General features: G+C 37.3%; 2 protein-coding genes across 15 annotated transcripts; both read left to right on the top strand.

The window, feature by feature from the left end:
• Positions 1-40,076: 40,076 nt before the first annotated feature.
• Positions 40,077-52,219, top strand: LOC136226291 (uncharacterized). 12 transcript variants are annotated; one of them, XR_010687680.1, is made up of 10 exons: positions 40,077-40,236; positions 40,658-41,468; positions 41,541-41,705; positions 44,173-44,462; positions 46,784-47,258; positions 48,716-48,930; positions 49,800-49,931; positions 51,548-51,595; positions 51,687-51,782; positions 51,875-52,219. XR_010687680.1 is itself a non-coding variant. In XM_066014681.1 (4 exons), the coding sequence occupies exons 2-4, from the start codon at positions 41,436-41,438 to the stop codon at positions 46,910-46,912; spliced, it is 327 nt and encodes a 108-aa protein (XP_065870753.1). In that variant the 5' UTR covers positions 40,077-40,236; positions 40,658-41,435; the 3' UTR covers positions 46,913-48,708. The 12 variants fall into 12 exon arrangements, 2 of the variants coding, with proteins under 2 accessions (XP_065870753.1, XP_065870751.1); XR_010687679.1 differs by having other exon boundaries at positions 44,173-46,099; positions 46,793-47,258; XR_010687678.1 differs by having other exon boundaries at positions 44,173-46,099.
• Positions 52,220-61,824: 9,605 nt separating this feature from the next.
• Positions 61,825-67,847, top strand: LOC136225950 (F-box/LRR-repeat protein 25-like). 3 transcript variants are annotated; one of them, XM_066014164.1, is made up of 4 exons: positions 61,825-62,033; positions 62,488-63,331; positions 63,404-63,568; positions 67,100-67,847. In XM_066014164.1, exons 2-4 carry the CDS (start codon positions 62,528-62,530, stop codon positions 67,217-67,219), a joined length of 1,089 nt encoding a protein of 362 aa, XP_065870236.1. In that variant the 5' UTR covers positions 61,825-62,033; positions 62,488-62,527; the 3' UTR covers positions 67,220-67,847. The 3 variants fall into 3 exon arrangements, with proteins under 3 accessions (XP_065870236.1, XP_065870235.1, XP_065870234.1); XM_066014163.1 differs by having other exon boundaries at positions 67,091-67,841; XM_066014162.1 differs by lacking the exon at positions 67,100-67,847 and adding an exon at positions 63,745-64,200.
• The last annotated feature ends 4,242 nt before the right edge of the window (positions 67,848-72,089 follow it).

Raw genomic sequence — 72,089 nt, 5'->3', positions numbered from 1 at the left:
TCTTTGGATTAAAACCAAATCCACGATCAATATCACCATCATAACCATGAACGTTTTTACCCTCAATGACTTGCGGAAGATTAATAAACTCGCCTGTAACTGGATTGCACATAATAACAGGCTTATTATCCATTGGTCAGATAAACAAAGAAATTCATTACACGAATTCACTATCTTATAACGGTGATCATTCGCCTTCAATTCAATATGATTTCTCCATTGCCATCTATGTTATCCCTTAAAACCAATGGAAAGTTGCGCTATGGAATCTTTTGTTGAAACACCTTTCCACAAGATTTTGATTTGACAAAATTAATTAAGTGAAAGTAAATATTCTACAACACACTAAGTTTAAATGCTTTGGCTTATTGTTACTAATGTGTTTGTTCAATGTTGAGTTTATAATTTATCATAAGACATAAAGATCATAAGGCTCAAGCCCTATATGGAAGTCAAGGCCCAAGTCAAACAAACCCAAGGTCACTCAGCCCGCATGTCTTCAAAACGTCGCCGTTGAAGTAATGAAACGCATGCTGAGTAGAGAAGGATCGAGAAGATCCACGTAGACAACTTCGGTATGAAGCTGCTGAGCTGTCTCGACAAAACGTACAAGACAGCCGCTGACCATAAGACAGCTTCCAGACAAAGTATTTCCTCTTTGAGTAAAAACCAGAAGACACAGCAAACTGTCTGGTTGACCTTACCCAAAATGGAGGAACATACTGTCACACTGACCGAAGAACAGAAGACGCTGGAATCTGATTGGCTGAAGAGAACTGCTGGCAGACTCAGTGAAAACGACTTGTAGCCGTTTGCCTCCAACTGTTATTTCGAACTTTGAGCAAAAAGCCGTTACGCTGACCAAACGTATACAAAAGTTCTCCATCAAAAGCAAAGCAAATTCTTACACTACAAAGTCTATTCATTTGTGTAAAAGTCTAGAGTGATTGTTTTTCAATCATCTAAGGTGTTCTAGCAATTGTTGTTTAGGACAAAATCTTTATCATTTCTAGAAGTAGAAAGGAGAAGCTGAGTACTCGGTTTTAGTACTTGGTGAATTAGAATAGAAGTGAGTAGAGGTATAGAGGAAGGTACTCTTGTTATACTCAGCTTCTGATTTTGTAAAAGGTTTGAGGCTCTACCTTTAAAGAGCTCAGTAGAGGATTTGAAATCTCGGAAGTGTTCCGGGGACAGGACGTAGGCTTAGAAGAAGCCGAACCTGGATAAATCTGCTGAGTGAAGTATTTCTAAACCTTAACTCCTTATTTATATTGCTTGCTTAAAACAAACTAAAACTGACCAAGTAAGAGAGGTCAAGCTGAGTTGTGCGCTCCCGACGAGTTGGTTCAGGAATAGACTTTAAGTGCTATTTCCTGACCTAAGCAACGAAGCTGTCTTAGTCACTAGTTGACTAAGCCAGTGTCTTGCTGAGTGATACGCGCCACTGTCATATAAACTTTTCTTAAAGAAAAGAAATCTGCCCAGATTATTTTAAAAAAGTAAAATAGTTCCTAACCCCCCCCCCCCCCTTGGAACTATATTTGCAACCTTACAAGGGACTAACAAGTGGTATCAGAGCTTAATAGCTCATTACTAAAGGTCTAACAACCTTGAGTTGATCCATACCATGGGTGAAAACAGCACTCGGTTTCTTCCTGGAAACCAGACAACTCAAATATTACTTGAGGGGCTGTCCATTACCAGGCCTCCCCTATTCTTCGGGTCAAACTATACCTTTTGGAAGAATAGGATGAAGAACTTCATTCAAGCTACAAACATGAGTGCCTGGCTATCTATAGTCCAAGGCCCATTTGTACCTGTGAAAGTTGTTGCTGGCCAGTCAGTTGTTAAAGCTGAGGTTGAATGGACAGAGGATGATCTTAAGAAGCTTCAAAACCATGCTTCGGCTATCAATATGCTTCACTGTGCGCTGGATGCTGCAGAATACAACAAAATATCAGGTTGTGAATCTGCACAGGAGATCTGGAGAAAGCTGGAGGTGACCTACGAAGGAACCAACAAGGTGAAGGAGTCCAAGGTCAACCAGCAAATGAGACTGTATGAGCTGTTCAAAATGAACAATGATGAAGGGATTCCTGAGATGAATGCAAGATTCACCAACATCATAAATGAGCTCAAGAGACTTGGAAAAATCTTCACTGAAGAAGAACAAGTCAAGAAGATACTCAGAAGTCTTTCTAAGGACTGGCAAGCCAAGAAGACAGCCGTTGAAGAAGCTCAGGATTTAACCACCTATAAATATGATGAACTCATTGGCTCATTGCTGACCCATGAGATATCCATGAAGAATTTCGAGGTGAAAGAAAAATCCGAAGACAAGAAACAAAAGTCACTTGTCATGAAAGCTGACTCAACCGATGATGGCTCAACTGATGATGAGTAGATGGCTATGTTCACAAGAAAGATGAAGAGGCTGTTCAAAAGGAATGACAAATATTCCAAAAAGCCTTATAAAAAATTTGACAAATATAAGGCTGACTCAAGTGACAGCAAATTCAAGAAGGACAACTCGAAGCCCATTACATGCTTTGAGTGCCATCAAACCGGACACATCAAGTCAAGCTGCCCAACTCTGAGGAAAGACAAAAAGAAGGCAATGGTGGCGACATGGAGTGACAGTGATGATTCCTCATCAACTGAAGACGAGGCCACAGAGTCAGCAAAGATATGCTTCATGGCTGACGAACTTGCTGAGCCATGCATTTCTGAGCATGCTGACCAATCTGATAAGTCAGACAATGAAGAGCAATCTAATGAGGTAATTTCACTCTCTCAACTCAGAAATGAAATGGGTAATGCCCTGAGTGATCTCTATACACTTGTCAAAAAGTGTAATAAAAAGATTAGAGCACTCAGCCGGCGCTGTGATGAAGTAGAAGAGGTTAAACTGAGTGACCTCAAATTCCTTCTACATGACAACTCAACTCTGCATGATAACATGAAAACCATACATGAGTATGTCTCTGAAGTTCAGTCAGTTTCAAAGAAACTGAGGAAGGACGTCACAACCCTCCAAAACCAACTTAAGGTTCCAAACAAAAACCATGTTCCTCTGAGAACTCAGTATCAAGGTACTCAGTACCAAGGTACTCAGCAGAGACGTAATCCCCAGCGAAGAGTTCAGTGTGACTTTTGTGGGAAGTTAGGACACACCACTAAGGTGTGCTGGCACGCTCAGCACCGGGGTGCTGACAAGTCAGTAAAGAGTCCTAAACAGAAAGTCAGTTGTGACTTCTGTGGAAAAAGTGGCCATATTGTCAATATATGCCGCCATAAAATAAAATATGATGCTTTACCTGTTGAACCTAACAAGTCAGGACCCAAAAAGAATTGGGTACCTAAAGGAAACTGATCACAATGCAGGTAAGCCTGAGATGTGCCAAGAAGTAAAAAATGTGGTATATTGACAGCGCATGCTCAAGGCATATGACGGGTGATGAAACTCAATTCATCACGTTTGAACGTAAACGAGGAGGAAGCGTAAGTTTTGGAGACAACAAAAAGGGTAAAATAGTAGGATCAGGCACCGTTGGAGGTAATCCCACTATTGAATCTGTCTCCCTAGTCAGCGGACTCAAATATAACTTACTCAGCGTAGCTCAGCTATGTGATAATGGGAGAAAAGTTGTATTTGACGATACTGGATGTAAAATATATGAGGGAAAAACAAATGAGTTAATCTTAACTGCCCCTCGGATAGACAATGTCTTTATGCTAAACCTAGAAAAGAAGTTTTCAAAAACTGTATGCTTAGTCACAAAGGAAGAAAATTCCTGGCTATGGCACAGGAGACTTGGTCATGTAAGCATGGACCTCCTGGCCAAATTAGCAAGAAAGCAATTGGTTGAGGGACTGCCTGAACTTAAATTTCAAAAAGATCAATTATGCCATGCCTGCCAAGCTGGAAAACAAACCAAGCAATCTTTTCAAAGTAAAAACATTGTCTCAACTAAGCGTCCGTTAGAAATGCTACACTTAGATCTCTTTGGTCCAGTCCAACCGCTGAGTCTGGGTGGAAGAAGGTTTTCCTTGGTCATTGTAGATGATTTCTCTCGGTACACATGGGTTATCCTGCTGACCAGTAAGGATGAGACCTTTGAGACATTTTCAAACTTGGTTAGAAAAATTGAAAATGAGAAAGACCTAAAATTATCTCATATCCGTAGTGATAACGGTGGAGAATTCAAGAACCAAAAGTTTGTTGAATTCTGTGAAGCCAGCGGCATTAACCACAATTTCTCTGCTCCTAGAACGCCTCAGCAAAATGGGGTCGTTGAAAGGAAGAACAGAACTCTGGTTGAGATTGCCAGGACAATGCTGGATGAGCATAGGCTTCCAAAGTATTTTTGGGGAGAAGCTGTCAACACAGCATGCTATATTCTGAATAGGGCTCTTGTTAGATTTATACTTAAGAAAACCCCATATGAACTTTGGAAAGGACGAAAGCCCAACATTGGATACTTCCGTGCCTTTGGCTGTAGGTGTTTTATTTTAAATACCAAAGATAGCTTAGCCAAATTTGATTCAAAAGCTGATGAGGCTATCTTTCTAGGCTACTCAACAAACAGCAAAGCATACAGAGTTTTTAATAAGAGAACTCAAGTATTAGAAGAATCTATACATGTGCAATTCGATGAAACTGACCCTGCAGGAAGATACCAGCCGCTAACAGAAGATGAACCAAACTCAGCACCTGCTGATCAAGAACCAGCTACTGAGTCCTTTATAAAAGGACTGACCAAGAGTAAGAGTGAACCTAAAATTACTTTCACTGACCCATCTACTTCTGCAGAGAATGTTGAAACACAGATAGAACAAGACATAAATCTACCAAAGGAGATAAGAGTCCCAAGAGGGCATTCAGAAAATGCAATTCTTGACTCAGCTGGAAATACGCTGATGATAAGAAATCAACTAAGGAAGTATCTCGGCAATGTAGCTTTTATCTCAGTACTGGAGCCGAAGAACTTTGCCGAAGCTGAGGATGACGAATTCTGGATGAATGCCATGCAAGAGGAACTCAATCAGTTCAGGAGGAATAATGTATGGGAGCTAGTGCCACATCCTAAGAGCCAAAAGACCATTGGAACGAGATGGGTCTTCAGGAACAAGCTGGATGAACAAGGAAACGTAGTCAGAAACAAGGCAAGACTTGTAGCTCAGGGCTACAGTCAGCAAGAAGGTATTGACTATGGTGAGACCTTTTCCCCAGTGGCAAGGCTAGAAGCTATTAGGATTTTATGTGCATATGCATCTTACATGAATTTTAAACTGTTTCCAGGGTTTGAGGATTCTAAGTTCCCAAACCACGTTTACAAACTCAAAAAGGCTCTGTATGGACTCAAGCAAGCACCCCGTGCTTGGTATGAGAGGCTGACCAACTTCTTACTGACTAGAGATTACGTCAGGGGTCAAGCTGATACAACCTTATTCATTAAGAGAAAGGGTAAAGATACCCTGCTGGCACAAATATATGTAGATGACATTATATTCGGTGCTACTAATGAATCTATGTGCAAGGAATTTAGCAAACAAATGCAGACTGAATTCGAAATGTCAATGATGGGAGAACTCAACTTCTTCCTCGGACTTCAAATTAAGCAAGGAAAGAATGGCATATTCATCAGTCAAGCTAAATATGCCAAGGAGATATTGAAGAAATATGAACTAGAACATTGTAAGCCAATATCCACTCCTATGGGCACTGACACTGTCCTTTGTGCTGGTAAGTCAGTAGACAGCAAGTTATACCGAGGTATGATTGGCTCTTTACTTTACTTAACAGCAAGTAGACCGGACATTCAGTTCTCAGTATGTTATTGTGCTAGATATCAAGCTAACCCTAAGGAATCCCATTACATAGCCGTAAAAAGGATCCTTAGATATTTGCAAAGCTCAGTAAATGCAGGTTTGTGGTATCCAAATACTCATGACTTTACACTCATCGGATACACTGACGCTGACTATGGACGAGACAAGCTAGAAAGAAAAAGCACCTCTGGAGGATGCCATTTCCTAGGAAGCTGTCTTGTATCTTGGTTCAGCAAGAAGCAGGCATCAGTAGCCCTATCCACAACTGAAGCTGAGTACATTGCTGCTGGAAGCTGCGTTGCTCAAGTCCTTTGGATTAAGCAACAGCTTGAAGATTATGGTGTTCAAACAAAGACAATTGAAGTCAAATGCGACAACAAAAGTGCAATTGACCTCTCAAAGAACCCAATCCAGCACAGCAGGATGAAACATGTCAGCATAAGACATCACTTCATCAGAGATCATGTACTCAAGAAAGAAATTAAGCTGACTTATGTGCCAACAGATGAGCAGCTTGCTGATATCTTTACAAAGCCTCTAGCATGAGAACAATTTAGCATACTGAGAGAAGCAATTGGTATGTTTAATCCTCTTCAGTAAATGTCTGTGCTAAATGAATATGGAATGCTGAGTGAATTACATGCTGAATGATTTATTGTTTGCTGTGTATGTCATTTAAACTGACTGAATATACAATACTGAGTAATCTTGCACACTGAGTAAATTAGTTTTGAACTTGAACTTAAAACCATCCTTAAAGAATGCACTGACTACTCAGAATATGAAACGTTTATATCAACAAACGCTAAGTAAAAGCACTTATTAGCATTTAATGTCACTACACGCGAAATGACACCTGTACTGCGCATGCGCCGAATAACGTCTTAATAGTGTCATAAGTGTTAGGGTTTCTGCCGATTGGACAACCCAGGGCAAAACCGGCTTAAATTCAAACGGAACCCTACAACATAAAATCTATAAATAGCAAATACTAACTCTCTACCCTCGTTACATACGCACTGAACTCTAAGAAAGCTTCAAAATTTTTCCAAAAAGCTTCAGAACTTCAAAAATGTCTTACAACGAAAGTTATTTCTCTCCAACTCTCAAATCCTCTGACCAGGCTGGTCCTTCAACTAGCCTAATGAGAAAGATGATCAAGGTACACTCTTGGGCCAAGAATCAAGAGGTACTAAGGAGTCGATACTTCCACTCCGATTTCATCTCTTCAGAGACTCCATTCTGTGAATGGATCAAAAACAACGAATGGAAAGGTCTCTTCTCGCTTTCCGGGCAAACCTATCCCACGATAGTGAGAGAGTTCTACTCCAACCTGCACGTTGATGCAGATGACTCTGACTACTTAGAGACCACAGTCAAGGGTCAAAAGATCGTGATAACCCCTGAATATCTAGCAACATTGCTAGAGATACCAAATACAGGGATCCAGTTCAGGACAACAAAGGAGCCGATACCAAAAGCCATCGCAGAAAAGATGAAGGGGTTCTGTAAACCCAAAGACTACAAAGGAGAAGTACCCAGCACCTGCATGGGCAAAAATCAGAAGATGGCCCACTTCTTGCTGACCAACTTTATCTTCCCTAAACTTAGCTCTCCCTCACCTGCCTCTAATTTTGAACAGTGTTTCATCTGGCATATGCTGACCAGCACTCCATTCAATCTACCTGTATTTCTGGTCGGAGCTTTTCAACGAAGTGGAAGGAAGCTCCGCTTAGGTTCTCTCATCAGAAGGATAATACAGGACAAGAACATAGAGACTGTTGGTGAAATAAGTTCAACAGGAACTGTTATCACTGCACGTCTGCTGAATGGACTCTCACATAGCCAACCCCTGAAAGGATATGAAGAAAATGAAACCCCTGAGGAGGAGGATCTTATGGCTGAGGTTGAGCAACCCATTGGAGAAATGGAAAATCTGACAGATCTGGATGCCATTATAGATGATGTTATGGCTGAAGCTGCTCACACTGCTGAGGGTACAGAACCAACCAATGAACCTCAAACTGAGAATCCTTCTACTGTGCCATCTGAGATTGATGAAGCTGAGAAGAAGAAGAAAAAGGGAGCATGCTCGAAGGACATTCGTACTGTCCCGAGAAAGGTAAGGCTGATGGAAAGAAACAAGAGGAAAGCTGATCAAGACCTAGCTGAGTCAGCTGAGAAGAAACTGAGAACAGAAGCAGAATCTGTTCTTAAGCCCCACGTTACCCAAGAGGGGTCTCCACAAAAACAAGCCTCTGTTCCTCCAAGTGAGAAACAAGCCAAGACCCCTGCAAGTCCAAAAGAAGCTCCACTCCCACCTCAAGCTCAAAGCAACTCAGCACCTGAGGTCAACATACCTCGTAGTCCTGTCACTACACAAGGCACTCAGTGCGAGGCCACTCCTGCCAAATATGCACACCTAGGTGCCACTGAGTCCGGACGGCGTGTCATCGACTCAGCTAACACTCTGCTTCAAGAACAAGCTCCTACTCCACCAACTCCTGCCCAGTCCTCTCATCCACCTGTCACTCACCATATTCTGCGTGAAATCCATGACTTGATCAATCACTTCTCCTCTGTCCAGACGCAGCAACCCACACATGCTCAAATGACCAAAATGACCGAACTCATGCTGACTATGGTCAGTCATATGAATTCCTTGGAGGGTCAAATACGTGTGCTGCAAGATCAGGCCAAGTCTGATGCTGGCAAAACGGGGGAGAAAAGTGGCAACTAAGGAGACGGAACTCTAAGTGAGAAACTAGAGAGCTAGAAGTTAGGAAGAAGAACTTATGATGTTTTGTAATGCCTTATTTTATTTTTTTTCTTGTTTGTTGTTTTATTTTAAACAATATGCCTAACTTCGGTTACTTCTGAAATACTTGCAATCGTATTATTTAACTGTTGATCCTTCAAATGCCAAGTATTATATGAATGCATGCTGCATATAAATGTTTGAACCTGTCAAATATAAACCATTGAACAAATGATTTACTCAGCGCTCTGTCACTATACATTTCTTCCGCTGAATACTGAGTAAAATAGAATATGACCCATAAGCTGACCCATACCTGAAAACTGATCTTAGACTTATTCAGTTAAACCTTAAAATGTTTAGAATAAAACTAAGTCAGTAGTTCAGTCCTTACGGGGGAGTTCACTTAATTAAAAAGGTCAACTATCATGGGGGAGCTCATACTGAGTTCCTTGCTGATTAGTTTTGCCAACATCAAAATGGGGGAGTTTGTTGAAACACCTTTCCACAAGATTTTGATTTGACAAAATTAATTAAGTGAAAGTAAATATTCTACAACACACTAAGTTTAAATGCTTTGGCTTATTGTTACTAATGTGTTTGTTCAATGTTGAGTTTATAATTTATCATAAGACATAAAGATCATAAGGCTCAAGCCCTATATGGAAGTCAAGGCCCAAGTCAAACAAACCCAAGATCACTCAGCCCGCATGTCTTCAAAACATCGCCGTTGAAGTAATGAAACGCATGCTAAGTAGAGAAGGATCGAGAAGATCCACGTAGACAACTTCGGTATGAAGCTGCTGAGCTGTCTCGACAAAACGTACAAGACAGCCGCTGACCATAAGACAGCTTCCAGACAAAGTATTTCCTCTTTGAGTAAAAACCAGAAGACACAGCAAACTGTCTGGTTGACCTTACCTAAAATGGAGGAACATACTGTCACACTGACCGAAGAACAGAAGACGCTGGAATCTGATTGGCTGAAGAGAACTGCTGGCAGACTCAGTGAAAACGACTTGTAGCCGTTTGCCTCCAATGGTTATTTCGAAATTCGAAATAACCAGAAGCTCTCACAACTCTCTATAAATAGAGCACTCAGAATCCACATTCAATCAGAGAACTTTGAGCAAAAAGCCGTTACGCTGACCAAACGTATACAAAAGTTCTCCATCAAAAGCAAAGCAAATTCTTACACTACAAAGTCTATTCATTTGTGTAAAAGTCTAGAGTGATTGTTTTTCAATCATCTAAGGTGTTCAAGCAATTGTTGTTTAGGACAAAATCTTTATCATTTCTAGAAGTAGAAAGGAGAAGTTGAGTACTCGGTTTTAGTACTTGGTGAATTAGAATAGAAGTGAGTAGAGGTATAGAGGAAGGTACTCTTGTTATACTCAGTTTCTGATTTTGTAAAAGGTTTGAGGCTCTACCTTTAAAGAGCTCAGTAGACGATTTCAAATCTCGGAAGTGTTCCGGGGATAGGACGTAGGCTTAGAAGAAGCCGAACCTGGATAAATCTGCTGAGTGAAGTATTTCTAAACCTTAACTCCTTATTTATATTGCTTTCTTAAAACAAACTAAAACTGACCAAGTAAGAGAGGTGTAAGACGAGGTGCCGCGGCCTAATCTCCGGGGCGGACCGAGGGGTGGACAACCTCATGGCGACGTAAGCGGTGATTGGCGCCGAAAGCAACCAATCGTGGAATCAAGCTGCTCGATAGGACCGGAGCTCGGAGATATGGAAGAGTCGCCACCCACGAATGGGAAAATGAACACCGATCCCTTGCGGGAGACCGGTGTGGGTTCGGGAAACTTAGGTACGAGCCGAGAAGGCTAGCTCCTTTCCGGAGAAAGGCTACTAGGCACCCCGACATCGCCCGGTTATGAACCACCGGCCTCCTACTCAGCATGTTAGGCGATAACGGACTAATCGTATACTTGTTTAAGTTTAAAATTCATTTGAAACCCTTTTCTTTCTCTTTTTAGAAACCGTTTTGAGCATATGATATTAAAAAGCCACATCAGTAAAGAATCACCCATTTACGTTTATACATACACAGAGAGGGAAAGGAAGAAGTGATTTATTTACGACTTATTTACATGTTATGTTGTGTGTTTATTCTACACTAACTTATTCCCCCAAAACGAGTTTATTTACATGGTTCGCACCTTAGTCGCCGTTGGAACGATTTGGGTGCGTTTTAAAACCCCGTTTGATGAAGTTTTACCCGAATCGCCGTTGGAACGACTCGAGTATTGAAAACGTTTGAGATAAAAACCTTTTAATGAGAAAACATGATTAAACATACAAGTCAATTTTATTTTTGTACAAATCCTTTAAGAAAACGATACCAAAAAATCTATTATTTATTAAGGAAACGATTTTAATTACAAGGTTCGCTTAATCCGTCGTTGGAACGGGCTAAGGTTTTAAAGCGTGGTGTTTTGAAGACGATTTGAAATATTAACAAGAATGACTCGTATTTATTTACACAAAAAATCATTAGTTTAAATAATTCAATTGAAAACTCCTTTTTTGTGATTTATTTTCCTCTTTCATTTAATGGACTCTCTATCTATTATAATTACAACAATAAACATATTAAAGCCCAAAAATTAATTTTTCCAAGTGAAGCCCATTTGAAACATGGGCCTATGAATAGTCCAAAAGAATAAAGAAAATAACTTAAACATATACATATACTTTTAAATCAAAAAGAAAATGTGAAAATAAAAGTTAATAAAAAAAAAGAAACTATATAATACATATATGAAAATACTATATATAGTACATTTATACTTTAAAAGTGTGAAAATAGTAAATGAATCTTATAACTAAGAAAATAACATTTATCGAAAAATAATAATCAATAAAATAACCCAAATATCCCAAAACTACATATATACATAGTTATTATAGTTTTAAATATCAAAAATAATATATACTAATATCTACTAATCATCTCCCAAAATGCCCAAGTAAATAACATTTAAAATAGAATTTAATGTATCTTAAATGAATAATGATAAAAAGGAAAGTAATATAATATATGCTTATATAAAAAATAGAATAAAAATAAAAGAAACAATCTCCTAAAATAATTATATATGTTAAAGTTCTAAAACAATTCGAAAATCATATATTACATAATTATATATATACATACTAAGGATTAAAAGTCTAAAAGTTAAGAAAAAGGGACCGAAATGGCATTTTTTACATTTTGGCAGATTTACCGACGGAAAATCCGTCGGTAAACAGCCTTTAGTGACAGAATTGGCTAATTACAGCAGCACTCCAATATTTTCCAGATTTATTCAAAAACTTTAAATTAAATCTAATTCAATCGTTTTGGATTTCCGAACTACCAAAAATGGATCATAGTCGAAAACGGAAGTTCCTAAAACGATGTTTTTATTTCAAAACGTTATTGAAAAACTTCTAATTACAACGCTTTCGACACCTGAACTACCTTTTTATCGGATCACGGTTCGTATTGGGATATCAAAACGAGGTTTTTATCTTCAAACAAAACCGAATTTTATTTAACACGAAACGAAAATTAAATAAATACGCTAATTAAATAAAGTGTGACAAAATAAATAAATAACTAGATGAATAAAAACTATAGCATAAAAAAAATAGAAAGAAAGAATAAATTAAATAAAATAAAGAGTCTAGTCCTCGGATAATACCTTTAAATTCGGTATCTGACAGTCGAAGCCGATTGATTCCACGAACCGCGAGCTTCCGATTTTAATGAAAATTTAGTAAAAATTGAACTTTTGGAAATTTTGAATTTTTGAGAAAAAAAATATTTTTCTCAAAAAAATCACACTCTCTCTCTAGAAATGTCTAGAGTGAGAAAATTTATCCAAAAACCCCCCTATTCTCCTCTTTTTTCTTGGGATCCGTGCCCTTATATAGAGAAAACGGGTCCCGGAACAATGGGCGACGCCCAAAAGGAATTGGGCGTCGCCCATTGAGGTTGGGCGGCCGCCCAACATTTGTTGGGCGGTCGCCCAACAATCGTTGGGCGGTCGCCCAACAATCGTTGGGCGATCGCCCGACCTTCGTCGGGCGCTCGCCCAACGCTCGTTGGGCGCTCGCCCGACGCGGTTGGGCGCCCGCCCGACGACTTTCGGGGCGTGCCTCGCGCCGTCGGGCGTGCGCATCCCGCGACCGCCGAGCGCGCGTTCTGCACCGTCGGGCGCTTACGCGTCGCGGTCGCCGAACGCGCGCCTCGCGCTACTGGACACGTGTGCTCAGCGGCCCACAAGAGCGCGTCCCGTGTCACCGAACCCGGGCATTGCTCGGACGTCGAGAGCGTGCGACTCGCGGCGCGTCCGACGGACGCCGAGCACACGTCCCGTGCCGTCGAGCGGGCGTTCGACCGTTGTCGTCTGCGTGCCGGATGCCGCTAAGCACCCGCGTCGTGGCGTTAATTCTCCTTTGCTTATTATTCTTTATATTTTTCGAAATCTTCCGGAATCAATCGCTTCAACTGTCTTATTTTCAGGTTTTCGTCACAGGTCCTCCGACTCGGTGTCTACAGTTGCCCCTACTTTTCTATTTTGACAATGATGTGTGTGTTTCGAAAACGTTTTTTTGCTAACGCAACACATGCAATGTAAAATATATAAAAGTAAAAGACACGTAAAGAGTAGGATGGAACATACCTGACCTTTGCGCTGCGTGCTCCGGCGTTGTTCTCTGACTGCTTCAGACCCTGCTTTGGGTTGCACCCTGGTTCACGACTGCGGGGATAATGGCTAAACAGGTACCCTGGTTTACGACTGTGGGGATAATGGCTAAACAGCTACCCTCTTTTAAGATTGTGGGGATAATGGCTAAATAGCTACCCTCTTTTAAGATTGCGGGGATAATGGCTAAATAGCTACCCTATTTTGAGATTGCGGGGATAATGGCTAAATAGCTACCCTGATTTACGACTGCGGGGATAATGGCTAAATAGCTACCCTACTTTTAAAATTGTGGGGATAATGGCTAAACAGCTACCCTGGTTTACGACTACTGGGATAATGGCTAAGCAGCTACCCTGGTTTACGACGGCGGGGATAATGGCTAAATAGCTACCCTATTTTAAGATCGCGGGGATAATGGCTAAACAGCTACCCTGGTTTATGATTGCGGGGATAATGGCTAAATAGCTACCCTGATTTACGACTGCGGTAAATATGGCTAAAAAGCAACTCCGGTCTGCGACCATGAGTCAAATGGCTCGAAAGTAACTCCGGTCTGCGACCATGAGTCAAGTTAAAAAGCAACTCCGGTCTGCGACCGTGAGTCAGATGGCTAAAAAGCAACTCCGGTCTGCGACCGTAAGTCAAATGGCTAAAAAGCAACTCCGGTCTGCGACCGCGAGTCAGATGGCTGAAAAGCAACTCCGGTCTGCGACCGTGATTCAGATGGCTAAAAAGCAACTCCGGTCTGCGACCGTGAGTCAGATGGCTAAAAAGCAACTCCGGTCTGCGACCGTAAGTCAAATGGCTAAAAAGCAACTCCGGTCTGCGACCGCGAGTCAGATGGCTAAAAAGCAACTCCGGTCTGCGACCGTGAGTCAGATGGCTAAAAAGCAACTCCGGTCTGCGACCGTGAGTCAGATGGCTAAAAAGCAACTCCGGTCTGCGACTGTGAGTCAAATGGCTAAAAAGCAACTCCGGTCTGCGACCGCGAGTCAGATGGCTAAAAAGCAACTCCGGTCTGCGACCGTGAGTCAGATGGCTAAAAAGCAACTCCGGTCTGCGACCGTGAGTCAGATGGCTAAAAAGCAACTCCGGTCTGCGACCGAGAGTTAGATGGCTCCAAAGCGGGGATTATTTCTGGATTTTCGTACAACACTATTGTCTGTATTTTCTTACTGGAGCTATCATCTCGGAGGTCCAATGAGAATGTGTTTTAGTCTGAAATGATATAGACTAATGATTGTTTTTCTATTGACTGTCGTCTGTATCTTGACTGGTGTCACTGTTCTGTAAAAATTGACTGTCGTCTAGAGTTCATATCTTGACAATGTTGGTCGCTGTCTGGGAGAAATGCAGGCTGAAACGGACTGCAAATCGGAGGTCTGTACACCTAGTAATTAATTATTTACTTTTTACCTTTATGTCAAATCGTACTTTTTTTACTATTTACGGGAATGCCATTCCCTTTTCCTATATAAGGTGGTGGGGTTTCATTTCAACCCCACACCTTCTCTCTCCTCTTTCTCTCACTAGACTTCAATTTGGATTATTCTCGGGATGGATTTAGATGAATGGGATGGCACTAGAGGTATGGACGAGGTTTACGTAAACCTGGATAGAGTGGATACCTTCCACGACCCCACCACGCATTTGAGCAGGACACGCTGCAACGAGGTAAGTAACTCCTCACTTTTATTTGATTCGAACTCTAGGCTTTAGCATTCCTATTTGAACATGATTTGCATGCTAACCCCTAGGCTGCCTTAGAGGACTTTAGCTAGAAAACATGAATTCCTTTATTTACAAGTAGCCATTTGATCCCTCAGACGCTTCGCTGACCACTAGGGAGACTTGTACGGATTACGTGGAGCTGTCTAGTTATCTCCGAGATCGCCTCAGCTTGCGCTGCACCGATCACCTGGTATGTATCATTGCTTTATTTTAGTGTAGTGGAATGTATGCATGTATGTATGATTTATGTTCTTGCTTATGCTGCTTCTTATTTTTATCTGCTTTTCTTTTCCCTTTTAGAGCGATCTGCATGCCCATGAGCGGAGACAGCGCGAGTTAGCGCGGGAGGCCGATGCTCGAGTTGGTCACGTTTATCAGGAGAGGAACGACCATTGGTCGGGTGTGATGCGACGGGAGACTGAGGGCCGCCTGGCCGTCGAGGAGAGGTCGCGTGGTGAGTCAGTCAGATGCCTTGCTGCAAAGGGGAGAGCACGAGCTGCTGAGGAGAGAGCACGCGCCTCTGAGGAGAGAGCACGAATTTCTGATGAGAGAGCGCGTGTAGCCGAGGAGGCATTATCCGCGGAGCGGGCATCGCATTTGAGAGGGTTTGAGGACTTTTGGGATTTCCCTCCGTATTAGGCTCTTATGTAGTGGTTTTGTAGTTTTTTTTTTATTGGAATTTCCCCATTGTATAGCTGATGTATAGGGAGTGGGGTGCATAGTAGGTAGGCTTTTTATTGTGGAAAGTAAGGTAGGAAATGCATAACTCATGATTCATTATTACCATGCATTCAGTAGATTACGATGATTCCAATCATTCTCGTCAAATATATTCATGCCTTTATTTATTTACAAACAACAGAAATACTTAGTCTCTTATACATTGTTTTTGTAATTACTCAAGTTATAACTATTGTTACCAGGACCCGCCTTTCGGTTTTCAGATCCCGGCGATTTTTCTCCTCTCCTTTTACTATCCCGGAATTTTTAAATGAGTGCCCTTTCGGGTTTTCACCCACTGGGATGTCCCTTATTGTTGCATAGGCCGCCCTTTGCGGGTTTTCAACCTATCGGGAATTTTTCTTTATTTTTCTTTCTTTTTTTCACGAAAAGTATTTCTTAAGCCTATCCAGGTTGGTAGGTTCGGAGAACTCCATGCCGTCCATTGTAGTTAACTTCACCGCTCCTTTGCTTAGCATCTTCTTCACGACGAATGGTCCTTCCCAGTTAGGCCTAAACTTGCCCCTCGGGTCAGTATGCGTCACGCGGATCTGTTTCAGCACCAAATCTCCTTTTTTGATAGGGCTGACCCTGACCTTTTTGTTGAAGGCTCGGGCCATCCTTCTTTGATATAACTGTACATGGTAAAGCGCTTCCATCCTTTTCTCGTCGACTAGAGCCAACTGCTCACATCGCCTCTTCACCCATTCCACCTCGGGAATTTCTGCTTCTACTGCGATTCTCAATGATCGCTTTTCGATCTCAATCGGTAAGACTGCCTCTGTTCCGTACACCAAAGAGAACGGCGTTGCCCCAGTTGAAGTTCTAATTGTCATGCGATAAGCCCATAACGCGAATGGGAGATGCTCATGCCAATTCCGATGTGATTCCACCGTTTTTACGAGGATCCTCTTAAGGTTTTTATTAGCTGCTTCCACTGCTCCATTAGCCTGTGGGCGGTACGGAGAGGACCTGTGATGTTCAATGCCATATTCTCGGAAAAGATTTCTTACTTCCCCCTGAAACTGGACTCCATTATCCGTAATCATGTGATGAGGCACTCCGAACCTGGTGATCAAGTGTTTCTCAATGAACTTTCTCATCTGCTTGGATCCCAGTTTGCTAAACGATTCAGCTTCTACCCACTTGGTGAAATAATCAATAGCGACCGCAATAAACTTATGCCCATTTGAAGCGTTAGGCCTTACTTCACCGACGATGTCAATGCCCCAAGCAGCGAACGGCCAAATAGGTGCTAGCACATGTAGTTCCATAGCCGGAAGATGACTGCAATCGCCGTGGATTTGGCAATCGTGACATCTCTTTGCATACTCGTTACAATCTCTCTCCATGGTGAGCCAATAGAAGCCTTGCCTAATAATTTTCTTAGTTAGTATTGCTCCTCCCATATGGGCTCCGCAAATTCCTGAGTGTACCGATTCCATTGCCTCGCGGGCTTCTCCCGCATCCAAGCACCTTAGCTGTAATCCGTCAACATGCCTTTTGTAAAGCAAGTCATTGTGGATGACGAACTGACGAGCTAGCCTTCTGATCACAGCTTGATCCCTAGGTTCTAACTCCGCCGGATATGTTCCGTTTTTCATGAAGTTCACGATATCGAAGTACCACGGCTTTTCATCTGCCCCTAACAGCATTACGTCTTCGTAGCATGGTTTGTGAGATCTTCTCAATACCAACGGTTTCGAGGCAAGGTTCCGGGGATTGTCCCAAACTGACACCAAAGTGGCCAAGGCGTCTGCCGCCTGGTTCTGTGCTCGAGGAATATGATAGAAACGACATTCCTTGAATCTCTGAGCCAACACCTCTAGCTGATCTAGATATGGACGTAGCCTTTCTTCTCTTACTTCCCAGTTTCCTTGTGCCTGTTCAATGATCAACTTTGAGTCACCCCAAATTTCGACATATGATGCTCTCAGTGCCGTTAATGACTCCAAACCATAAATGCACGCTTCATATTCGGCCATATTATTAGTGAGAGGGAAAGATAACTTCTTGGCCATTGGGATTATTTCTCCTTCCGGTGAGGTAAGTAATACTCCTACTCCGGCTCCATTTGAATGCTCCGTCGAAGAACATTTTCCACGGTATAACTTCGATTGCGTTCAAGTGCTCATCGGGGAAATCGTAGCTTATCTCTTCTTCTTCTGTATTCAGGGGTTGGTTAGCCAAGAATTCTGCCACAGCCCTTCCTTTGATAACCTTCTTCGTCACATATTCGATGTCAAACTCAGACAAAAGCAACAACCATCGGGCTAACTTCCCTGTCAAGGATGGAGTTCGGTACAGGTACTTCACGGGGTCCATCCGAGAAATAATGATCACTTTATACGATTGGAAATAGTGCCGTAGTTTCTTTATCAACCATACTACTGCCACGCATGTGTTTTCGATCATGTTATACTTGAGCTCATACTCCAGGAACTTCTTACTCAAATAATACACCGCGTGCTCCACACCGGTGTCTCCTTCTTGAGCCAACATCGCCCCAATCGATCGCTCCTCAATCGCTACATAGAGGAGAAGTGGCTTTCCCAGTTTAGGCGGTCTCAGCACTGGTGGATTAGACAAATAGTTCCGGACGCTCTCCAAGGCTTGCTGACACTTATCATTCCAAATAGCGGGTTGGTCTTTCCTTAACAACTTAAAGATTGGCTCGCAGATTGCGGTGAGTCTTGCTATGAACCGACTGATATACTGAACCTGTCCCAAAAACCCTCTCACTTCCTTCTCATTTCTCGGCGCCGACATCTCTTGTATAGCCTTCACTTTATCAGGATCCACCTCGATTCCCTTATTTCCGATTACATAGCCTAAGATTTTCCCCGATGAAACGCCAAAGAAGCACTTCTTTGGGTTTAACCTTAGCTTGAATTCCGCAATTCGAGCCAAAAAAATTTCGAGCGCAGCGAAGTGCCCTTCTCTTGTCTCTGATTTGACCATCATATCATCCACATAGACTTCTACCTCTTTGTGTATCATATCATGGAACAGTGCTGTGGCCATTCTCTGATAAGTTGCCCCGGCATTTTTCAAACCAAACGGCATCACCCTGTAACAGTATGTCCCCCACTCAGTTGTGAACGATGTTTTTGCTTTGTGTTTTTCGGCCATCTGAACCTGCATGTAGCCCATGAAACCATCCACATTCGTGTGTAATACACTTGACGCTGCACTGTCGATCAACACATCGATATGAGGCAGTGCGAACTCATCCTTGGGGCATGCCTTGTTAAGATCTCTATAATCAAAGCACATTCTCACTTTGCCGTCTTTCTTTGCGATTGGTACCACATTTGCGACCCAAGGGGGATAGTCGATTACTTCGATGAACCCTGCTTCTAACTGCTTCTTCACCTCTTCTCTGATCTTATCTGCCCATTCTGGTCTCATACGTCGGAGCTTCTGTTTCACGGGCCTCGCCTCGGGATACGTTGGAATGCGGTGTGTTATGATTGATTGATCAATTCCAGGCATGTCTTCGTACGTCCAAGCAAACACAATTTCGTATTTTTTTAATTATTCTCTCGAATTCTTTTCTCTCTTCAATAGTTAAGTCTTGAGCAATTTGTATAAGTTTAGGATTTTCATCCGTACTAAGATTGAAAGTTGACATTTCTATTGTATTGATTTCAAATGTAGGCATGTTATATGAATGAGAATGCATGGAATGATCATGATCAACATCAAACAAGTAAGCAAAATCAGAATTCATTTCATTGATAGCGTGGGTGATTACATCATCGGATTCAAACAAAGCAGTAATACAATTGTCATCATCAGGGTTCTCGGGTTTCTCATATGCCTTGGAGGTACCAGGCTCATCTCCCGCTCCTGCAGTTGCCTCAATAGTGATGACTTGCTCCTTGGCATTTAAATCTAGCATCATGATCTCCTCGACAAAGCAGCTTGCCTTTCCCTTGCCCCAGTCGGCCACATCATTGAAGATCTCGAATCCCGGCAGAATCTTCCCTTCTGCACTAGTCCATGACTCGGAGGTTCCTGAGTATGCCTTTCCATGCCCCTCGCTCACAAAATATTTCCTCAAGCCTACTTTTCCTTCAGCACTTGCATTGGACGGACCTCTTTGCTCATATCCCAAACCCCTCCGGGTTTTCTGACTCTTAAAGTCCGGAAATTCTGGCACCCCCTGATGGTGTGCTCCTAAGCCCATTCCCGGGATGAAACCTCCTTTCATCATCTTCACCACATCGGCGGTCATGCTCGACTCGTAAATCCCGGAGACTTGGAATCCGGAGAAAAGCTGAGGTTCAATTCCCAATGCTGCCACCGAGCTCAACTTCTCAGCTCTAATTGCCACTATCTCCTCCCCAAAGGGGAATTTAATCATTTGGTGGAGCGTGGAGGGCACACCTCCCAACTTATGGAACCAGGGGCATCCCAACAGCACAGCAAAGGTTACCGGGATATCCAGCACTGTGAACTCAGTTTCTTCTTCATGCGGCCCCACTTTCAATTTCGCCTTGAAGACTCCTTCAATGTGCCTACGGCTGTCATCATATGCTCTAATCACAGTTTCAGAGGCCGTCAAGTCTCCTCTTTCTACCCCCAACTTCGACAAGAGTTTCAATGGACAAACATTAATGGCCGATCCATCATCGACCATCACACAGCTAGTCTTCTTCCCGTTGATTTCCGCTCGGATATACAAAGGCTTATTGTGAGCCTTTCCCTCTTCTGGGAGATCCTCGTCGGTAAATGTGATCTCAGTCTTTTTCCGGGCCATAATTGCTCCTACTAGCGCTGCCGGCTCAGTATCGGTGGAAATAACCAGATTCTGCAATTCTTTCATCAAGTTCTCACGATGGTACTTAGAATGGCATAGAACTTCCCAAACCGTGGATTTAGCTTGCGTCTTCTTCAACTGCTCCAGAACTTGGTCATTGGGCCCAAGAGCTGATCCTTCTCCAATCTCAGTTTCTACCATCGGTGTCTTTCCCTCGGCCACACGACCTGATCTCGTCATTGCCGCAATCTCCGGCTCATCATCTGATTCATCCCAAATGTTGATAGGGATCTTTCGATTGGCATCTTCCTCATCGGAGGAACTCTCCCAAATGTCCACGATCATTAAATCCATGACGTGAGGAACGTTTGGATTCAAGAAGAAGGGATCCGATGATCCATATAAAGCCCAACCTATCAAATCATTGTAGTCACGGAGAGACACTCTACTCATCCTTCTTGCGGCCAACGGAATAGCACCTCGTTGTATGCACATAAGCTGCACCTTATCACTCATTGTCTCATTACACTGCTCATAACGGTGCCTCCACCTTCTAGCATAATCCACAAATGGTTCTTCGGGGAACTGCTTAATCCTGTCCAGATCGTCTAGGGATCCCGTCCATGGAATGTACATTTCATATCTCGCCAAAAAGGCACTTCTGAGTGGTATCCAATGACCCATCTCCTCCTCTGATAGACCCTGATGCCACAGTAAGGCTTCACCCATCAAGGTTTCCAGAAAATGTTCATGCAACTCGCACTGTGGAAATCCGGCATCATACATATGATTGCGGAATATTCTCGCATGCTCCATAGGATCCTGGTATCCACCATACCTAGGCATTGCTAACACCGCATCAGGTGTTTGGTAAGACGGGGAATCAGGGGTTTGCTCTGCTAGCATCCATATTGTATACTCCTTGATAAATCTCTTCATCATTGCTGCCCAATCAGTCTTAACATACATCGACAACGAAATGTACCACATTAGCGGTTCACCCATCAGCGAATTACAAAACAAGCTGGTGATCTCTCCCTCTTTAAAACCCAAAGGCATCATGGCCGATAGGTAGAAGTGAAGGTGCTCCATAGGATCCTTATTGCAGTTCTATCCTCAGCTCTTTGGTATTTCTCCAAGAATAAATCTGATAACAGATCCCAATCATGCTTACAAGAATCGGGTAAAGAGTGGAACCATTCCAGAGGCTCGCCTACTAACGAATGATGAAACCACTGAGCAATCTCATCCACTCCGAAGGATTCCACAAACATGTCGCGCATATATTCGCGCAAGTGCACCTCGGGGTCTCTTCCTTCACTAAACAGTCCCAACTCTGGCACAATAGTCCGAGACGACCCTTCTCCGGTCTCTTCTGCACTATCCTCATCATACGGTGCTCCGCCATCCGAACCTTCTTCCATCGGTTCATCCTCTTGTTCTTCACTAAGGAAGGACACATAAAGCCCACTTCCCACCTTGTTCTTTTCGACGGAGTCCAACAACTCCTCTACATTCTCCTCAAAGGATTCCATCACTACAGTTTCTGACAAACCAGCTCCGACCATGCTTACCCTATGGTTAGGCAATGGATTACGCCTAATGGAAGGGTTCGCAGACGAAGGATCAGCTATCTTCTTCTCCTCGATTAAATCTTGTATTTCGTGCTTCAACCTCTCACAATTCTCAATTGTATGCCCATAGTTGCTATGGAACTCGCAATACCCTCTAGCCTGTATCTGCGAAGTAGGTTGAGCTTTGTTATACGGGGTAAGGGCTTTCAACAATCCCTTTTTCTGCAGACGCTCAAAAACTTTTGCGTAAGTCTGATCAAACTTGGCGAACTGCCTCTTTTGGATAGCATTAAGATCAACCACTTTCACTGTCGCGGATTCTGTACTCCCACTAGGCCCTCCGGCGCTATATCTAGACTTCGTCCACTTGGTATAAGCTTTCTTCGGCTCCCCATCCCCTTCAACAGTCAAGGCACAACTATACATCTGATTGAAATCAGTAAATGGCATATACCGCAACTCATTCTTGATATACGGCAACGTGTTGCCGACTACCATTCGCATCTGGTCCTGCTCCAGCGGTTTCTGTTTCATCACTGCGGCCTTGGCCCTCCATCTTTTCACAAAATCAGAAAAGGATTCCCCAGCCTGTTGCTTAGTGCTCTCTAACTCCTTCAGAGTGACCTCCAGCATGGTGTTAAAGCTATACTGAGCGATGAATGACTTTGCTAATTCTTTCCAATCTCTCTTTGTCACCATTGGCAATGCATGAAACCATGTGAGGGCAGCCCCCTCTAGATAAGTGTTAAACAGCCCCAGGACTTGATCCTCGGTCAGGATCGTGTGCTTCATCACGGCAACATACTGATTCATGTGAGCGGTGGGATCTCCAGTTCCATCAAACTTTTTCATGTCAGGGAGCCGAAATTTCAAAGGTAAGGCTGTGGCCGACAAACAATTCTTCAAATTATAGAAATCCTGACTTCCGGAGCTTCCTTCGCGCAAGTCCTGCACTTCCTGTGTGATGTGTTGCTTCCACTCCTCTTCCTTAGCTTTCTCCTTCTCAAGCTGTTTTCGGATATAATCCTGATAGTCATCCTCATTCCCAAAGCGAGGGCCATCGTTCACCTCATTCTCAACACGCTTACTACCACTCTTGTTGTCCTTCAGTGCTAACTCAGCTAGCTAGGCCAAGATCGCGGCTAGCTGATCATTGATATTGTTCACAGAATTCTCCAATCCGGCCACTTTCTCGTCGGTCGCAGACATACTGATGGAAGACTGAGTATACCCAGACGAAGATGATTCAGAAGCCACGACTACTGATTCAGAACTGTCTACTCGAAGCTGATCAAACTGTCTGACAAGCCGATTACTCTCGCGAAACCACAACCGCTTAATGATGACGTCTGCGCGATTGGTATCCATTAGCATGTATGCATGATTTTTATATGCATGATTCGTGGTGTGTGCGTTTATTTTTTTACGATTATAAGATAAGAAGAACAAACGTTAGTTCTAATTACACATATCACAACATCTCTCTTCCATCCTTATTCCTCCACACACTCGTTGGTCCAGGTCTCTTTCCTAGGATTTTGGTTTTTTGGCTCACCTTGCGGTCCAGGGGACGCGTGATGCCGTCGATTATTGCGGAAAAGTAAATCATCCATCAGATAATACAGTTCGTTTTGACGTACCAACGTTCAGTGACTAAGAAATCGACCAAGTCGGATTGTCCTTTCGGAATAACTCGTCTTTTGTCTTTTTGCGAGACGCATTAATTTGGGTTTTGACTCCCTTTGGGCGCATCTCGGTTTTTCAGACGTGGAACGAGTTTATTCATTTAGTCCAATCGTTCGTTATTGTCAATGACTCGTCCCCTTTTATTTGCGTGGGTTCGTGTCTCGATTTTCAGATTACAACGGGATCTTTTGGATCTATCGAGAGACGTAACCACATGTTTAGTTAGTGATGAGACCACTTTTGAATTTAGGGAACGGACTCATTGCGTAACGTGCTTGTTTTTAGCGTTTAGGATTCCGTTTACTCGTTTTGGCTACGTGAAAAGACGGCGAGTCTTATTTTGAACGCACGGTAATCTTTCGGTTAGTAACAATTCGTTGTTCTTCCCAATCCACGGGATATATCATCTTAGTGTGGTTATAGAAAATCAACGTTTCGTTGAATTGCGTGTTTGCTCGAAGCGATGATATCACCGTTTTCTTTCCTTTAGGCGCGAATTTAAGCAAACACGTACATCGGGCCATATTTCTTGCAGTTTTGGTAACGGTCGAAATGATCGAGTCGTTAGTCAAAACCAGCAGTCTCGTCCATATGGTGCAATTATACGGTTTGGTTTGATTCGGCTTAGTGATTTTTAAACGGGGTATATATTCGTTCGAGACACGCATTCGACGGTATTGGTTTATCTTCTTTAACTACCCTCGGGATTGATGTATATCGTAGACTCGGAATGATTTTTGGTCGTTTAGTTTATTTTTCCTTTCTTTTGTTTTCTTAGTCACCTTTGCGGATACGTCCATTTCTCTTAAGAACGACACGAGGTATAACGTAAAAGCTCGTCTTTTATTCGGAAGGGACAGGCTACTTGTGCGAAACTTTTCACGTTACAACAGGGTCGTGCAAAACAGAAATGTTCTTCGTTTTCGTTCCGTCATAATTTCGTTTCATCCCAACCTATTTAAAGAATGTGAATAACGGCTACTCGTTAATATAGTCTTTTGAATCGAGATATAACTATCCTTAATATCAAACCGATCCGCACTAATACGTGCTTACGTCATAACGTATTTCCTGAACATGTGCCTTCTTCGGGACATGGAAAGGGACCAGGCGGGTCGCACAAGTTCATTCATACGAGATGACTAAGTCGTCTTTAGTTCGAATTGTTTCAATATTCTAGGGTAGTTTATATATCGGTTTAAGAGTATATATTAACGTATCGTTTCATTTTCTTTACATATGTTAGGATTTAGACACGTATCATGGCGTTTTGAAAACACGAACTGATTCATTTATCACATAAAAAATAGTAACGGGTAATCCTATGGCAACTTCTAAGGCTACTATATGCTGACACGGCTGATCGCGGGACCTCACAGGACCGCACAAATTCGCCCCTAACGAATGGATGGGGACCCTTTGGCGCCTTACTGTAAGGGGGAACTTACGCTAGCCTCTTTCGAGCGACGAATGGACTCTCGCTAGAGGTTTCGCGGAAATTACCCAGAGGGTTTGCAATAATGCACATGAATGCATACGAAAAGAAGTAAAACGATCCGTCCCCGTTAAGGGCTTAATACACGCCTTCCGGAATCAAATTTCTCGCTTCCCCAGCAGAGTCGCCACTTGTAAGACGAGGTGCCGCAGCCTAATCTCCCGGGCGGACCGGGGGGTGGACAACCTCATGGCGACGTAAGCGGTGATTGGCGCCGAAAGCAACCAATCGTGGAATCAAGCTGCTCGGTAGGACCGGAGCTCGGAGATATGGAAGAGTCGCCACCCACGAATGGGAAAATGAACACCGATCCCTTGTGGGAGACCGGTGTGGGTTCGGGAAACTTAGGTACGAGCCGAGAAGGCTAGCTCCTTTCCGGAGAAAGGCTACTAGGCACCCCGACATCACCCGGTTATGAACCACCGGCCTCCTACTCAGCATGTTAGGCGATAACAGACTAATCGTATACTTCTTTAAGTTTAAAATTCATTTGAAACCCTTTTCTTTCTCTTTTTAGAAACCGTTTTGAGCATATGATATTAAAAAGCCACATCAGTAAAGAATCACCCATTTACGTTTATACATACACAGAGAGGGAAAGGAAGAAGTGATTTATTTACGACTTATTTACATGTTATGTTGTGTGTTTATTCTACACTAACTTATTCCCCCAAAATGAGTTTATTTACATGGTTCGCACCTTAGTCGCCGTTGGAACGATTTGGGTGCGTTTTAAAACCCCGTTTGATGAAGTTTTACCCGAATCGCCGTTGGAACGACTCGAGTATTGAAAACGTTTGAGATAAAAACCTTTTAATGAGAAAACATGATTAAACATACAAGTCAATTTTATTTTTGTACAAATCCTTTAAGAAAACGATACCAAAAAAATCTATTATTTATTAAGGAAACGATTTTAATTACAAGGTTCGCTTAATCCGTCGTTGGAACGGGCTAAGGTTTTAAAGCGTGGTGTTTTGAAGACGATTTGAAATATTAACAAGAATGACTCTTATTTATTTACACAAAAAATCATTAGTTTAAATAATTCAATTGAAAACTCCTTTTTTGTGATTTATTTTCCTCTTTCATTTAATGAACTCTCTATCTATTATAATTACAACAATAAACATATTAAAGCCCAAAAATTAATTTTTCCAAGTGAAGCCCATTTGAAACATGGGCCTATGAATAGTCCAAAAGAATAAAGAAAATAACTTAAACATATACATATACTTTTAAATCAAAAAGAAAATGTGAAAATAAAAGTTAATAAAAAAAAGAAACTATATAATACATATATGAAAATACTATATATAGTACATTTATACTTTAAAAGTGTAAAAATAGTAAATGAATCTTATAACTAAGAAAATAACATTTATTCAAAAATAATAATCAATAAAATAATCCAAATATCCCAAAACTACATATATACATAGTTATTATAGTTTTAAATATCAAAAATAATATATACAAATATCTACTAATCATCTCCCAAAATGCCCAAGTAAATAACATTTAAAATAGAATTTAATGTATCTTAAATGAATAATGATAAAAAGGAAAGTAATATAATATATGCTTATATAAAAAATAGAATAAAAATAAAAGAAACAATCTCCTAAAATAATTATATATGTTAAAGTTCTAAAACAATTCGAAAATCATATATTACATAATTATATATATACATACTAAGGATTAAAAGTCTAAAAGTTAAGAAAAAGGGACCGAAATGGCATTTTTTACATTTTGGCAGATTTACCGACGGAAAATCCGTCGGTAAACAGCCTTTAGTGACAGAATTGGCTAATTACAGCAGCACTCCAATATTTTCCAGATTTATTCAAAAACTTTAAATTAAATCTAATTCAATCGTTTTGGATTTCCGAACTACCAAAAATGGATCATAGTTGAAAACGGAAGTTCCTAAAACGATGTTTTTATTTCAAAACGTTATTGAAAAACTTCTAATTACAACGCTTTCGACACCCGAACTACCTTTTTATCGGATCACGGTTCGTATTGGGATATCAAAACGAGGTTTTTATCTTCAAACAAAACCGAATTTTATTTAACACGAAACGAAAATTAAATAAATACGCTAATTAAATAAAGTGTGACAAAATAAATAAATAACTAGATGAATAAAAACTATAGCATAAAAAAAATAGAAAGAAAGAATAAATTAAATAAAATAAAGAGTCTAGTCCTAGGATAATACCTTTAAATTCGGTATCTGACAGTCGAAGCCGATTGATTCCACGAACCGCGAGCTTCCGATTTTAATGAAAATTTAGTAAAAATTGAACTTTAGGAAATTTTGAATTTTTGAGAAAAAAAATATTTTTCTCAAAAAAATCACTCTCTCTCTCTAGAAATGTCTAGAGTGAGAAGATTTATCCAAAAACCCCCCTCTTCTCCTCTTTTTATCTTGGGATCCATGCCCTTATATAGGGAAAACGGGTCCCGGAACAATGGGCGACGCCTAAAAGGAATTGGGCGTCGCCCATTGAGGTTGGGCGACCGCCCAACCTTGCGTTGGGCTACCGCCCAACCTTGTTGGGCGGCCGCCCAACATTTGTTGGGCGAGCGCCCAACGCAAGGTTGGGCGCCCGCTCGATGACTCTCGGGGCGTGCCTCGCGCCGTCGGGCGTGCGCACCCCGCGGCCGCCGAGCGCGCGTTCTGCGCCGTCGGGCGCTTACGCGTCGCGGTCGCCGAACGCGCGCCTCACGCTACTGGACACGTGTGCTCAGCGGCCCACGAGAGCGCGTCCCGTGTCACCTAACCCGGGCATTGCTCGGACGTCGAGAGCGTGCGACTCACGGCGCGTCTGACGGACGCCGAGCGCACGTCCCGTGCCGTCGAGCGGGCGTTCGACCGTTGTCGTCTGCGTGCCGGATGCCGCTAAGCACCCGCGTCGTGGCGTTAATTCTCCTTTGCTTATTATTCTTTATATTTTTCGAAATCTTCCGGAATCAATCGCTTCAACTGTCTTATTTTCAGGTTTTCGTCACAGGTCCTCCGACTCGGTGTCTACAAGAGGTCAAGCTGAGTTGTGCGCTCCCGACGAGTTGGTTCAGGAATAGACTTTAAGTGCTATTTCCTGACCTAAGCAACGAAACTGTCTTAGTCACTAGTTGACTAAGCCAGTGTCTTGCTGAGTGATACGCGCCGCTGTCATATAAACTTTTCTTAAAGAAAAGAAATCTGCCCAGATTATTTTAAAAAGGTAAAATAGTTCCTAACCCCCCCCCCCCCTTGGAACTATATTTGCAACCTTACAAGGGACTAACATCTTTAACTTAGAACCAAATTTCATACTAACCTGTGAAATTTCAAAATAGTCATGACATTGCTGACTCGAAACCGTGTCCATGAACCATTCATCCTGCTCTAACTCAAGGGGATAAAGTATTCTTGACATGTGTGTATAATCCACGGTACGAGCAATTGGAAAGACCTCAGATTGAGCAAATTCAGGATTTGAAATTGTAGCATACAAAGATTTATATATGCATTTGCAAACAATTATATCCTTAATCAATAGTCTAAAAATAATAGTTGCAATGAGGTGGCTAGGTAAATTCGTAACTGGACAACCTGAATATTGGATCTCATCTTCTTCATTTCTAGTTTTTTGGCCACAATATCTTGAAATCTTTTTCCCTTTCATCATTACTCTGTCAAAAATTTATCATTTGCGGTAAATAGTGAAAAGTAATAAAACAGAGTACTAAGAAAGCGATCCTTCTGCTTCATACAAGATTATCATTTATTGTGCATTTTGTTTTGCAATTCTTTTCCTATACTATCATTGAGAAGGAAAATGATGGATCAAATTCGGGCCAATATTGCTATTAAAGTACCATCGAGATAAAATAGAATTGATATCTTCGCAATAAATTCATGACAAAATTCATACTTATCCCAAGAAAATAGGAGTTGCTCAAGTAACATAGAACACCTAGTTTATGATGATCATAAAAGTTCCAAATTGATGGAAACCCTAGCTCAACTCCTACCCATGACAATTAAAAATATGTAAAAGAAGTATGTCCAAGTACAGAAATAGATAGAGAAAAAGAAATACCTGAAATTGATGGAGAAACCATGGGATACAAGTTAGACCACATAAAGAAAGATGATGCACTATTCATATTTCAGAACCGAACCTAAGCCTTTGTTTGGGAATTTGGAGGTTAATGGAGATGAAAGTTAAAAGAGGCAATAGAAAGGGAATGGAAGTGATGGAAAGAAAAGTTAAAAATTAACTTTATTTGAGAGTTTATAGAATGTAAATGAGGCTAAATGTTTAACTTAGTTTGAGAGTTTAAACATAGAGGGGAATGAAAGTTAAATTTATTTTGCAAAGACAACAAAATTTAAAAAACTTTATGTTACTCTAATTAACCCCCAATTTGGAGGTTAGAGTTCGGATGTTAGAGGAAATAAACATTTAACTTCCATTAACCTTCATTTACTCTAAAAAAAATAACTCTCAAATAAGGTTAATTTGATATATTTAACAAGAATTGAATAGTAGGATGAAGAAAACTAATTACAGTAACAAGAGTTGAATAATCAGAATGAAGAAAACTGATTACAGTAGAGAGAGATGAGAAGTCGTTTGAAGAAAAAAATACGAAGTAATACAAATAAGAAAAGTTAGGCCTTAAATACTGATACTAAAGACTCTTAAAATACCTAATCCCCAAGCTACCCAAACTAATCTATTTCTCAAGATAGCCACAATGGCTATAAACCTAATTCCTATTACATACTTGAAACGACTGCGTTTTGTACACAAAAACGCATCGTTTATAGACTTTGTTACCCCCCCCTCAAGCTGGAGTGTAAATACTATGAACTCCAAGCTTGCACAAAACTCTCTGAAAAGGATGTACTGGTAAAGCCTTTGTAAAAGTATATGGCAATTGATGAAGAGTGCTGACAGGAAGAGGACGAACTAACCCAGCTTCTGATAAAGTGGCAATCAAGTTCGATGTGTTTTGTCCTCTCATGAAATGTAGAATTGGTAGTTATGTAGAGTGCATACTGATTATCACAAAAAAGATGAACTGCTTCAGGATGAGGAAGCTTTAGAGCTTGTAATAAGTAAAGCAACCATTGTATCTCTGCAGTTGTGCTAGCCATGGCACGATACTCTGCTTCAGTAGAGGAGTGAGAAACTGTGGCTTGTTTCTTACTTTTCTAGAAAATGAGTGAGTCCCCCAAAAATATGCAGAAAGCAGTGATGGACCTTCTTGTTGTTGGGGTTTGGTGTCCTATAGACGATTGTTCCAGAATACAAACTTAATGTAAAAGAATTGTTCTTCATGTCATTTGTTTTAATGAGATATATGTTTTATAACTATATATAAAGGCAATCCCTTTTACGAACTAAATAAAGTCTAATAAAAGGAAATCTGTGAGTTTGTTTAAAGTGATTATAAAGTGTTCATACAAGCATGAAGTGAGACTAAACTTTATGATAAACTAATAAACTTAAAACCACCCAAAGTCAAGTAATATATTTAGGATTGACATATCACTGTTGAGATTTGCATGTAACAATGTCTTCTGTCCGATAGAAAGCTGATCTCACAAGCTTCACATGTACAGATATCTGGGCAGTTACGTGAATCCAATGAAAGAGGTTCATTAGGATTGGGGATCCAATTTGAGATAACAGTATGGGTAGATTCATCCTTGTCACCTATTCATCTCATTGGTATTAATAGGTATAAGTAATCCTCAGACTCAAAGGAATGTTAATTGGTCATCCTGAATTACTGAATGTGAGACTTTGATCCTGTTGTCCCACGATCCTTAACAGAGATAACTCTGGGGTGTGAACAGCAAAGGTTGGGTGTCACAGGAGGTAATATCAGAGTAGTTATACATTGGATTGAGCATTTATCACTCCCGATAAATGGGAGATACGTCCAAGGATCGCTTGTGTAAGAATCGACTCTAAATCCTTGCAAGGTGATAGCTTAAGATTTGAAATACAGATTTCACTTAACCTATCTATTTGAGTTGACTCAGCCTGAACAAGTAAAACGAACGTCTCGCTATATGTGACTTGACATCATCCATAGTCATAAGATTCAGTTCAAAGATGTAGTTGATAAAGGATCGAATTATACTGTAACTAATACGGAAAGGTTAACGACAGAATCAACCTGTCTTCTTAACGGACTATGGGGGAATGATTACAGACTTACTAATAACATACTCAGTACATCATTCCGTTATACAAAGATTAAATATAATTATTGGAGAATTAATTTAATAGTTGCATACGGTCATAAGTAGTAATAACCTAATGGATCACACATAAGACTTGGAACCAAAAGAGAGATGGATGTTATTAATTGATGGAAGCCCAAGTGAGCCCAGTGAGGCCCATTTAAATGGTGGGGGCCAAAATTTATATATAATAAGTAAATAATTATTTTGATTCTATTAATCCTAATTTGATTAGGTTTGTGAATTAAATTAATTAAAGGATAAATAAGTTAGGAGTTTTAATTAGATTATAAATACTCCTATTATTATCCAATAAGGTTATTTATTATTATCCTATATATATTAGATATATAGTGAGATCATAATTAGGAATTCTATTCCGAATTGAATTCCTATTAAGTAACCTAATCCTATCTAACTAGGGTTTAGATACAAGTGATTATATATACCCCTTTATACATGAATTTCGATCTAAGCTCTCTAATCCTCCATTAGTGATTTTCGAAATCACACCTTAGAGAGAGAGAGAATTCGACCCCCCCAGTTCGAGGACAAGAATTCCTACGGCTTCCTTCGATCGATTAATTTCATCTATCTTTCTTTTCTTTGATCTTGTGTTGATTAATTAGAGGCAATCTATTTTGGTTGTTACTCATACGGTTGATTCTAACTTAATCTCACTGTGTTTTACTTTGTGCTTGGGAACTCGGAGAAGAGTTGTGGGCACTTCATTAACAACGGTAGATTGATCATCAAAAGGTATTTCTTCTTATCCCTCTTTATATGAAATAACGATTAACGGATCCTATGATTAAAAGGAAGTAGGCTAAAAAATTTATATTTCCGCTGCTATACCTTAGCCTAATTTCCAACAGTGGTATCAGAGCCATCGTTAAATCCGTTATTTCATATACGAAAATTTAGAAGTTTTTCAATAGGATTGAATAAATATTTATGGTTAGGATTAATTAACAAATTGTTTTGATTAATTAATTCTAAAGATAAATAAGTTTTAATTAATTGTTAATTAAAATAGATTATGCGTATGTTCCTAATTATTTCGGTTGATAATCATTATAACAAAATCTATTAGTTTTATAGTTAGGTTAATAAAATTAGTTTTATTGATTCTAAAGATAAAATGGAAATCTATTGTAGTTTTTTCTATTTCTGAAAATCTTTTTTAAAACCGTTTTAAAATCTGATATATATATATATATAATTTATATTAAAAAAAACTAAAATACGACGGCGGCTCGGGTCGCTCCTCATGGCGCAACCAGCCGTCGTCGCGCGGCTGCTGCCTCGCGGCAACAGCCCGACTCCGGGCCCCGGCCCGAAGCCCACTTGAATTTTAATTGTTAAAATTGTTTTGAATATAATTTGTATATATATATATATATATATATATGTTTCGGAAATTAATAGTTTTCTGTTTTGATTATCGAATGAAAGTTCGTTTAAAAGTTTGTTTTTACCAAGTTGTAAATCAAAGTGTTAAATGAATTGAAATCAAAATAATTGGGACGTGCATAATTGACGTTTTGTATGGTTATATTAATCTAAGGATTAATGTAAAGATACGAAACGATTAGAAGTAAAATTGGATGAAAGTTAATTTGATGAGTTAATGTGATTAACCTAAATATTACATAAACGGTTATGTAATCAACCAATTAAATTTATTTAATTGAGTCTATGCATGTTTGGAGTTATGGACATATTTGGACCCTCTTTTGGTCTTTTGGTATTTTTGAAATAGGGCATGCACGTCATGTCTTTCTACTATCTATTGTAATTTATCCTCTCATCTAATTCCCTTCAATTCAATTGAAGTTTTCTTATAGTAGTATAGAAATTAATATGTAATTTCAAGGCGCCATGGAGAAGACGGAGGACCTAAAGAGAAACATGTAATAGTTAGTATTTCCCTAGGTTTGGCCTTTTATTCCGTCTCTGGCTCAACGGAATAATTTAGATGATATGTCCATAACGCCAATGTATGTGTCTGATGTATGCTAAAGCAAATCAAGACTAAGTTAGATTATGAGACTTAAAATAAAATAAAAATCCCTCGTTAAAAAGTTAAGTAAATAAGTAAGTTATTAAAATCGGTTGCCCCTCCCTAATATTATAATTCAGCCGGCAGTACTGGGGGCCTTTGGGTTGTTGAGCAAACTCAAGCTCGGGGTCTTATGGTAACACCTGAATTATCGAAAATCGTTCTTTCATGAATATGGAAACTCTGAAATGCCAGAATCTGGAAATTCTGAAATTCTAGAATTTTGGAAACTCTGAAATGCCAGAATCTGGAAATTCTGAAATTCTAGAATCTAGAATTTCTGGAATTTCAGAAATGCTGAAATTCCAGATATTCTAGAAATTTTGGAAGTTCAAAAATTTTATTTTTAGACATAATTTACGCAAGGTTTAACTAAATTTACGTAACCCTTTTACATTAGGAGAAAAATCCACAAACCTTGTGAAAATTGGAGTTTACGTAAAACTTTTGAACTTTACGTAAATCTTTTATTTTTAGATATAATTTACGTATAGTTTGACTAAATTTATGAAATATTTTTTATTTAGGAGAAAAAAATTCATAACCCTTGTGAAAATAGAGTTTTATGTAAAACTTATGAATTTTACGTAAATCTTTTATTTTTAGACATAATTTACGTAAGGTTTGACTAAATTTTTGTAACATTTTTACTTTAGGAGAAAAATCCACAAATCTTGTGAAAATTGGAGTTTACGTAAAACCTTTGAACTTTACATAAATCTTTTATTTTTAGATATAATTTACGTATAGTTTGACCAAATTTACGTAACCTTTTTTATTTGTGAGAAAAATTTCATAATCCTTGTGAAAATAAAGTTTTACGTAAAACCTATGAATTTTATGTATATCTTTTATTTTTAGATATAATTTATGTAAGGTTTAACTAAATTTACGTAACCTTATTATTTTAGGAGAAAAAATCCACAAACCTTGTGAAAATTAGAGTTTTACGTAAAACCTTTGAACTTTACGTAAATCTGTTATTTTTAGATATAATTTACGTAAGGTTTGACTAAATTTACGTAACTCTTTTACTTTTAGGAGAAAAATCCACAAACATTGTAAAAATTAGAGTTTTACGTAAAACCTTTGAAATTAACGTAAATCTTTTATTTTTAGACATAATTTACGTAAGGTTTGACTAAATTTTTGTAACCTTTTTACTTTGGGAGAAAAATCCACAAATCTTGTGAAAATTGGAGTTTACGTAAAACCTTTGAACTTTACGTAAATCTTTTATTTTTAGATATCATTTACGTATAGTTTGACCAAATTTACGTAACCTTTTTTATTTGTGAGAAAATTCATAATCCTTGTGAAAATAAAGTTTTACGTAAAACCTATGAATTTTATGTATATCTTTTATTTTAAGACATAATTTATGTAAGGTTTAACTAAATTTACGTAAGCTTGTTATTTTAGGAGAAAAAATCCACAAACATTGTGAAAATTAGAGTTTTACGTAAAACCTTTGAACTTTACGTAAATCTGTTATTTTTAGATATAATTTACGTAAGGTTTGACTAAATTTACGTAACTCTTTTATTTTAAGAGAAAAATCCACAAACATTGTAAAAATTAGAGTTTTACGTAAAACCTTTAAAATTTACGTAAATATTTTATTTTTAGACATAATTTACGTAAGGTTTGACTACATTTACGTCACCTTTTTATTTTAGGAGAAAAAAATTCACAAACCTTGTGAAAATAGACTTTTACGTAAAACTTATGAACTTTACGTAAATCTTTTATCTTTAGACATAATTTACGTAAGGTTTGACTAAATTTACGTAACCTTTTTATTTTAGGAGAAAAAATTCACAAACCTTGTGAAAATTAGAGTTTTACGTAAAACCTTTGAACTTTACGTAAATCTTTAGATATAATTAACGTATAGTTTGACTAAATTTACGTTACCTTTTTATTTTAGGAGAAAAAATTCACAAACCTCGTGAAAATAGAGTTTTACGTAAAACCTATGAATTTTACGTAAATCTTTTATTTTTAGACATAATTTACGTAAGGTTTAACTAAATTTACGTAACCCTTTTACTTTAGTTGAAAAATCCACAAACCTTGTGAAAATTGGAGTTTTACTTAAAATCTTTGAACTTTACGTAAATCATTTATTTTTAGATATAATTTACGTATACTTTCACTAAATTTACGTAACCTTTTTTATTTAGGAGAAAAAATTCACAAACTTTGTGAAAATAGAGTTTTACGTAAAACCTATGAATTTTACGTAAATCTTTTATTTTTAGACATAATTTACGCAAGGTTTAACTAAATTTACGTAACCTTTTTACTTTAGTTGAAAAATCCACAAACCTTGTGAAAATTGGAGTTTTACTTAAAATCTTTGAACTTTACGTAAATCATTTATTTTTAGATATAATTTACGTATACTTTCACTAAATTTACGTAACCTTTTTTATTTAGGAGAAAAAATTCACAAACTTTGTGAAAATAGAGTTTTACGTAAAACCTATGAATTTTACGTAAATCTTTTATTTTTAGACATAATTTACGCAAGGTTTAACTAAATTTACGTAACCCTTTTACTTTAGGAGAAAAATCCACAAACCTTGTGAAAATTGGAGTTTTACGTAAAACCTTTGAATTTTACGTAAATTTTTTATTTTTAGATATAATTTACGTATAGTTTGACTAAATTTATGAAATATTTTCTATTTAGGAGAAAAAAATTCATAACCCTTGTGAAAATAGAGTTTTACGTAAAACTTATGAATTTTACGTAAATCTTTTATTTTTAGACATAATTTACGTAAGGTTTGACTAAATTTTTGAAACCTTTTTACTTTAGGAGAAAAATCCACAAATCTTGTGAAAATTGGAGTTTACGTAAAACCTTTGAACTTTACGTAAATCTTTTATTTTTAGATATAATTTACGTATAGTTTGACCAAATTTACGTAACCTTTTTTATTTGTGAGAAAAATTTCATAATCCTTTTGAAAATAAAGTTTTACGTAAAACCTATGAATTTTATGTATATCTTTTATTTTTAGACATAATTTATGTAAGGTTTAACTAAATTTACGTAACCTTGTTATTTTAGGAGAAAAAATCCACAAACCTTGTGAAAATTAGAGTTTTACGTAAAACCTTTGAACTTTACGTACATCTGTTATTTTTAGATATAATTTACGTAAGGTTTGACTAAATTTACGTAACTCTTTTACTTTTAGGAGAAAAATCCACAAACATTATAAAAATTAGAGTTTTACGTAAAACCTTTGAAATTTACATAAATCTTTTATTTTTAGACATAATTTACGTAAGGTTTGACTACATTTACGTCACCTTTTTATTTTAGGAGAAAAAAATTCACAAACCTTGTGAAAATAGACTTTTACGTAAAACTTATGAACTTTACGTAAATCTTTTATTTTTAGACATAATTTACGTAAGGTTCGACTAAATTTACGTAACCTTTTTATTTTAGGAGAAAAAATTCACAAACCTTGTGAAAATTAGAGTTTTACGTAAAACCTTTGAACTTTACGTAAATCTTTAGATATAATTTACGTATAGTTTGACTAAATTTACGTTACCTTTTTATTTTAGAAGAAAAAATTCACAAACCTCGTGAAAATAGAGTTTTACGTAAAACCTATGAATTTTACGTAAATCTTTTATTTTTAGACATAATTTACGTAAGGTTTAACTAAATTTACGTAACCCTTTTACTTTAGTTAAAAAATCCATAAACCTTGTGAAAATTGGAGTTTTATTTAAAATCTTTGAACTTTACGTAAATCATTTATTTTTAGATATAATTTACGTATAGTTTCACTAACGTAACCTTTTTTATTTAGGAGAAAAAATTCACAAACTTTGTGAAAATAGAGTTTTACGTAAAACCTATGAATTTTACGTAAATCTTTTATTTTTAGACATAATTTACGTAAGGTTTAACTAAATTTATGTAACCCTTTTACTCTAGTTGAAAAATCCACAAACCTTGTGAAAATTGGAGTTTTACGTAAAACCTTTGAACTTTACGTAAATTTTTTATTTTTAGATATAATTTACGTATAGTTTGACTAAATTTATGAAGCATTTTTTATTTAGGAGAAAAAAATTCACAAACCTTGTGAAAATAGAGTTTTACGCAAAACCTATGAATTTTACGTAAATCTTTTATTTTTAGACATAATTTACGTAAGGTTTGCCTAAATTTACGTAACTTTGTTATCTTAGGAGAAAAAATCGACAAACCTTATGAAAATTAGAATTTTACGTAAAACTTTTGAACTGTACATAAATCTTTTATTTTCGGATATAATTTACGTAAGTTTGACTAAATTTACGTTACCTTTTTATTTTAGGAGAAAAAATTCACAAACCTTGTGAAAATAAAGTTTTACGTAAAACCAATGAATTTTACATAAATCTTTTATTTTTAGATATAATTTACGTATAGTTTGACTAGATTTATGTTACCTTTTTATTTTAGAAGAAACAATTCACAAACCTTGTCAAAATAGAGTTTTACGTAAAACCAATGAATTTTACGTAAATCTTTTATTTTTTGACATAATTTACGTAAGGTTTGACTAAATTTACGTAAGCTTGTTATTTTAGGAGAAAAAATCTACAAACCTTGAATTTTACGTAAAACCTTTGGACTTACATAAATCTTTTATTTTTAGATAATTTACGTATAGTTTGACTAAATTTACGTAACCTTTTTATTTTAGGAGAAAAAAATTAACAAACCCTGTGAAAATAGAGTTTTACGTAAAACCTATGAATTTTAGGTAAATATTTTATTTTATCAGTCCCTATGTTAAATATCTAACATATTGTTTGGTTCTCATATTTTAATAATTTATTGTTTAGTTCTGATTTTTTTATGTTGATCAAGAGTTTTATCACTTAAATCTTTAAATTATTTAACAGATTAGTCCTCTATAAGGGACTAAACTGTTGAATTTAGCTAAAATTAAGGATTGAATAGTGTATTATTAACATATAATGACTAAATAGTAATTAAATTAAAATATAGGGACCTATATATTATTTACCTTGTAATTAATAATCTTTAAAATTTCTATAGTTAATATTACCTGCTACAGCAGGTTACCTTTTTTATTAATTTTAATTAACACATGTCCAATTACTATTGGATACTAATATAAAGTATATCTACTTTGTTTCCAACAAAGTAGCTATAGAATTTACCCTAAAAGTAATTGAATATCTAGTTAAAATAATATTAATACATGTCAGTATTCATATTCAATTACTTTTAGTTTGCATATATTACATAAGCAATAAAATTTAGCAGTAATAGAATTATTGATAAAAAACAAATACAAGATCTTAATGGATAAGAATATTAATTAATTGTATCTTAATAAATAAGAATATAGATCTAAATAAAAAGATAACTTATAAAATTAATAAGAAAATAATATAATATGATTAATTTAATTATGACATTTAACTTAAATTGTATATATTTTGTAAACGTTAAGTTTAAATTCGTATTATTTTGTAAACTTTAAGTCTATATTGATGCTATTTTATACTTGAGACCTAAATTGATGCTATATTGTAAACGTTAAGCCTAAATTGATATTATCTTGTAATCGTTAAGCCTAAATTAGTACTTTTCCAAAAATCTTCAGCCTATTTTGGTACCTTATCCATTTTAGAAAACTTTATGTTACTCTCGTTAACTCCTAATTTGGAAGTTAGATGAAGTAAACATTTAATCCATTTACCTAAAAAAATAACTTCCAAATAAAATTAACTTAATACTTAACCTTCCATTATTTCAATTTAATTCCATTAATCTCCTCCTGGCTTAATAAATAAATGGGTTAAGGTGCAAAAATACCCTTAACGTTATGGACCAGGAGCAATTTTATCCCTAACGTCTAAAATGGTGCAATTTTACCCCTAACGTTGGAAGTCAAGAGCAATTTTATCCCTAACGTTGATAATTGGGTCAATTTCAGACACTATTATAAAACACACATATTTTGTTCATTATTTTGCACCAATTACATAATAATTCGTTCTAAAAAAATGATTTTAATGTTTTTTATAATTTAATAATAGAATTTGAGATTAATATTTATAAATTCGGTGAATTTTTTGCATTTTTTTTTGTCTAATCCATACAAAAAGACAATATATTTTTTTTATTTTTTTTACATCCCAACGAATGTTTGTGATTTGTTACTGATAAAATAATACACGTACGAAATATAGATAACAAGATTCATAACCGAGAAGACAATTTGATGAATTATTTTTCAAATTGACCCAATTTATTAACGTTCAGGGTAAATTTGCTCTTGGCTTCCAATATTAGAGGTAAAATTGCACCATTTTAAACGTTAGGAATAAAATTACTCATGGCCCAGAACGTTAAGGGTAGTTTTGTACCTTAACCCTAAATAAATAGACGATAGCAAACGGCGGTTTATTCATGAACTTTTTGGATCTTGAAGATGCATACCTCTCTGCCTTCATTCCTGTATTTCCCTCAAGCTAAACAGGGCTCTTCTTAACCCTAGATTCGATGCTCTTCCTAACCGCACCGCAGGATATACACCATCGTTTTTCCTCTCTTTTCTCACAAATCGAAGAGCATCACCAAGTTTCAGGTACAAGTTGCGATTGTTTAATTATTTTTTGGGTTTAATTACTATAATCCCTAGGATCTGCTTGGATGAGGTTCATCAAAGGGAGGTTATTTTCTTAACCTTGATTGGAGAGGAGTTTAAAATGGAGGTTATTTTTCTAACCTTGATTTAGAAGGTGTTTAAGTTTAAATGAAGGTTAAGTGAGAGTTAAATAGAGGTTATTTTTCAATCCTTGATTTGTGTGGAGTTTAAGTTTGAAATAATCTCGATTTCAATCCCACCAAATTGGTGGGATATGAGGTTCTCTAAATAATCTTCCTTTCACTCCCCTCCCCTTATAAACCTTGTGAAACCTCATCTAAGCAGACCCCTAGTTTCCATACACTATAATCTAGTTATTATTCACACGATTCTCTGCTTTTTTCTTTGCTATTTCTTTCAGTTGCTCTCAGCTTCAGTTGCTTTTGCTATTCTCCTGGATAATGTCGAAAGATCGTATCAGTGCTTTACCAGATTCCCTCATTCAACATATCCCCTGCTTTTTGCCATCAACGAAAGAAGCTATCCTTCTGTTTTGTCGAAGAGTTTTTATAATCAATGGACTCGTCTTCCCATTCTCAAATTCCGATCTTATCGTATGTCTTTTAAAAAAATTTCTAAATTTATTGACAATACCCTACTTCTCCATGACTGCTCTAAAATCCAGAAATTCCACATACATACCTATTTCAGTATTTTGGATCCTACTCCTAACTTGAACGCAGTTATCGATTTTGCAATCAGAAAATATGTGGAGGAGCTCATTTTGGAGTTAAGTTTCACCAGTAACTTGAACGCAGTTATCGATTTTGCACACTCATAATTGTAATTTTGATGTCGTGTCTTGTGTGAGTTGGGCACATCTCAAGGCACTTAGTATAACAGATTGCATATTTCCACCTGATACGATTGAAAATATTTTATGTGGGAGTCCGTCCCTAGAATCCCTAGAATTAACCAATATTTATGAGTATCATAAGTATGTTATTTTTTCTAAATCTTTGAAAAAATTGGTCTTGGAAAATGTTAGTACTACTGCTGTTCAAATTTCTTGTCCAAATCTTGAGGAGTTGAAGCTTTTGAGTCCTTTGAATGCTTGCTATGAGCCTATATCAATAAATTCTCCATTTCTAATTCATGCTACTATTGATTTTGAACGTCATTATACTCATCCATGTCTCATGGAGCTGAAATTCGGGAGTAAAATGATACAGGTAAGGTATTTAAAATTAGATTATCCATATTTTTTAATGCTTTGTATTAATATATTAATATTATATTTGCAGACTCTATCTAATTTACACATAGGCAATTTATCTTCTCTATTGCGGAAGAACAAATCCTTAGCTTTGGATAATCCAAATTTTGAAGAGCATCGGGATGAAATTGCATCTGCCCTTCACAGTTTACACGAGCTCGAGAAATTAGTTATAAAGCTACCACATTACAAGGTAAAAGTATTCGGAACCAATCATTTATGTCATTTCAACTTGCTTAACATGTACTGTAATGTGGAAATAAAAGTTAGTTAACACACTTTATGCTTACTATCCCTATAACCAGACACTTTCCAAACTTTTTATTATAATAATTAACTAAATCTTTTGACTAATTAAGCTTTGTCTACAGTCTGAAAGAACTACATATCTTCCAAACTTGAATAGTCCTCAAAAGAGTTATTGGAATAGAGAAGAAAGAGTTTTCAATTGCGTGGTGTCGCATCTAAAGACAGTTGAAATTATTGGTCTTTCGGAGAGTGATGATGAATGTAGCCTTGTTCTCAGCTTTATTCGTTTCCTTCTCGAGAATGCAACAGTATTAGAAAAATTGATTGTAGTAATAGAAGATAGTAGAAAGGATTTTTTTATTAAAGTTTTTCAAAAGTTGTCAAACTTTTCAAGGTGTTCTCAACATGCCTTGGTAGAATATCTAAACTAGTACAAGTTTTTTAGAAGTTTTTTATTATTATTATTTTGGTGTATTTCGTATTTATAATTCGAAGTAGTCGATGTAGAACTCGTTATATTTATTTTAATAAAATTAAGATCTTCTCTAGTAATTGAGCATTTGTGTTTATTATGCATTTGAATTGAGTTAAAATAGAAGATTAGAAGACAATCAGTAAAATTCAAAAAGATCACACATGCTTTAATATAGGTATGTAAGGCAACTAAAATATGTAAGACACACGACAATAATATTAAGGGTTAATACATCGAACACCCAAACTCGTCCAAAAAATTTGATTGACCCTCTGAACTTTACACTTGTTAACACCGGTTAACTGACTACTTAAAATGACCGTTAACGGTCTTAAAATGAAAATATTCAAGAATTAAAGTGGAATCCGATTATAGTGACTTTAAGTAAGGTAATTGTTGGTTCGATCAGTTTGGACTGATTTTAAGTAAGGTAAAGCGCTCCCAATGAAGCCATCGGATGAAGCGGGATTGTTTCCTGTGATGCTGATTAGTCTGTTTAGGCCAAAATCGGAGATTTGAGGCTGGAATTCGTTGTCGAGGAGTATGTTCGATGGTTTTAAGTCGCCATGGACGAATTTTCTCGGGCTGCATTCGTGGAGGTAGGCTAATCCTCTGGCTGTTCCTTTGGCAATTCTTAGTCTTGTTGCCCATGAAAGACTTGAAGATGCCTGACCATTTTTCCCTGCAAAATGAAATACGATATTAGTAGATTCTTTTAAGAAAAAATGTGTCGGAGATTGAGTTATCGAACAATTATAATTACGAACGAAAGAATCTTCAAATATAAATTAAGACTCTGAACTGAACTGAATGCTACTGAACTGAACTAAATTCTAATGAAACTGAAATAATAATATAATCCTTTAAAAATAGAAATAATTAAAATAAAAAGTTTATAAGAATAATAATGGTTCTAATAATAATAAAAATAAAAAATAATTATAATTATAATAAGTAACGATAAATTACTGAACTGAACTGATTAATGAACTGAATGCAACAGTATTAGAAAAATTGATTGTAGTAATAGAAGATAGTAGAAAGGATTTTTTTATTAAAGTTTTTCAAAAGTTGTCAAACTTTTCAAGGTGTTCTCAACATGCCTTGGTAGAGTTGTTATGTTCTAATCAGCGTAGAATATCTAAACTAGTACAAGTTTTTTAGAAGTTTTTTTTTATTATTATTTTGGTGTAATTCGTATTTATAATTCGAAGTAGTCGATGTAGAACTCGTTATATTTTATTTTAATAAAATTAAGATCTTCTCTAGTAATTGAGCATTTGTGTTTATTATGCATTTGAATTGAGTTAAAATAGAAGATTAGAAGACAATCAGTAAAATTCAAAAAGATCACACATGCTTTAATATAGGTATGTAAGGCAACTAAAATATGTAAGACACACGACAATAATATTAAGGGTTAATACATCGACCACCCAAACTCGTCCAAAAAATTTGATTGACCCTCTGAACTTTACACTTGTTAACACCGGTTAACGGACTACTTAAAATGACCGTTAACGACCTTAAAATGAAAATATTCAAGAATTAAAGTTGTTTGAAACCACATTTTTTATTTTCCAAAATCACATTTATTGGAGCTCTCTCTCTCTCTAAAAATTCACAATCTTCCCTACCCAAACAACACCAAAATGACCTTAAAACGAAAATTTTCAAGAATTTAACGTTCCTTAGAATATCGATGGGATGGTCGCTGAGTGTACGTGGCGGTGCACGAGATGTGCTATGGTCGTCGGGGCTGGCAGGCTCTTTGCTCGAGCAACGAACATAGTGGAATACAATTTTGTTGCATTAGTTGTACATGTTAATGGGAAAAAAATCTATTGTCCCTATTTTCCAATATGTTTATTTGTTTTCCATTCAATTCAATTTCTGATACGTGGCATAATCAACATTTCGGATGGATGATTATCAGCGGATCTCCATAGGCGCCACATACCGACCACAATTTTCCATTCGGTAGGTGGTTTTTCCGACCAGGCTTGGGTCGAAGTATTCTTGGAGTGAGTTCCGAGATGCATATGAATATCTGATTTGTTCATATCAAAAGCTCATATTTTTGTTTGGACTTGGCAGTGGCTGAGCAGGTCCATATCTAGTCATTGGTAGTAAGAATCTGCAGAAACAAACAGTAACATGGAAATGTTTTGGGTTAATTGTCTCAAACTTCTGGGGTTGAATACCAAAAACATGTTATATTCAGAGGTATGGAAATACATTAATTTCTATCATTTTACAGCAACAATCTCATCCTATGTATTTCACTTAATTGATCCAAATAGAATTTAGCACTCATCCTGAATAATATCATATTAGCAGTTTTGGAATATGACTAGGCGCATGCAAACACAGTTATTGAATTATGAAGCAGGGTAAGTCAGGTCAGCATCAATACCTTATTTAGATCAATATGACTCGAAATAAACTGAAAGCAAGAACAGATGATGACACTAAGTTAACATGAAATGAACTTAACTTTTCATCATATGTGAAATACAAAAACATGATTTCTAAAGATGCCAATGTCTAGACAACAATAAGTGCAGTTAGGTCTCTTAAACATTGATAATTTTGCAATGGTAGGGCCTAAGATGAGTAACAGAAAGGATGGGAGTGGAGAGTGAGATTGGGATGCAGACACCTTTGAGATAGATTATCTGAATGTTTTGGGTCACAAAAGAAAACAAGTATTTATGTACAATTCCAAAATGTAGAAAGATAAGACACAAAACATGTTAGCAAATGGTAACTGAGATTGAACTGTAAGACACGCTCACCATCAAACTCACATAATTATATTTACATTCAGTTCCGTTCTCTTGAATTTCATTCCCCTTTTATCTGAACGTATAATTTCATCTTTCCAGAATGTTCATATGAGTTCTGACAACATGTTTGTTCATTGAATTGTTCTATTACTTAATTCTTCACAGGTCATCCAGGATGTAGTTTTTCAACATATTTAACTTGTATTGGTTTGGACAAATCATGGTGATTTATGTTAGATCAATATTATGATATAAAGGCATCCTTTTGTTCAAAATCCCTAAACACATTAATTTTTTTTTTTTTTTGTGAAACTCATTCAAATTCCCAAAACACATTAAAAATCCATTTGCATAGGTCATTTTTTGGATTAGCATGTTAACCATCCAAAAATCTGCCACGTGACAACACATGTTAAATATATGTGTCAGGTGTTGTTGATATGGTAGTCACGTTGTTAGCTTTCTGGTGGCCTAGATAGTGGAATCCGATTATAGTGACTTTCATGACACAAGTTTGCTAGTTTAGTGATTTTATTGGATCAAAAACTATTTTAATGACCACCGAACAAAATAAACTTGCAAAAAGGGTTCAGGAATTCAGAAGCCAGGCTGAGTACGAAAATAATCATGCTTCTAGTCTAGTGATACAGAGCCTTCAACGGTCTCCGTGTTGTTGGTGTGGTGTGAGCTCATATAGAAACGTAGAAGCAGTTATGCTGCAAATGGGAAGTAAGTTGTTGGTTTTCAACTTTTCTTTTCTTCCCTCTCTCCCAAATAGAATGCTCACTGCATGTGATGCCCTTTCCTTCCCTTAATTTGCATCGAGTGTTATGAAATTTCCTCAAGCATGATATGAATTTTGTGATCAATAGTGGGACCATGGTATAAAACTGTGTCTTTGCTAGATTTCGTTCAAGGCACAACAACAGAGCATCCTCACTTAGTGAGGGAAACCTAGGTTGCCATAGTATTGATCTTCACACTTCAACCTTGAAGATTGACTCAAGATCAGATGACACCGATCTAAGACTATGCTTCAGAATAATATCTCCATCGAAATCGTACACATTGCAGGTGATATAATATTGGTTCTGCACATCTTTATTTTTTATTTTTAATATTTTAAGGCTTTTACTTTGTGGATGATCAACTTGTGTATTCATCTAGGTTTTATTTTATGTCTAACGGATGGAAATCTGATGAGGATAATAGGCACTTAATTATGTTGCAACAAAAATTCTGTTGATATCAACATATTTGGATCCGCTCAGGATGCAAAGCATTATAAAGAGTAGAAATGACATAATAAATTTTAAGGGTATTGGAGTACTAAGAACCAGGGATTACTTGGTAAATAACTCCTTTTGAAATATGATTAGATTACATTAGAATAAACTATATGAAATATGAGAGAACTATGTTACTGTTAGACATACTTCCATATTCTTTAGAGGGTTCCTACTTCCTAAACATTGGTGAAATATATTTGGTTTAATGATTGTCACTTCAGAATAACCTCTTCTTCTTCATCTCTGCCATCTCACTTCAGCAACTGTTTTAATAGTTTTAAATATACACTATCTTATTCAATTATTTCATCACATTGATATATGCCATAAACAGAGTTGTAGAATGGCAGTATTTATTCAGAAATTTGATATTTTCTTAGATTATTGTCTCTCTCTCTCTTATTCAATTGAGATTGATCATGAGTTAGCAATATTATGTAAAAATCATTTGACTCGTCTCTTTTTCTAGTCTTGTCAGGCTGAGAGTGGAGCTTATAGAATGGATTGGGTAAATAAAATTAGAGGAGTTATTGCATCACTTTTGAACTTTCATCTTCTACAACAGGTTGTTGTCTGCAGTGTTTATACGGAAATTTGATACCTATACGTTTCGCATATGTGAAATATCACACCACCTTCCAAGGATGAAACATCTGGAACATGAGAATAGAAGTGGATCTCCATCTGCTGTTCAACAACTACAAAGTCATTTACATTCGGAAGATGACATGAAAGTTACTAGAGCTGATTGTGTTTCTGCAATTCTTAGAAAAATTGCTGGAAATGATCTGTCTGCTGAGTGTAGTGCTCCTGATCCTGATTGGCGTCTCTTAATCTTGGTGTATTGTTGTGTATCGAGTGCTCAGGCGTTCATCGCAATCCGGCCGTGTCCGGCGAGTCCAACACCACCACTCCTACCACAGGGAAGAGTCCGTGCTTCATAGGTTTGAGCTTTTATGTCGATTGTTTGACAGTCTCTTAACCTCTTATAACAAAAGCTTTGAAATTATATCATGTTTGCTTCCATCTGGTTATTTAAATTTTTCAGCACTACTTAAGACTACATTTGCCTCCCCTCACCTCCCCTCACTTCATGCTCAAATGCTCAATAATATTTCGTTTGTGGTGGTGTGCTAGATAGAGATAGAAAAGTGTTTTTTTGGGTTCATGTATACAAGCTTATATATTTTGTTGGCACCTTTTAATTGATAGTGTAAGCTAAATAGTTTATTTCTCATTGATATTTTGTTGGCACCATATCGGGGAATGGAAGAAACATATAGAAAGGTTTTGTTTTGCCCAAAAGTCGAAACCGAACAATCTGAGCCGGATATTTTGGCAATTGTTATTTGGTTATTCCATTAGGTTTTGTATTTTAAGGTAATTCAGCTTTTGGTTTTCGACCCAAATCAAAACCGATGCGCACCCTTAATTGTTAATTAATGTATAAATTTTTTTGGCTACATCACAGGCATTTTGCTGCATTTAAAATCAATTAGGTTCTCTGCACATCCATCTCCCTTTCCTTTTCTTTTTGTCTGTTTATTGTAACAGGCATTTGAATCATAAGGGAAGGCAGAACATATTGATACTGTAGAAGATACGATAACAAATAGAACTAAGATGGTGCAGAGGAAAGAGTTGCAAAGGCTTAGGGCCTCGTACTTGGTGGATGGGAAAAAGGAATGGATTTAGTCCATCCCAATTGAATTTACATTTTGAGTTCATTCATTAACTCCTAGTTGGATATAATATTTTGTGGTGCAACTATGGTTGCTCCTGGATATCTCATTCACATTCACTCAAAAAGTAACCAACTGGGTAATTGGTGCTTGTCTAGCACCTTGAATATCAAGTTTACAGAACGAGTTAGGGATGCATCAATGGACAATGGTTCTATTGGCGAACAAAAAGAAAAACAGAGAAATATGTATGATAATAGAACGCAATTGTGATCAACTAGAAAAGCTGCAGGTAATTGCATTATATTTGTGCAGCAGGGGTTTGCTTTTTCTGTCCATGATTTAAAAATAGAGAAGGAATTTGTGGGGAACTGTAGGCTTAAATAAGGCTGAATATTGAGTTCTATTATTTTGCAAATATAAAGATCAAATTTCCAGTTTATATACTTCATTCAGTCAGAATATGCAAATGCCACATATCTAGACTTCAAGCATTTTAATCACTTTAACCCTGTTTCAAATAGCATTTTTTATTTGAATGATTTACTTGATACACGTTGATTTATGTTTAATCACTGTATATGCGTCTTTGGGTGATAGATTGACATGGTCACAAGTTCATTGAGAAATCTTATGTTTTGTCTGAGTGATTAAATTGGACAAGCTTGGCATGACTTTCAAGGAAACATAATTTATGATGAATATTTTTCCTCAAACAGGTTTTAACTTATGCACAGCAATCGAAAGAACTGCTAATACCGAACAAGAGAAACTTGCAAAACGGATTCAGGAATTCGTAGCCCAGGCTGAGTATGAAAATAATCATGCTTTTAGTGATACAGAGCCTTCAACAAGTGTTGACGGTCTCCGTGTTGTTGGTTTGAGCTCGTATAGAAACGTAGAAGCAGTTACGAAGTATACTGCAAATGGGGAAGTAAGTTATTGGTTTTCGACTTTTCTATTCTACCCTCCCCCCCAAGATCGTGTAACCAATAGACAGTAATTTTCACCTGGTCAGTGACTGACCAAGTGAATTTGGTCGTTCACTGACCAGGTGAAAACCACCGACCAATAGAATGCTCACTTCATGTGATGCCCTTTGTTACCCTTAATTTGCATTGAGTGTTACGAAATTTTTGATATGAATTTTGTGATCAGTAGTGGGACCATAGTATAAAACTGTTGTTCCAAAACCAAAAGGTAGTCTCCAAGACTACACTAGTTGTTCTTTAACTATTTTCTCTCTGACAAGGACTCTCTCAGTTTTCTCTTGTTTTAAACTTGAAAAACATGTTAAGTCATCCTTGTTCTGATAGTAATTTTAAGCATATTATAATTAAGATTGAGTTGAATGTTTGACGTTTGATATGCTTGAAAGATGGTTTATTGGGAAAGGCAACGAGTGATAGCAAATTCCTGGTGCAAGCGCATTTGGTTCATGCTGTGTTTTATGCTAGATACTTTCTTACGTCCGCAATATTCTTTTTTCTTAGAAGATTGAGAAAAATATTGCAGTCCCCTCTCTCTCTCTCCAACGTTTTCATGATTTACTTAAGTTAAAGCTAGCTTCTTAAAACAAATAAATACAATTGTAATATATAATGGAACTAGTTTCATGCTTCAATTTTTTTTTCGGAGCTTCATAGCACAATTTGAGAGCTGAATGAAAGCATTTTGTGCAAATTATTTACTTACACTTCAATAATTGTTAATTCAAGTTATATGATACTTCATCAAACACTTCCGTCTTTTCTAGTCATAGAAAAAATAGTTGCTGAGGTATTTTCTTTGTCCATTTTTTAGGTCACGACTCTCAAACAAGGATATCTATTAAAACGTTCTGCTAGTTCGAGGATGGATTGGAAGAGAAGGTTCTTTGTATTAGACAGTCAAGGGACTTTGTTCTATTACAGGAATAAGGGTAGTAGGTCAATGGTACGTGTTCTTTTATCTTAATCAACTATGATCAGTCTATCTTAGTTGAAAATTAGGGATTTAGGCTTGCATAATTTTGGAAATCTATTTATGGGGATCAGTACATAAATGCGAAGGATTACAAACTTGCAGCATCATGAAAGACAGACACATTTTAGCGTTTTAATAGCATTTTAATAGTTTTTTACAATATTATTATGGGTAAATTCGCAAAACGATAGGGGCAATGATGTGCAGACGGAGAAGACAGATATTAGGTTTCTATATTTAGTCTTAAACCCCTCTCCTTTCAAGGATCTTAAAAGAAACCCTAAACTTTTACCTATTTTCACCTACATCCGTGTCCCTGCCGAGTCGGAATTCAAAACCTCAGGGGACTCGCTTTTTCCGTGTCGGGTGCGAATCCGGCCGTGTCCGGCGAGTCCAACACCACCACTCCTACCACAGGGAAGAGTCCGTGCTTCATAGGTTTGAGCTTTTATGTCGATTGTTTGACAGTCTCTTAACCTCTTATAACAAAAGCTTTGAAATTATATCATGTTTGCTTCCATCTGGTTATTTAAATTTTTCAGCACTACTTAAGACTACATTTGCCTCCCCTCCCCTCCCCTCACTTCAAGCTCAAATGCTCAATAATATTTCGTTTGTGGTGGTGTGCTAGATAGAGATAGAAAAGTGTTTTTTTTGGGTTCATGTATACAAGGTTATATATTTTGTTGGCACCTTTTAATTGATAGTGTAAGCTAAATAGTTTATTTCTCATTGATAATTTATATGTAGTCACGTAAATCAGAAGTAATTATGATCTGATTGTTTTCTAGAAGGCAGCAGTAAATAGAGTTTTTCCATATCTCAGTGATAAAAATCATTTGCTTCTTTTTTTTCAAATTTAACTAGTCAATATCATTTTTCATTTTCTGCATAATTTATTATGTTAACACCAGTTCAGCCCATTTAGTAAGGAATAACAAAAAGATACATGTAACCTTGCTTAGCTCTATAACTTCGCTAGAAGAATATTATTTCTTTTATGTATTTGTAAGGGTAGTGAACATCTCTAATCTCTTTCTCCGAGAATAAAAAAAGGGGGCGGCCCGGTGCACTATGCGTCCCCGCTGAGCGAGGGTCCGGGGAGGGGTCCCACCACAAGGGTGTACTGGGGCAAGCCTTCCCTAGCCAATTTATTTTGGCAAGAGGCCACTCCTAAGACTCGAACCCTTGACCTCTTGGTCACACGACAACAACGTTTATCGTTGCGCCAAGGCTCGCCCTCTAAAATAAAATAAAAAAATTCCAGGAACTAAAGGAACAAAAAAAAAATACATGTATTATGTATAAATGAATTTAGGGAGGAAAAAGTTAATAATACTTTTAGTTATCAGTATTTTATAGAAATAAAATAAATTTCTTCTGCCTTTGATGCGGTTTAGTAGAATTTACATGTTATGTTACTTCTTATCCAAGAATTGGCTAAACTTGTTAGTCTGTTACGTGGAAACCCGCGAACTGGTTTTTGTTCAAAATATATTGCTGAACAAGCTGTTTTTAGCTTTGATTTTATTTCATTCCATTTATATGTTGCTTCTCTTCTCTAAATGTCATCCATTCTTTTACAGGGTTTGCAGAATTCAAAGTCTGCCTTTGAGAGAAGCCGCTTTAATCTAGTGCGCTTCTGTGCCATTCTATGTAGAATTTTTGCTAAATGTTCGGTATATTATTTTTCTAATGAACCCAATTCTTTGTTAAGGAATTCAGGTTAATGCAGTTGTAAATGTTGAAGCAAAAAAGAAGTAAGAGTTTTTGGAATCAATAAGTGCTATTATGGATGCTCAACTGAGATTTTTTAAGCTGGTATTCTTTTTTCATCCATTAGCAACAACTTTATTCTATATGCATTAAGTGCTCTTTTGTGTGGCTCAATGATTTTCTTTGTTTATATTTAGGGATATGACTTATTTAGCCAAATGGAGCCATTTATTCATCAGGTGAGAATGTGGTTTGCCCTTGGTTAGATTATTTTTAGTATAATTTGCTTAGCATGCAGAAGAGTTTTCTTTTAATCATTTTGTTACCTTGATGAAATAAATGTTGTTATTTTGAAAAGAGAAGGCTAAATTGTGGTCTTAGAATTATGAACTAAGAGTAAGTTTAGACAATGAAAAGTTCTTCTGTTACCGTATAGACAGAAGTTAATATTGCTATTATTGCTTCTCCATTTCTCTCGTTTGCAGTGATATTGGTACATACTAAAATTGTTGAAATTGTGTTGTAAATTGCAGTGGTATTAATACATATGATTGTTTTTTTTTAATTTTTTTTCTCAGCAATTTCTTATATTTTAAAACACCATATAGGGGAATGGAAGAAAAATATAGAAAGGTTAAAAAGGTTTTGTTTTGCCCCAAAAGCAACAAGATTACAATACTGGAACTAACAGAACTAGGAAAGGAAAACAAAAGTAAAAATGAAAGAAACTAAGCTCAACACCTACTAGAGGAGAAATCCGCTGTCCCCGAATAACCATATGGCTAATTTGCACCTGACCCCTTCATTTTATAAAAATTCATACTGTTTTATATATATTTTACCCTTTTTTAAGTAGCACCCCCGAATAACCATATGGCTAATTTGTACCTTATCCCTTCATCTTATAAAACTTCATACTGCTTTATATATATGTTTTACCCATTTCTAAGTAGCACGTACGATGGCGCCTAGTGCCTTGGGCGATTTGATGTCTGATCGCCTTAATGGGGCATAACACTTTTAACAACACTAGCTAATATACTGTATATTATCTAATTTTGTATAATGATCTGCCGGTCCCAAGCCCGGAAAAAGGAGGAGGGTTGCGGTAGGTTTGTAGCGGCCAGCGTAAAACTTAGCCACATCTTATGACATGAACCAAAATATATGGTTCATGTTAGCCGACCCCGAATCATTTCGGGACTAAGGCTTTGTTCTTGTTGTATCTTATGGGATGTCTGTGATCCATGCTTCAGAAAATAACAATATCAACGAAAATATTGATATGACTCTCTCTGTAAGTAGTTGACTTTGCTCAGATTAGATATAGTCTATATTAAACCAAGATAAAAGGATCATCTGGCCCCAGCTATATAATTTATGATTTTATCGATTTCAATGAGCATGCATTGTTACGTGCCCGCGAATAGGATCTCGTCACAGGTCTGCTCACCGGAAATTTTTTTGGAATTCCTTTGTTCCTGTTCTTTGTGGAACCTATTTTTAAAACTCGATAGCGATTTGTGAGAGATCGCTAAACTCACTGTATCAATTTTTGATATGTAAAATTCTCTCCCGTTCCATCCCCTTTTATAGAGGTACAGTGATTCCTAATCAATAAGGTTCCTTAGAACGAAAATTTTCAAGAATTAACGTTCCTTGGAATACTATTAACTCTTCGAATTTTTGATTTTGAGACCGTCAATTGTGGTTTTGAGGCGTTGAGTGGCCACCGATGTTAAAAGGTGTAAAGTTCAGTTGTCACAATGTTAGAATGAGTAATGTTAAGTGGCCATGGGTGTAATTTACCCTAAAATTCTTAGTTGTATATTGCATGCTCTAATATATGTATGTAAAGCGCCAATAGTATTAATAACACGCAATGTCGGCTCGTTGACGGGTTTTCCTTCGCCGTTGTATGCTTACCTACCGCTCGCATTGGGTTCGGAGAATTTTCTTAGACGTCCCTATGTCGCTCGATCGCATTTCTCTAATGGGGTTGATTTTAATTGATGAGTTATCGTCGTGATTCCTTCCTCTTATAACATAGGAATTAATAAATAGACATACCAAAGAGTTTATATGTATATATTAATTAATAAATAGATGATACCAAATAGTTTACATAGAAATTAAATACGTTTAATACATTAATCTATCTATATATACAGTAATATATAAAATAGTAACGATAGAGCTGAGGTGTCATTTTCTTGTTTTATTTTACTGATAAAAAATATAATATAATGTATTAATTTTAATTATATTATTATAAAAAAATTATTTAAAGTATATGCAAAAATAAAATAAAAAATTTAATATAAATAATATATTTTGTTATAAAACAAAGAAGATAATATTCAATAAAATCAGAGCAATGGAGAGAGTGAGGGTATTCTTGTTATTAAAGGCTCTATTGGAAAATTAAGACCGAACCGTTAATAGAAAAGTGATGGGAATGATGGAACCTGTATATATATATATATATATATATATATATATATATATAAGATTTATTTTATTATGAGATATCATGGGTTATCTATACAAATAAAATAACTATTGAAAGACTAAATATGAAACAGAAAATATTCGTCCGCTTGTCTTTTGCTTGTGCTTTATTACATGAAATAAACTTATATTTATAAGTTTATGAATATATAGGTTACATAAGAACATAAATTATGGAGTTACAAATATTAAGGAATACAAATTTACAACCTTAATGAATGAATAATTACAACATAAAAGAATGATGAATTACAGACATCTATCTATTTATTCATATCACCTTTATAATTTATTTTTTTAATATTTATATGCCATTATAAAATCCTGGCCAAAAACTAGTTAGCATTTGTTTGGAAGTTTGGAGGTTAATGGAGGTGAGAGTTAAAGGAAGAGAAGTGATGGAAAAAAAGTGAAAAATTAACTTCGTTTGAGAGTTTATATATGGAGGGGAAGTAAAGTTAAATTTACTCTACAGGCACAAGAAATTTTAAAAAGGAATAAGGCACCAAAATAGGCTTAATGTTTTTGTGAAGTACCAATTTAGGTTCAATGTTCAAAATAGCATCAATATAGGCTTAACATTTACAACCTAATATCAATTTAGTTGTAACGTTTACAATATAGCATCAATTTAGGCATCACGTACAAAATAGCACTAATATAGGATCAACGTTTATAAAATAATATAAATTTAAGCTTAATGTTTACAAAATATATCCAATTTAAGCTAAACGTAACAATTAAATTAACCATATTATATTCTTTTCCTATTAATTTTATATGTTGTCTTTTTATTTAGTTTTATTTTCTTATTTATTACAGTATGATTAATTAGTATTCTTACCCATTAAGACCTTGTATTTGTTTTTCATCAACGATTCCATGACTTCTAAATTCCATGACTCATAACTAAAAGTAATTGAATATCTAGTTAAAATAATATTAATACATGTCAGTATTCATATTCAATTACTTTTAGTTTGCATATATTACATAAGCAATAAAATTTAGCAGTAATAGAATTATTGATAAAAAAAACAAATACAAGATCTTAATGGGTAAGAATACTAATTAATTGTATCTTAATAAATAATAATATAGAACTAAATAAAAAGATAACTTATAAAGTTAATAAGAAAATAAGTTAACTTATAGGAGAAGGGGGTTTGACGGACGGGGGAGGAGAGGCGGGGGGGAGTAGTCGGGGAGGGATCTGAAGGGATGAGTGCGGCGGAGGGGTTTGGGTTAGAAAGAGGATCGGCTGGGTTACCCGGTGACGGGTCTGCCATCGATGGGGGGGGGGGGGGAATTTGAGAGAGTATTCAGGGATGTCTTGTGAGGCGGGGGGAGAGGAGAAGATGGCGGTGGTTACGGATCGGGGATTGGGGACGTTAAAGGAGGGAATGGATTCGGGGGAGGCGATTGAGGGTTCATTTGGATGTGGGTTTGACCTTGGTAAATTGAGTTCAGGGATGGTTAAAATCAGTGATAAAAATCCAAAGAGTGAAGGCGTCCAGATTATGGATGTCAGTGATAGGGGGGATGTTGGTGAAGAGACTAGGGAAAGGAGGGAGGAACCTAATTCTAGAGGAAGTATGGTTGAAATAACTAAAAGAATTGGGGATTTAGCCAATAATTTTAATTCCAATCTAGGAACAGGACATTTTTTTTGGAAGGACAAAGTGATGGGTATTGTAGAGGAGAATTCCTGTGTGGAGGAGAATTCATGTATGGTCATACTTGTGATGGATGCCCAAGAAGGGATAAGGTGCAGAAAAAGGTTGGTGAGGTGATTAAAGAGAGAGAGGTGAGAAGTCAGAAGGAGGAGGGAAACTTCGGGCCCTGGATGGTTGCTAAAAGATCGGCCAGACGGAGAACTAGGCCTCCAACTGGTCAGTATTATCCACCAAACGCTAATATCCAGAATTCTCAACAGCAATCTAATATGAAAATTTTGGAGAGAGGGAATCTTAACCCTAATGTAAATCAGAAGCAAGAGGGAAAGTTAGGAGGAAATTTAGGTTCTAGATTTGGAGCTCTTAATTCAGAGGAAGCTCAAGAATCAGATCAAATGGTGGAGGATATCGAGAAAAGCAGCTCAGTGGTAGATTCTGCTGGAACTTCTAGAAAGGGTTTAGTGAAGATGGCTTCCAGCCTTAGCTCAAAAGAAGAGGGCCAAGAGATTCCCAAAAGCTCCACTACTAATATAAAAGAAAGGAATAAAGAGGTTAGTATTCTTAAACCTAATAATGATCAATATGGGGGGAAAATCATAGGGGTTAATAAAACCAGTATGAAAAGATTAAAAGGGAAACAAAAGAGTATCCATAAGTTTAGGAATTCTGAAAATAGTCTGGATAAAAGGGGTCCTAATGGTACCTCAGGAAGGCTCCTAGGAGCCCCTAATAAATACCTTATATAAAGGTAGGGTTTGGTCAGTAGTCTTCCTTTCTATGGATTTGTTGGCTTGGAATGTTAGAGGCGCGGCTAGCAAGGCTACCCGGGTCCATATTAATGATTTGATTAGACAATTTAATCCTTATTGTTTTGTTTTAATGGAAACTAAGATTAGTGGTATTAAGGCAGATGAGGTGGTGAAAAAGTTTAGAAACTGGAACTGTATTAGATCGGAAGCTACTGGTCGTGCTGGTGGGATTTGGCTCTTTTGGAAGCCAGATCGTATTCATTTTGATATTATTAGTATTGATAGACAGTTTATCCATTGTAAAGTTTGCTTGCCTGGTATTAGCCCTTTCTTTTTTACCTTTGTTTATGCTGATCCTGTCTTGGCTAATCGTAATAGGCTTTGGGAAGCCCTCTATTCTATTAGTTTGAATATGTTGGATTCTTGGTTTGTGGCTGGGGATTTTAATGATATTGCTGTTATGAGTGATCAGAGAGGGGGGGCTAATCACTATATAAATCGTTGTTTGAATCATAAGCAGAGTATGGATATGTGTGGGTTGTCAGATTTGGGAGCTGCTGGTCATAAATTTACTTGGAAGCGTAATAGTACTTTTGTTCGTCTTGATAAAGTTTATGCCAATGTTGATGCTCAAATCAGGTTTACTGAGGTGTCTGTTCTTAATTTACCTTTTAGACATTCGGATCATTGTCCTATCTTATTTAGGCTCTGCAGGGAGAGACAGTCTAAAGGGAATAGACCGTTCAGATATCAGATTGCTTGGGAATCTCACCCTCAATTTAGAGAATTTGTTAAAAATAATTGGGCTCCTCATTCTAATGTTTTAAGAGCCTCGGATACATTCAGGAAGAATGTGATTGAGTGGAATAAAAAGGTTTTTGGGCATATTCTAAGGAGGAAGAATAAGTTGTTAAGAAGAATAGAAGGGATTCATAGGAGGTTGGAGACTAGGTTTGATCATAGTCTGGATGGTCTTCTCAGAACCCTTCAGAAGGAGCTTGAGGCTGTTTTAAGACAGGAAGAGCTTCTGTGGTTTCAAAAGTCTAGGAAAATATGGATCAAGGATGGGGATCGTAACACTAAGTTTTTTCATCTTTCTACCATAATTAGAAGGCAGAGAAATAGGATTGATGCTATTAAAGATAGTAATGGCATTTGGATTTATGAGAATGATGATATTTGTAATGTTGCTCTTAATTTTTACAGAGATTTATTTAAAGAGGAGACTATTGATCTGAATAAAGCTCAGTCAGTGACTTCGTATCCAAGGATGGAGGAGGATAAGCTTCTTAAAGCTTTCCAGCCCTTTGTAAAGGAGGAGATTGATTAGGCAATTTTTAGTATGGGAGCAACTAAAGCTCCAGGGATTGATGGCATTCCTGCTGGTTTCTACCACAAGCATTGGGATACTGTGAAAGAAGGCGTTTATAAGTTTATTGAGGGAGTTTTTACTGATCCGGATAATATTAGGCTTGTGAATAAAACTTTGCTTGTTCTTATCCCCAAGGTGGAAAATCCCTCCTCATTTTTACAAATGAGACCTATCAGCCTTTGTAATGTTATTTATAAAACTGTTACCAAAATGATGGCAAATAGAATCCGGAGTATTCTTCCTGATATTATTAGTCAAAACCAAGGTAGTTTTGTTCCTGGTAGACAAATGATGGATAATGTTGTTATTGCCCAGGAGATGGTTCATTCTATGAAAATCAAGAAGGGTAGGAAAGGGATTGTAGCCCTCAAGCTGGATTTGGAGAAGGCTTATGATCGTCTTAACTCGGGTTTTTTACTTCAGAGTCTTGAAAAGGCTGGCATCCCAGATAATTGGAGGAATTTAATTGAGGTGTGCATTTCTTCTCCTACTTTTCAGATTTTGATTAATGGGGATATGTCTGAGGAGTTCTCTCCTTCTAGGGGTATTAGGCAAGGAGATCCCATGAGCCCCTTTCTTTTTGTTATAGCTATAGAAAGATTAACTCACTTGATTCAGGAAGCTATTAATACTGAGACTTTTCACCCAGTTTCTATAAATAGATTCTGTCGGCTATTACCCACTTATTTTTTGCAGATGATGTTATGGCTTTTGTGGAAGGAACGGAGGATCAAATGGGGGAGATTATGAGAATTATTAATCATTTTTGTGAAGCTTCTGGTCAAAAAATCAATATTCATAAGTCTAGAATGCTTTGTTCTAAAAATATGAATACTACTTTGTGTAAAAAGCTGAGTGATATTTCAGGTATTCCTTTAACTAGTTCTTTCGGTAATTATCTTGGAGTTCCTCTCCATAGCAATAGAGTCTTTAAAGCTTCTTTCAAAGAGATTCTGGATAAAACTACTAATAAGTGTGCTAATTGAAAAGCAAAGACTTTGTCTCTTGCAGGGAGACTTACCTTGATTAAATCAGTTAATTGTGCAGTTCCTAATCATATTATGCAGGTCTATAAATTGCCGGATCCAGTCCTCAATGATCTAGATAAAATTAATCGTCGCTTTCTTTGGGGAAATTCTGGAGATAGCAAAAAGATTCATCTTGTCCCTTGGAAGGAGGTTTGCAAGCCTAGAGATAGAGGAGGTCTGGGGATTAGGCAAGCCAAAGATAATAATAAGGTTTTATTGATGAAGCTCCTTTGGAGGATGTGGCAGAATCCGTCAGCTCTTTGGGTTCGTTGGCTTTGTGGTAAATATAGAAAGGATAAAATTTTTGGCGGTCCTAAAGATAGAGTTGTTAATTGTTCCTTTCTCTGGAAAGGCCTAAGCTCGATTTTTTCAGAATTTTGTTCTAGGATTGGTTGGGATGTGGGGAATGGTAAATCTATCAGTTTTCTGGCATGATAAATGGCTTGGTGATAAGTCTCTTTTAGAGAGTTGTAGCTCTGTTCCTCCCAATAATTGTCGTCATTGGAAAATTGCTGATGTGGTGGATTCCGAAGGGGCTTGGATTTGGGAAAAGTTTGAGGCTTTCTTTAGTTTGGATATCCTGCTGAAATTAAGAGGAGTGAAGATTAGTAGAATGGAAGAGGATAAGGATAGCTATTGTTGGGCTTCTACTAACAATGGTGCTTATACTTGTAAGTCTGCTTTTGAGACTTTTAGTAACTGGGATGGGGATCTTCAGACTGCTATTTGGAAGGTGGTTTGGTCTATGGAGGTGCCTTACAGAGTTAGAAGTTTCTTGTGGTTGGGAATCAAAAACAGGTTACTTACTAATTCTGATAGGAAAAGAAGACATCTGGTGGATTCTGGAGAGTGTAGCAGATGTAGAGGGTTTGAAGAAACTATTTGTCATGCTTTAAGAGTAAAGAGGTTTGGGGGAAAATTATTCCCAATCATATGAAGGATAATTTCTTCTCCTATTCTTGTCTTGATTGGTTTAAAGATGGGGTAACTGGGAAATTACTCTCTAATTTTAAGTATGGGGATATCTTCTTTTCGATTGTTTGCCACCAAATATGGGAGTGGAGGAATAAGGAGATTTTTGATACCTTTTCTATTAATATTCCTAACATGGGGGATTTTTTTGCTAAAAAGGTTTACCATGTTATTAATAATCTTAAGGAAGACTCCTTTGACAGGTTTATTCAAAGAAGATCTATCCACTTTCTTTGCTGGACAAGGCCACGGGAAGGGGTGATAAAGCTGAATACTGATGGTTCTTGTTTAGTAAATGGTTTTATTGCTGCAGGTGGTGTCTTGAGAGATGATAGAGGGTCTTGGATCTCTGGGTTCTCGCATAACCTTGGAATAGGTTCTTCTTTTTCAGCCGAGCTGTGGGGTATTCTGTCTGGTATGGTCCTGGCCAAGAGTTTGGGGATTGCTAATCTGATGGTTGAATCGGATAATCAGGAAGCCATTAGACTAATTTCAAGTAGTGTTCCTATTGGATGGAAGAGCAAGAATCTTATTAAAGATATCAAAAGACTATGCCTGTCCTTTACTTCTATCTCTTTCAGTCATGTCTTTAGGGAGCAAAACAGGGTGGCAGATCGTCTGGCGGCTGCTGGTCATGAAGGAAGTCTGGGAGTCACTTCTTATTCTTCTCCTCCGGCCTTTGTCTCCTCGATCCTTTTGGATGATGTGGTGGGGGTCAGCTTTGCTAGGATGATCTAGTTCTTTATTTGTTTGTTTTTTCTTGTTCCTACAAAAAAAAATATATATAATATGATTAATTTAATTATGATATTTAACTTAAATTGTATATATTTTGTAAACGTTAAGTTTAAATTCGTATTATTTTGTAAACTTTAAGTCTATATTGATGCTATTTTATACTTGAGACCTAAATTGATGCTATATTGTAAACGTTAAGCCTAAATTAATATTATGTTGTAATCGTTAAGCCTAAATTGGTACTTTCCCAAAAATCTTCAGTCTATTTTGGTACCTTATCCATTTTAGAAAACTTTATGTTACTCCCGTTAACCCTAATTTGGAAGTTAGATGAAGTAAACATTTAACCCATTTACCTCAAAAAATAACTTTCAAATAAAATTAACTTAATACTTAACCTTCCATTACTTCAATTTAATTCCATTAATCTCCTCCTGGCTTAATAAATAAATGGGTGAAGGTGCAAAAATACCCTTAACGTTATGGACCAGGAGCAATTTTACCCCTAACGTCTAAAACAGTGCAATTTTACTCCTAACGTTGGAAGCCAAGAGCAATTTTATCCCTAACGTTGATAAATTGGATCAATTTCAGACACTATTACGAAACACACATATTTTTATTCATTATTTTGCACCAATTACATAATAATTCGTTCTAAAAAAATGATTTTAATGTTTTTTATAATTTAATAATAGAATTTGAGATTAATATTTATAAATTCGGTGGATTTTTTGCATTTTTTTTTATCTAATCCATACAAAAAGACAATATATTTTTTTTATTTTTTTCACATCCCAGCGAATGTTTGTGATTTGTTACTGATAAAATAATACACGTATGAAATATAGATAACAAGATTCATAATCGAGAAGACAATTTGATGAATTATTTTTCAAATTGACCCAATTTATTAACGTTGGAGGTAAATTTGCTCTTGACTTCTAACGTTAGAGGTAAAATTGCACCATTTTAAACGGTAGGAGTAAAATTGCTCATGGCCCACAACGTTAGAGGTATTTTTGTACCTTAACCCTAAATAAATAAATAAATAAATAAATAAATAAATAAATAGATGATAGCAAACGGTTTATACAGGACTTATGTTTGGATCTTATGTCGTTTTTGGTTCATGAACTGTTTGGATCTTGAAGATGCATACCTCTCTGCCTTCATTCCTGTATTTCCCTCAAGCTAAACAGGGCTCTTCTTAACCCTAGATTCGATGCTCTTCCTAACCGCACCGCAGGATATACACCATCGTTTTTCCTCTCTTTTCTCACAAATCGAAGAGCATCACCAAGCTTCAGGTACAAGTTGCGATTGTTTAATTATTTTTTGGGTTTAATTACTATAATCCCTAGGATCTGCTTGGATGAGGTTCATCAATTTAACCTTGATTGGAAAGGAGTTTAAAATGGAGGTTATTTTTCTAACGTTGATTTAGAAGGTGTTTAAGTTTAAATGAACCGGTTCAAAAACCTTGAAATAACCTGAATTTCAATCCTACTAAATTTTGGAAAGGTGTTTAAATAGAGGTTATTTTTCTAACCTTATTTGGGTAGAGTTTAAGTTCAAAATAATCTCAATTTCAATCCCACCAAATTAGTGGGATATGAGGTTCTCTAAATAATCTTCCTTTCACTCCCGTCCCCTTATAAACCTTGTGAAACCTCATCTAAGCAGACCCCTAGTTTCGATACACACTATAATCTAGTTATTATTCACACGATTCTCTGCTTTTTTCTTTGCTATTTCTTTCAGTTGCTCTCAGCTTCGGTTGCTTTTGCTATTCTCCTGGATAATGTCGAAAGAAGATCGTATCAGTGCTTTACCAGATTCCCTCATTCAACATATCCTCTGCTTTTTGCCATCAACGAAAGAAGCTATTCGAACTTCTGTTTTGTCGAAGAGTTTTTATAATCAATGGACTCGTCTTCCCATTCTCAAATTCCGATCTTATCGTATGTCTTTTAAAAAATTTTCTAAATTTATGGACAATACCCTACTTCTCCATGACTGCTCTAAAATCCAGAAATTCCACATAAATACCTATTTCAGTATTTTGGATCCTACTCCTAACTTGAACGCAGTTATCGATTTTGCAATCAAAAAATATGTGGAGGAGCTCATTTTGGAATTAAGTTTCACCAGTAGTCTGTATAGGCTGCCAGAATTCCTTTTTGACAATGCTTCCTTGGTTAAATTGCACACGCATAATTGTAATTTTGATGTCGTGTCTTGTGTGAGTTGGGCACATCTCAAGGCACTTAGTATAACAGATTGCATATTTCCACCTGATACGATTGAAAATATTTTATGTGGGAGTCCGTCCCTAGAATCTCTAGAATTAACCAATATTTATGAGTATCATAAGTATGTTATTTTTTCTAAATCTTTGAAAAAATTGGTTTTGGAAAATGTTAGTACTACTGCTGTTCAAATTTCTTGTCCAAATCTTGAGGAGTGGAAGCTTTTGAGTCCTTTGAATGCTTGCTATGGGTCTATATCAATAAATTCTCCATTTCTAATTCATGCTACTATTGATTTTGAACGTTATTATACTCATCCATGTCTCATGCTGAAATTCGGGAGTAAATTGATACAGGTAAGGTATTTCAACTTAGGTTATCCATATTTTTTAATGCTTTGTATTAATATATTAATATTATATTTGCAGACTCTATCTAATTTACACATAGGCAATTTATCTTCTCTATTGCGGAAGAACAAATCCTTAACTTTGGATAATCCAAATTTTGAAGAGCATCCGGATGAAATTGCATCTGCCCTTCACAGTTTTCACGAGCTCGAGAAATTAGTTATAAAGCTACCACATTACAAGGTAAAAGTATTCGGAACCAATCATTTATGTCATTTCAACTTGCTTAACATGTACTGTAATGTGGAAATAAAAGTTAGTTAACAAACTTTATGCTTACTATCCCTATAACCAGACACTTTCCAAACTTTTTATTATAATAATTAACTAAATCTTGACTAATTAAACTTTGTCTACAGTCTGAAAGAACTACATATCTTCCAAACTTGAATAGTCCTCAAAAGAGTTATTGGAATACAGAAGAAAGAGTTTTCAATTGCGTGGTGTCGCATCTAAAGACAGTTGAAATTATTGGTCTTTCGGAGAGTGATGATGAATGTAGCCTTGTTCTCAGCTTTATTCGTTTCCTTCTCGAGAATGCAACAGTATTAGAAAAATTGATTGTAGTAATAGAAGACAGTAGAAAGGATTTTTTTATTAAAGTTTTTCAAAAGTTGTCAAACTTTTCAAGGTGTTCTCAACATGCCTTGGTAGAGTTGTTATGTTCTAATCAGCGTAGAATATCTAAACTAGTACAAGTTTTTTAGAAGTTTTTTTTTATTATTATTTTGGTGTAATTCGTATTTATAATTCGAAGTAGTCGATGTAGAACTCGTTATATTTTATTTTAATAAAATTAAGATCTTCTCTAGTAATTGAGCATTTGTGTTTATTATGCATTTGAATTGAGTTAAAATAGAAGATTAGAAGACAATCAGTAAAATTCAAAAAGATCACACATGCTTTAATATAGGTATGTAAGGCAACTAAAATATGTAAGACACACGACAATAATATTAAGGGTTAATACATCGACCACCCAAACTCGTCCAAAAAATTTGATTGACCTCTGAACTTTACACTTGTTAACACCGGTTAACGGACTACTTAAAATGACCGTTAACGACCTTAAAATGAAAATATTCAAGAATTAAAGTTGTTTGAAACCACATTTTTTATTTTCCAAAATCACATTTATTGGAGCTCTCTCTCTCTCTAAAAATTCACAATCTTCCCTACCCAAACAACACCAAAATGACCTTAAAACGAAAATTTTCAAGAATTTAACGTTCCTTAGAATATCGATGGGATGGTCGCTGAGTGTACGTGGCGGTGCACGAGATGTGCTATGGTCGTCGGGGCTGGCAGGCTCTTTCCTCGAGCAACGAACTGTTCGCCCGACGGCCACTCAGTTGCGGGCCGTAGGTATTTTGCTCTACGGGGCATGGAAATACATTAATTTCTATCATTTTACAGCAACAATCTCATCCTATGTATTTCACTTAATTGATCCAAATAGAATTTAGCACTCATCCTGAATAATATCATATTAGCAGTTTTGGAATATGACTAGGCGCATGAAAACACAGTTATTGAATTATGAAGCAGGGTAAGTCAGGTCAGCATCAATACCTTATTTAGATCAATATGACTCGAAATAAACTGAAAGCAAGAACAGATGATGTCACTAAGTTAACATGAAATGAACTTAACTTTTCATCATATGTGAAATACAAAAACATGATTTCTAAAGATGCCAATGTCTAGACAACAATAAGTGCAGTTAGGTCTCTTAAACATTGATAATTTTGCAATGGTAGGGCCTAAGATGAGTAACAGAAAGGATGGGAGTGGAGAGTGAGATTGGGATGCAGACACCTTTGAGATAGATTATCTGAATGTTTTGGGTCACAAAAGAAAACAAGTATTTATGTACAATTCCAAAATGTAGAAAGATAAGACACAAAACATGTTAGCAAATGGTAACTGAGATTGAACTGTAAGACACGCTCACCATCAAACTCACATAATTATATTTACATTCAGTTCCGTTCTCTTGAATTTCATTCCCCTTTTATCTGAACGTATAATTTCATCTTTCCAGAATGTTCATATGAGTTCTGACAACATGTTTGTTCATTGAATTGTTCTATTACTTAATTCTTCACAGGTCATCCAGGATGTAGTTTTTCAACATATTTAACTTGTATTGGTTTGGACAAATCATGGTGATTTATGTTAGATCAATATTATGATATAAAGGCATCCTTTTGTTCAAAATCCCTAAACACATTAATTATTTTTTTTTTTTTTGTGAAACTCATTCAAATTCCCAAAACACATTAAAAATCCATTTGCATAGGTCATTTTTTGGATTAGCATGTTAACCATCCAAAAATCTGCCACGTGACAACACATGTTAAATATATGTGTCAGGTGTTGTTGATATGGTAGTCACGTTGTTAGCTTTCTGGTGGCCTAGATAGTGGAATCCGATTATAGTGACTTTCATGACACAAGTTTGCTAGTTTAGTGATTTTATTGGATTCAAAACTATTTTAATGACCACCGAACAAAATAAACTTGCAAAAAGGGTTCAGGAATTCAGAAGCCAGGCTGAGTACGAAAATAATCATGCTTCTAGTCTAGTGATACAGAGCCTTCAACGGTCTCCGTGTTGTTGGTGTGGTGTGAGCTCATATAGAAACGTAGAAGCAGTTATGCTGCAAATGGGAAGTAAGTTGTTGGTTTTCAACTTTTCTTTTCTTCCCTCTCTCCCAAATAGAATGCTCACTGCATGTGATGCCCTTTCCTTCCCTTAATTTGCATCGAGTGTTATGAAATTTCCTCAAGCATGATATGAATTTTGTGATCAATAGTGGGACCATGGTATAAAACTGTGTCTTTGCTAGATTTCGTTCAAGGCACAACAACAGAGCATCCTCACTTAGTGAGGGAAACCTAGGTTGCCATAGTATTGATCTTCACACTTCAACCTTGAAGATTGACTCAAGATCAGATGACACCGATCTAAGACTATGCTTCAGAATAATATCTCCATCGAAATCGTACACATTGCAGGTGATATAATATTGGTTCTGCACATCTTTATTTTTTATTTTTAATATTTTAAGGCTTTTACTTTGTGGATGATCAACTTGTGTATTCATCTAGGTTTTATTTTATGTCTAACGGATGGAAATCTGATGAGGATAATAGGCACTTAATTATGTTGCAACAAAAATTCTGTTGATATCAACATATTTGGATCCGCTCAGGATGCAAAGCATTATAAAGAGTAGAAATGACATAATAAATTTTAAGGGTATTGGAGTACTAAGAACCAGGGATTACTTGGTAAATAACTCCTTTTGAAATATGATTAGATTACATTAGAATAAACTATATGAAATATGAGAGAACTATGTTACTGTTAGACATACTTCCATATTCTTTAGAGGGTTCCTACTTCCTAAACATTGGTGAAATATATTTGGTTTAATGATTGTCACTTCAGAATAACCTCTTCTTCTTCATCTCTGCCATCTCACTTTAGCAACTGTTTTAATAGTTTTAAATATACACTATCTTATTCAATTATTTCATCACATTGATATATGCCATAAACAGAGTTGTAGAATGGCAGTATTTATTCAGAAATTTGATATTTTCTTAGATTATTGTCTCTCTCTCTCTTATTCAATTGAGATTGATCATGAGTTAGCAATATTATGTAAAAATCATTTGACTCGTCTCTTTTTCTAGTCTTGTCAGGCTGAGAGTGGAGCTTATAGAATGGATTGGGTAAATAAAATTAGAGGAGTTATTGCATCACTTTTGAACTTTCATCTTCTACAACAGGTTGTTGTCTGCAGTGTTTATACGGAAATTTGATACCTATACGTTTCGCATATGTGAAATATCACACCACCTTCCAAGGATGAAACATCTGGAACATGAGAATAGAAGTGGATCTCCATCTGCTGTTCAACAACTACAAAGTCATTTACATTCGGAAGATGACATGAAAGTTACTAGAGCTGATTGTGTTTCTGCAATTCTTAGAAAAATTGCTGGAAATGATCTGTCTGCTGAGTGTAGTGCTCCTGATCCTGATTGGCGTCTCTTAATCTTGGTGTATTGTTGTGTATCAGTGCTCAGGCGTTCATCGCAATCCGGCCGTGTCCGGCGAGTCCAACACCACCACTCCTACCACAGGGAAGAGTCCGTGCTTCATAGGTTTGAGCTTTTATGTCGATTGTTTGACAGTCTCTTAACCTCTTATAACAAAAGCTTTGAAATTATATCATGTTTGCTTCCATCTGGTTATTTAAATTTTTCAGCACTACTTAAGACTACATTTGCCTCCCCTCACCTCCCCTCACTTCATGTGATGTCCTTTGTTACCCTTAATTTGCATTGAGTGTTACGAAATTTCCTCAAGCATGATATGAATTTTGTGATCAGTAGTGGGACCATAGTATAAAACTGTTGTTCCAAAACCAAAAGGTAGTCTCCAAGACTACACTAGTTTTTCTTTAACTATTTTCTCTCTGACAAGGACTCTACAGTTTTCTCTTGTTTTAAACTTGAAAAACATGTTAAGTCATCCTTGTTCTGATAGTAATTTTAAGCATATTATAATTAATATATAGTTGAATGTTTGACGTTTGATATGCTTGAAAGATGGTTTATTGGGAAAGGCAACGAGTGATAGCAAATTCTTGGTGCAAGCCCATTTGGTTCATGCTGTGTTTTATGCTAAATACTTTCTTACGTCCGCAATGTTATTTTTTCTTAGAAGATTGAGAAAAATCTTGCCCCGACAAACCGTACACAGGCACAGGTACGGAGCGTCAGAGTTGTTGGGGAATTCCTTCGGGAGGAAGTAACCTAGAGATCTGCCCAGGGTAGTTGTTGATACGCCTTCTGGCGTACGCCTAGATCCGCCCTGTTCATGTGTCCTGGGAATCCGCCCTCCTCGGTACAACCTTCGTGGGTTTGGTGTCTAAAGATCCGCCAGAGCACGCGTGATTAGTACTATCATTTAGGATGTCCGCATCATTCTCTCCTTCTTTAAAAGATCTCGGCACTGAGTCGTCTTTATTGAACCCCCAGCGGACCATCGGGCTTCCACAGACTAAGATCACAGATGTTGAACGCTGGGGAAATTTTTCCGAGCCAATTCGGCAATGCTATATGATAGGCATTGACATTGATCTTCTTGATGATCTTATATGGTCCGTATTTCCTAGGCCGAAGCTTGCTACTGGCGGTGTTGGCAAGTCTCTCTTTGTCCAAATATACCATGACCTCATCCCTGACTTCAAACTGTAAATCCATGCGGTGCTCATCCGCCTTAGCTTTTAATTTCCGATTTCTCTCCTCAAGAGTCTCTCTCACCTCGTGGTGCATCTGTACATAATCCTTGGCCAGCTGGTTGGCAGTCACGTTTCCTTTAGGAAGATGGGCTATATCAAGGACGTGATTCGGAGTCTTTGTGTATACCACCTCAAATGGAGATCTCCCGGTTCCCGAATGTACAGAGCCGTTGTAGGCGAACTCAGTTTGGGCTAGAACCACATCCTGGGCTTATCCTTACACTTGCTGCGCAGTTAGTTTCCCAGGGTTGTATTGACTACTTCTGTCTGTCCGTCTGTTTGAGGGTGGGCGGTGGTACTAAACTTCAGAGACGTATCGAACAAAGCCCACAATGTCCGTCAGAAGTGACTGGGGAACTTCGTATCACGGTATGAGACAATGCTCTTAGGTACGCCATGTAGCCTGACAATCTCTTTGAAGAATAACTTAGCAGTCGCAGAGGCATCATTGGTCTTGCGACATGGTATGAAGTGAGCCATCTTTGAAAACCGATCAACTACGACAAAGATGGAATCCATGCCCCTCTGAGTTCTGGGTAATCCTAGGACAAAGTCCATGGACACATCCTCCCATACGGTCTTTGGTACCGGCAAAGGTAAATGTAAGCCCGCATTTGTAGTGCGTCCCTTAGAGGTCTGGCAAACGTAGCATCGTTCTACTCGACTCTCCTCATCTTGGGCCAGAAATAGCGGGAACTCACTTCTTCATATGTCTTATCTCGCCCAAAATACCCTCCCAGGGATCCGCCATGTAGATCCCGTACTACCTTCTAGCGAATGGAAGTGCAAGGTAGGCAAAGTTGATTTCCCCTCATGAGATATTCATCCATCAGGTGATACGCTCCATCCCCATGCTGGTTCTTACACTTTTCCCAAATACTACCAAAATCAGGATCCGCCATGTATTCTCCTCGGATGTGTTCAAAACAATCGGTCTCCAGGTTAACTGTCTTAATTAGTGACACCCTTCGGCTTAAGGCGTCCGCCACTTTGTTCTATTTTCCAGCCTTGTGGATAAGCTTATAGGGAAACTTATCTATGAAGGCGGACCACCGGGCATGCATGGAGCTTCGAAGTTGGTTCTGACTTCCCAGGTACTTGAGAGCTTGATGGTCAGTGTAGAGGATGAACTCTTTTCCCACCAAGTAATGTTCCCATACTTTCAACGCCCTCACTACAGCATAAAACTCTTGATCATACATTGCCCACTTTTACCGTGCCTCACAGAGCTTCTCATTGAAGTATGCAATGGGCCTATTTTCTTGCATCAAGACACCACAAATCCCAATTCCACTGGCATCACACTCAACTTCAAACAGTTTATCAAAATCGGGATACGCCAGCACTGGCGTTGTACTCATCTTTTCCTTGATCAAGGCGAAGCTCTCTTCTTGGGCGTCCGCCCACTCGAACCCCTTTCCCTTCTTCAAAAATTCCGTCAACGGGGCCACTATGGAACTGAAGTTCTTAATGAATCGGCGATAAAACGTTGCTAGCCCATGAAAACTCCTGATATCCCCCACGTTCCTCGGAGTAGGCCATTCTCAGATGGCTCTTACCTTCTCCCCATCAACTTGGATTCCATTCCCACTGACCACGAATCCAAGGAAAACCAGGCTCTCCATGACAAAGTCACACTTCTTAGTGTTGACGTATAGCTGGTGTTTCCTTAACAGGTCAAATACTGCCTGCAAGTGCTCCTCATGTTCCGCCAAGGTCTGACTATGAATCAAGATATCATCAAAATACACAACTACGAACTTCCCAATCATCGGGCGAAGCACCTGATTCATCAGCCTCATAAAAGTACTGGGGGCGTTGGTCATCCCAAAGGGCCTAACTAACCATTCATACAATCCATCTCTCGTTTTGAAGGCGGTCTTCCACTCATCCCCAGATCGGATTCGTATTTGATGATAACCACTCATGAGATCAATCTTGGAGAAGACTCGAGATCCGCCAAGTTGGTCCAGCATGTCATCCAACCTTGGAATCGGGAACTTGTACTTGATGGTGATCTTGTTAATAGCCATACTGTCAACACACATCCGCCAAGAACCATCCTTCTTCGGTGTAAGTAAAGCTGGAACGACGCAAGGACTCATACTCTCCCTAACGTATCCCATCTCGATGAGTTCCTCCACTTTCTGTCTCATGACGTGATTCTCCTTTGGGTTCATTCGATAATGTGCGAGGCTCGGCAAACTAGCCCCAGGCACAAGATCGATATGATGTTGGATGTCTCTCAAAGGTGGTAACCCACTTGCCAGTTCGTTGGGGAACAAATCTTGATACTCGCCAAGTAGGCGGGTCACTTCGTGCGGCATCTCCCTCTCGCCCCTTCGGGCGGACTCGTGATTCGCCTTAACCATTACCACATACACTATCTGGCTCTCTTCACATTCGCTGACAAACGATTTGTGTGTAGGACAGACTACCAAGGTAGACTTCTCGTCGGCCTTCGATTCTCTCATCATTAGTGTAAGGACAAACTCCACCCCATTCTTCACAAATCTGTAAGTGTTCTCCCTACCTGCGTGGATGGCATCGTTATCAAACTGCCAGAGCCGACCCAGCAATAGGTGGCAGGCATCCATATCAACCACATCGCAACAGACTTCGTCACTATAATCACCAATTACAATAGGTACTCTGCATCTCTGGGTCACCCTAAGTTCACCCACGTTTTTTATCCATCCCACCCTATAGGGGCCGGGATGCGCCTCTGCCAACAATCTGAATTTCTGAATGGCGCTGCTGCTCACAATGTTCTCTTGGCTCCCACTATCTATTATCATATTGCATCGCCCACGTTTAACAAGACAGTGGGTCTTGAATAGTCGGTGCCTCTGATCTCCCTCTATTCGGCTGGAGACTAACAGACGTCGTACCACATGAATAGCGTATCTCCCTTCATCCACCTCATCATCATCCTCTCCTAAGGGTTCACAAAATACTTCATCTCCTTCATCATAGTCATCTTCATACATCTCCACCATGTTGGCGCTCTTCCGCCTAGGACACTCATTTGATCTATGGCCTGGCTCATTGCACCGAAAGCATTTGAAAGGCGCTGGCCTCGCATACGGATTGTTGCTCTTAGGTGGTAGAGGTGCTTCCTTGTATGGCCTAGTATCTCCGACAGATCCTCTTCCCACACTGTTGACTTTGGCGCCACTGGTACTCGCCACTTGCTTGCCTTTGTCAAAGGACCTCACGTTATCTCTCCCTCCAGGCATATACTCAGTAGTGGCGGATCTCCTGGTTAGTTGCAATTCAGCCTTGAGGGCTAAATTCCTGGCATCTTGTACTCGAACCACCATTTGTGTGCCAATTCGATCCTGGATGTTGTATCTCAATCCTTCTAGATACCTAAAGGTCTT

This window comes from Euphorbia lathyris, chromosome 4 (genome assembly GCF_963576675.1).
Source record: "Euphorbia lathyris chromosome 4, ddEupLath1.1, whole genome shotgun sequence".
NCBI classification, from domain to species: domain Eukaryota; kingdom Viridiplantae; phylum Streptophyta; class Magnoliopsida; order Malpighiales; family Euphorbiaceae; genus Euphorbia; species Euphorbia lathyris.
Note: the sequence above shows the minus strand (reverse complement) of the source record. Positions and strands in the feature narration are given on the sequence as shown.

Excerpts from the sequence above, each read along its gene's own strand:
- LOC136226291 (XM_066014679.1), top strand. The coding sequence starts at position 41,436 with ATGGAGCTGAAATTCGGGAGTAAAATGATACAG. Across the intron at positions 41,469-41,540 it reads TCGGGAGTAAAATGATACAG|ACTCTATCTAATTTACACAT; the intron begins GTAAGGTATTTA and ends TTATATTTGCAG. Across the intron at positions 41,706-41,883 it reads TAAAGCTACCACATTACAAG|TCTGAAAGAACTACATATCT; the intron begins GTAAAAGTATTC and ends CTTTGTCTACAG.
- LOC136225950 (XM_066014162.1), top strand. The coding sequence starts at position 62,528 with ATGTCGAAAGAAGATCGTATCAGTGCTTTACCAGATTCCCTCATTCAA. Across the intron at positions 63,332-63,403 it reads TCGGGAGTAAATTGATACAG|ACTCTATCTAATTTACACAT; the intron begins GTAAGGTATTTC and ends TTATATTTGCAG. Across the intron at positions 63,569-63,744 it reads TAAAGCTACCACATTACAAG|TCTGAAAGAACTACATATCT; the intron begins GTAAAAGTATTC and ends CTTTGTCTACAG.